Raw genomic sequence first — 72,089 nt, forward strand, 5'->3', positions numbered from 1 at the left:
AAGTAGAAATCTAAGTTTCCTCCTCCTGCAATTAAGTAGAAATATTTTATATTTTTCAGTCTTCAGTTTCCTAACTGCCTAAAATTAGAAAGATCCATTTCTGTTTTCAGATAATGTACAATAGTAACCCAATCTCACTAATAGCATCTCATGTATAATATGTATGTATGTTTGTATATAAAAACTTGTAATGATCTGCATGGCTCTGACACAGCCTGGTTTATAGATGAGAGTTCCAAAGCTTCTCCATATCTTGTTTGTACAATGTCATGACGTGGAGTCGCTAGAAATAAAAAAAAAAATGAGGCAGCAATGATAAGCATCTAAGTACAGAAATACAGTTCTTTTTATTATAGAAAAACTTTACCTTATTCCTAAAAAACATATACTTTGAGATAACTATTTCCATTTAAGGAAAAATTTGTTAGAACTATATGTTTTCTATGACATAGTGAAGGGCCTAATAGGATTTTCAATACATCTGCTCATTAATCACACTATCAAAATAGTGGATATATAAACAAAGATTATCTATTTGTCTATCTACCTACCTATCTATTTATATAAGCAAAGACATTGTATTTAAATTGTATCCTCTCACCATCTATTGATTTCGACAAATTTTCACCTATTCATTGGAAGCATCCTTTCAATCTACCTAGAACCAAATTATGTTCTAGGTAGTTCTTCGTTTAAAGAGATGAGGATGATAGAAGTATAGAATTCCATTGTATGTATATACCACATTGTTGTGATCCATTCATTTGTAAGAAAATAGAAGAACTTGGAAAAAATCACATTAAGTGAAGTAAGGCAGACCCAAAGAAACATAGTCCTATGGTTTCCCTTACTTGTAATAATTAGTACACATCTAGGGCAATCTTAGCAGATGTGCAGAATAGCTCAATAGCTATGTACCTATAACCATATAAGATGATGCTAAGCGAAATGAACTCCAAGACATGGCCACAAGCGGTTTTTCTTTGTTGTTTCTGTTCTCAATGTACTACATGATTTCATTTTTCTTTTGTAATTTTCCTCCTATAATTTATCCCCTGTTGTCATTGTAGTCGATTTTGGTACCCTGGGTATTGTATATACATTTATCTGAACTAGGGAAGGTAAGGACAACAACAAAATGGTGAGACAAGGGACAAAGGGGAATCTAGGCAACAACGATACTCACAAGACAATATGTTGGAAATGATCTGTACAACTTGGGGGGGTTACAGGGAGGGAAAGAGGGAGAAAAATGAGAGAGGGGGTAACAATTTGGACAAGAAATGTAATCACTACCTTACTTATGCAACTGTAACCCCTCTATACATCACTTTGACAATAAAATTTTTTAATTCCAGAAAAAAGAGATGAGTATAAGCTCCCATCTCAGATACTTTGTGAATCTCTTTGTTCCTAGAGTGAACAACATTCATTCATACTGAGGTCCCTCCATAACTGGTCATCTCATTTCTTTGCTTTATTTACCCCAAATAAATAGGACTTCTTATAAATTATTCTTGAGGAAAAAGTCTTGACAAGTCCACAGAACAATCCTATCCATGGCTGCAATGGTTTGGAGAGGAATAGACACTTGTAAACCTACACACATTGTCACCCATTGAAGGTTTATTTCCATTGTTAAAAATGCTGTGTTCTATCACATGTTGAGTAAGTGAAGACACATGAAAAATACAGAGGGTATGCCAGCAATAGACAGAACACATAAGGAAATTGATAGACTCTCAGATTATCATTCAGTTTTTCCTGAGGGTCTTCCTCTTAAAAAGAAGCACAAAAAGAACTACTTCAGAGCCTCGAATTTTATGGACTATTAGCAATTATAAACACCAAAGATGTTACCTCTATTTAAGAAAAGAATGTAGCTTCATCCTGATTGTTGTTTCTGCCAGGATTTACAATGGTTTTGGAATGCCAAGTTAGTCCTTCATGCTGGCTCCACCTCCTTCTCTGCAGTTGTAATCTGAAGCAGGAGAGAGATGCGGAAGCACCCAATTTCTGCCATGAACCTTCAAACGATAGATGCTTTTATGGATGAGTGCTGACAATATTTTGAGATAAAGGACATAAGGAGACACAAGGGAGAAATTCCCAGAGGCAAACATCTGCAACAAAAGCATGTGTTTTATAATTATGACTGTAAGCTCAATACCAACAAAGGGACCATCTAAGATGAATTTAAGACCCTCTTTCTTTCATCTCTTTGGGATATGGTACAAACAATGCATGACCTTCGTCATATTACAGCATTGATAGATTGACAGAATTTTTCTTTCTCTTTCCTTTTAGAAAATTCCTTAAACATTGAATATTCTGATGATTATTTAACATGTTAAAAATGTTGAGTTGTTCACCATTGGTTGTACCAATTGGGTAAAAGCACAATTATAAATACTGTATTCATTGATACTTATCCTCAGAATTATTGAAAATACTTCCTTGTTATTTAAGGGTGACTAATGGAAATTGGCAGCAATAAGTACTATTAATATGTATTTAATATCATAAGTAGTTATTTGATAGTAGTAATGACTAGAAATTAGATAAATATTAACTAGTCATTTATTTATTTACAATAAATAAAGTGTATAATATATTAATAAATGTAAAATAATTAAGTTTATTCAATGAATTAAAATTAATAAATATAATAAAAATAAAATAAATTTTATAAAAATAATAGAATAAATAGTCTATTTTTTCACTCATTACCATGTTTCTGTTTTGCTTTGTTTTGTCAGACCCAGTCTGGTTTGTTTATTTTTAAGTTTTTTTATTGTGAAAATAACTTATAGAGGGGTTACAATTACATAAGCATGGTAATGAGTACATTTCTTATCAAGCATTGTTGCCTCCTCCTTTGTTTCCCCTTACCATCCCTTCCCATCGCGCCCCCCTCTTACCCACCCTGCCCATGCCAAAGTTGTAAAGTTCGTTTTTAAACATAATGTCTTGTACATCTCATTGTTGCAATGGGTCCACCTGTATCCCCATTTAAACTATTTGTTTTTGCCCTTCCCCTCCACAATTTATACCAACATCAAATACAGTGAAAACAGGGGTTATACCGTGGGGGAGGGAAAATAAACCAACAAAAAATCATCTTATAAATATGCTAGAAACAATAGCAAGAAAGAAAAACCATTTGAGTCCTTATCTTGGGGTTCATTACGCCTAACATCTTATCTGACTTTTCTGTTTGTCTCAGACATACTAGTTATTGCAAATAAGGGAAAATGTGGGACCTATGTTTCTTTGTGCCTGGTTTACTTCATTTACTATAATTTTTTCCAAGTCTTTCCATTTCCTAACAAATGGGCAATGTCATTCTTTCTGATGGAGGCATAGAATTCCATTGTGTATATATACCTCATTTTCTTGATCCATTCATCTACTGAGGAGCTATGGGAAATAATGCTGCAATAATGCTCTTTTGAAGAACCTCCATACTACTTTCCAAAGTGGTTGAACAAGTTTACACTCCCACCAACAATGCAATAAGGTTCCCTTCTGTCCACATCCCCTCCAGCATCTGTTGTTATTAGAGTTCTTGATTATAGCTATTCTAACTGGGGTGAGGTGGTATCTCAATGTTTTTTTGATTTGCATTTCTTTTATGGCTAGGGAGGTTGAACATTTCTTCATGTGTCTATTGGCCATCCTTCTTTCCTCTTCAGAGAAGTTTCTCTGTAAGTCTTTAGCCCACTTATTTATTGGGCAGTTGTTTCTTTGAGGATTTGTTGTTGGGAGATTTAATTTTTTGAGTTCCAAGTATATTTTAGATATGAGACCCTTGTCCATTGTATGGCTAGTGAAGATCTTCTCCTAATCCGTGGGCTTTCTATTGATCTTGCTAGCTATGTCCTTTGCCTTGCAGAAGCTCTGCAATTTCATGCAATCCCATTTGTCCAACCTTTCTTTGATTTGTTGTGTTTCTGGGTCTCTATTAAGAACATTTTGTCCTGTGCCAAGGAGACCTAGAGTTTCTCCTATTCCGTTCTGTAATGTTTTCAGGTTATCTTCTTTGACTCCGAGGTCTTTGATCCATTTGGAGTTGATTCTGGTGCAGTGTGCAGGGTGATATATAAGGATCTAGCTTTAGTTTTCTACAGGTGGTTAACTAGTTTTGCCAGCACCATTTACTGAAGAGGCTGTCTTTCTTCCATTCTATTTTTTTAGCTCCCTTATCGAAGATTAGATGGCTATACGTCTTTAGGTTCAGTTCTGGGTTTTCAATTCTATTCCATTGGTCCTGAGGTCTGTTCTTGTGCCAGTACCAAGTTGTTTGATTACTATGGTTTTGGTATTGATATTCCTCCAGCACTGTTCTTTCTGTTAGGGATATTTTTTGCTCTTTGGGGTCTTTTATTGTTCCATATGAATTTTTGGATTGCCTCTTGTATTTCCTTGAAGAATGAGGTTGGAATATTGATAGGTATCGCATTGAATTTGTAGATAGCTTTGGGAAGTATTTCATTTTCACAATGTTGATCCTTCCAATGCAGGAACATCATACCCAGTCTTCTAAGAAAGACAGGGCAAAAAGTGTCTGTAGGATGCCAAGGGAATAGTCACATAAATTACCATTCTTAGGTGTTTTTTTTCTTTTTGCAGTTGTGGAGTTTAAACTTAGGGCCTGAGCCCTGTCCATGCCTTTTTTTGCTAAAGGATAAAACTCTACCACTTTGAACCATAGTGCAACTTCTGGTTGTCTGGTGATTAATTGGAGATAGGGGGTCTCATGCACTTTCTTGCTTGGGCTGGCTTTGAACAGTGCTCCTCAAATCTCATATTCCTGAGTAGCTAGGATTACAAGCATGAGTTACCTGGCTGGCTAGAAATTTTTAATCCATATATGTTTTGCATATTCATAACAAAGCCTCAATAATATCCCATGAATCATCTTATTCTTTAATCTATCACTAACATAAACTCAATTAGTATAATAAGTATATCATACAGTATTTGACCTTGCTATTACAATTATAATCATTCTGTGTTACATATAAATTATTAACAGTAGTAAATTCATAGGATTATTGTCCTACCCTAAAATTACAAGGGATCAATTTAGAATCCTAAAGTATATTTTATGAAGAGTACTAAAACTTACAAACAAGACTACAGTGTCTTGCTAAGATCAAAGTCTCCTTCTGGACGATGAATTTTCTGTGAAATGTCACTGTTTTTGCTGGCACTAACACAAACCTTTCATAAAAACCCAGAGTTTATCCAAAGTACTGAATAGGAGATGACCTAGTTTCTTTATGCTGTACTGGATAGCAGGGAGCTTCTGCAGTGATTGAAATATGAAACGTTTGGCAGAGTCAGGAAGGACAAATATGATCAAATATGAGAGACTCAATTATCTACCAATGAAAACAATTCGTCCAGGAGAAAAATATCTGCCATTCTGTGTCTATAGAATATATCAAGAGATATTTAGAAAACGAAAACACTAGTCATCTACACAGAAGCAGACAGAGATTTGAGATATTTTTTCACACTTTTATTTGCATCAAATAGGTTTTCCAGGGAGTTTCAATCAGATATGTCCATTACACATAGAGTGTCTCTTGATCTGACTCAAGCCCTGTCACTCTCTTTCATTCATCCTCCCCATTTTCTGAAAGCTGTTGGAAGCCTTCAAGCTATAAAACTTTCCCCTTGACACTATCTTTTTTGTCTTTTTTTGTACATTTTTATTGTAAAAAATGCTGTCCGGAGGGGTTACCGTTACATGAGCAAGGTACATTTCCTATTGAACATTGTTGCCTCCTCCTTTGTTTCCCTTACCATCCCTTCCCTCCCACCTCCACAACTACTCCCCCACCCTCCAAAGTTGTAAAGTTCATTTTCAACATAGTGTTTTGCACATCTCATTGTCACAATGGCCAACATGTATCCTTATTTAAGCATTTTGTTTTTTCCCTTCCCCTCCCTGAATTAGATTAGTGTATATACAAGATGCAGGGTTCTGACATCAAATACAGTGGAAACAAGGGTTGTACCATGGGGGAGGAACATACAAGAGAACAAAAATAGTCACATGGTACATTATAAATACATTAGAAACAATAGCAAAAAAAAAGATATTTGTGTGCCTATCTTGGGGTTCATTTAGCTTAACATCATTTTATATGGTCATATATACATAGCTTTTGGTCTTGTCTGCTTGTCCTGCACATGTACTAGTTATTGCAAATAAGGGAAACCATGGGACCTATGTTTCTTTGGGCCTGACTTACTTCACTTACAGTAGAGCACAGGCTGTGGTAGGTGATTATTTTATTTTCCTTGTTATTATTATCAATTATCTTTAAGTAGTTGTACAAAGGGGTTTCAATGCAACATGTCAGTTTATCAGTACAACACATCTGGATCAATGTGACTCTTTCATCATTCTTACCATCTTTCCCAAGCCACCATCCCTAAATTTTCTTGGTTTACTTTTCACATGTATATGGAATATTATAACTCCATTCTGTACTTCTTCCTCTCTTTATTCCTGTATCCCTCCACCATGACACCTCAATTACCAAATTCTTGGTGGTTGGTTGCTTATATTATAAGTAAATTGTTAAAGGAGTTACAGCATTAAAATGCTTCCATGCGTACACCATTCTTTAGTTAATTTGTTTGTGTACATACACATAGGTTTACATGTGTATTTATAAAGTATGTCTAACTTCCACCTGAGAGAAGATACATCTTTTGTATCTTTGGACCTGACTTGCTAGAATTACCATATTTTTCAGGTCTATCCATTTCTTTGCAAATGATGTAATGTCATTCTTCCTGATGAGCAAAATTCCTTTGTGTATATACATATACATATATATATATATATATATACATTTATACATATATATTACCCTTTGAACATATATAAGCCATTTATTTGATTTAATTTTCATTACCTTCTCAGAACTTTTAAAAAAAATTATTGTTATTGTAAAGGTGATGTATAGAGGGGTTATGGTTGCATAAGTCAGATAAAGAGTACATTTTTTGGACAACATCACCCCTTCCCTCACTCTCTCATATTTTTTCCCTCCCATCCCCATTTATGAGTTGTATGGGTCATTTTTAACATAGTTTCGAGTGTTTATCATTGCTGCATTTGTTCACCCTTTATACCACCATTTCTGTCTCCCCTTACCCTCCCAAAGCCAGCAAAATGAACAAGACAAAAGGAAGGAAATGAAAACAAAAACAGCCACAAAAAAAGAAAAAAACCAAGATGGAAGTCTACATATCCATCAGAAAGGATATTGTATCATCCACAAGGAAATGGAAAGACTTGAAAAAATTATATTAAGTGAAGTAAGCCAGGCCCAGATAAACAGAAGTTGCATGGTTTTCCTCATTTGTGGTAACTATAATGTGCCTGTAAATCTACAAGTGGACACTGGATGGTAAAAGACAAAAATTACATTTGTACACGATAAATTATACAGGACTCTACCAGTCACACAGTGAGACCAAGGGTGACTATTCTTAGGAGAAAATCACATAGAGGTACAATAGCCATGTGCATCTGGTTGCATAAAATAATATTTATCAAAATGATCTCATGGAATATTTTAATTTTCCCTCTTATTTCTTCATTTCTACTATAATTTCTTTCTTTCTATAACTTTTGTTGCTGAACTGTATTTCAATTCAATTATAGTCTGATAAGAATACAGTGTGGTTTGGGTTTTTTTTCTTTTTTTCTTGTATTTACTAACTCTGCTTTATGTTCTAGAATATATAGAAAAATAACAATGGAAACAAAATTGTGTAAGAAAGAGGTGATAATAATTTTTTTAAACTTTCAAGGAAAATTCCAGGCAAAATCTAGAAATGACAAAGTGAAAAATAAATAGTCAAGATGAAAAAAAAAAACCAAAATGAAAAATAAGTAGCCAAAGCCACAGCAGTGAACAACACGTATGATAATAACCCTCTTAGATCAATTTGTACTACATTCTGATTCTTCTACATAGTACTGAAGCAAACTAACATCCTATATTAACTGAAAGAAAATAATTATCAAACTTTAAATTAGTCTTACATTAAAAGACACTATAAAAAGATATATTAAATTGACTTTTGCTAGGTTCCTACATTTATTAAAAATGATTTCAAAATTGCTTATCTTACACCATCTGAAATGAAGTTCTTGCTCCACAACTTTTTCATAGCATTTTTCACTTCTGTATTCCTAAGTGTATAAATCAGAGGATTGAACAAAGGTGTCCCAATTGTATAAAACACAGATATCATCTTATCCATGGGAAAAGTGGTTGCAGGACGTGTGTATATAAATATACAAGGTACAAAGAATAAGATGACCACGGTGATGTGGGAGATGCAGGTGGAGAGGGCTTTTCTCCTGCCTTCGGCACTATGGTTCCTCAGGGAATGCAAGATGACAACATAGGAGAATATCAATATGACAAAACTCACTGTGCAAATGGCCCCACTATTGGACACCAGAAGGAGGTTGATCACATAAATATCTGAGCAAGCAAGGTTCAACAAGGGCTCCAAGTCACAGAAAAAGTGATCAATCACATTGGGACCACAGAAAGGCAAACTTAAGGCCAGGAAAATCTGAACTAGAGAATGCACACAGGATCCCACCCAGGCCAGAGCCACCAAAATACTACAGACCCGGCGGCTCATGATGGTTGTATAGTGCAGGGGTTTACAGATGGCCACATAGCGGTCAGCAGCCATGAGGATAAGGATGAAGATTTCTAGGCAGCCAAAGAAATGCAGTGAAAAGACTTGGATTATGCATTCACTGAAAGTAATAGTGGCTGTCTTTAAAAGGGCATCGATGATTGTTCTAGGAGCTATGGAAGTGGAGAAGCAGGTATCAGAAAAGGATAGATAGAAAAGAAAGAAGTACATTGGACTCCGAAGGGTCTGGCTGGTCTTGATGGTAGCAATAATTGACAAGTTACCCAATAAAGTTGCCAAATAGCAAATCAGGAAAATTGCAAACACTACTTTTTTTCTAAATAGATCCTGGGTCAATCCAAGAAGAATAAATTCAGTCACATTGTTATTCAGTTGCATGGTTTCAGGAATGAGAGGAGGTGAAGCTGACAAGATCTACCTGAAAAAGATAATAGATCTTACTTTCCTATGAAAATATAAAATATTTTAAATAAATTAATTCATGATGTTCTGGGAAATTACTGAATATTTAGGGCAAAAATGAATATTGTTCATTGGGTAATTCTCTGCTCTTTTAATAAGTCACATTTACTTTGTCCATAATTCTTCATAGCCAATTTGTAAGTCTCAAGTGAAGTTATGATTGTGAATTTTTCTTATAAATCTCTTCAAAGACAACTGTTTACCCCTTTAATTCGTATAAAATTTATTAGTAGGAGTCCATCTGAAAATTTTCTTTAAGTTCCTTCATTTTCAAAAAATTTGATAACACAAAGTTGCTTGCTTATCACTTACTTACCATCTATAATCTGTTTGGTTGTTTTTTTCATAATACCAATGAAAGCCAATTCTATATCACATGCATATTTACTATTACAACTCTATATTATTTATAACTTCATTGCATATTCTACTTCTCTTCACTCTTTCCCATTTCAAAGAGAAACCATAAAAACTTGACTTTTAGTAATACTTTGCAACCTTTAAATTATCTTTGAGTGCTTTTCAATAGTTCACAATATTTCAAAAATCCCAATCATCTTTCCCTTTCTCCTTTCTATAAAAAGCAATCAACCAAGAAAATCAGAGTACCCAGAATATATTTCTACATTAAAGAGGTGTTTACAATACTTAGCATGTATCATTTTTCAACTTTTTATTTAAGCACCTTAGATTTCAAATGGATGTGTGCTGTATTAATTGCAGAGAAAACAAGCATTACTAAAGTGTCACAGGGAATCAAAAACAAAAAGATTTTTTAGGTAATGAATACTAGTCAGTAACTGAACTCATTCAACTGGCTTTCATTCCTACAAAATACTTTAATTTGAAAATTTAATTCTTTAACAAATTTCTTTCTCCAGTTACAGAAAGGAGTACGATCATCACTTTATTTCCAAACACAAAATCTTGTTCTTTTGATCATGATGATGTTTGAAGAACACACTAGGCAAGTGAAAATACAAAACAAAGAGCTATACATGTACATATAACACAGAAGTCTCAATCTATTACATTGCTACATATCCTTTTCAGAAATTCAGTCAGCTATTTAGAAGGATGTGTTTTGTTAACCCACTTTTGAGACTAAATGGATAAAATAAACATAATTATCTATAGATAGTTATATAAAGGAGTTGCCATTTATGAAAGCAAGTTTTTGAATGCAATATATCTTGCTCAATGTTACCCCTTTCCACATTCTTACCCATCCCTCTCATCCCCACCCCTTCCTTAACTCTTCTTCATTGTGTAGGATATATACTGAAGTCTTGACTGTATTTTCTCCTTCTTCACCTCTCAGTCCATACAATGTTGCCTCTTTTGTAGTACATTTTAATCTCATTGCACTTCTAACCAATTACTGGAGAAGGCAGTTATATAACTCCTGGTGAAGTTACATATTTTTGAGGAGCTAAAGATAAACAAAAATTTATTTTGCAAAATAATAATGATAATAATAATTTTTTCCAAGTCTTTCCATTTCCTAACAAATGGGGCAATGTCATTCTTTCTGATGGAGGCATAGAATTCCATTGTGTATATATACCACATTTTCTTGATCCATTCATCTACTGAGGGGCATCTGGGTTGGTTCCATATCTTAGCTATGGTAAATAATGCTGCAATAAACATAGTTGTGCAGGTAGCTTTAGTATGGTCTTGTTTGTGATCATTTGGGTAAATGCCCAAAAGTGGGATTGCTGGGTCATAGGGGAGTTCTATGTGGAGTCTTTTGAGGAACCTCCTTACTGCTTTCCAAAGTGGTTGAACAAGTTTATACTCTCACCAACAGTGCAGTAGGGTTCCCTTCTGTCCAATTCCCCTCCACCATCTGTTGTTATTAGAGTTCTTGATTATGGTCATTCTAATTGGAGTGAGGTGGAATCTCAATGAAAAAATAATAATAATGTAATAATAATAACTTTAGTATACTTCATAGACTTGAATAAAGATTAAAGGTACAAGGGATCTGATACTAAATTTGAAAATATTTTTTTCCTTTAAATGCAATCTATTTTGTCATCTACAATACCCTATGATCTAGGAAAGAAGGGGTATATTTTTGAAATCAAATACTTAACGGAACCTATTAGAATCAGGAGAGATTCACTATGGAAGGATCATATTAATTCACATTTCTACATGTATCCGCATATAGGGTCCCGTGTGCACTGTTCCCCACCAGAGGAAAAAACCTTCCCTAGTCTCTCACAGGCCTTTGACAGTAAAATGAGTTGAGTTGTCTGAAGATAGACTATCTCTAGAAATATATCACTTCATCTAAGAACAGATATGAATCACTCAATTCTTTAGGCAATGTTCACGACTTTGGAATAATTACAGTTTTAAACATCAATGCTATATTGATGTGGTAGAGAGCAGAGAAATGCTCAAAAATCATTCAGGCAGCCTCGACTAAAGTAGATGAGGCTGGAATACAGAGAGGTAGGAGACTTGTTTGGTGTTTTGTGCAGCTCTATAGAATCAGTGAGAATCAGTCATGTTCCTTAAGGACCCTCTTGTATACATATTACCATCCCCTAACTTAGACTCCTGTCTTTGGAAATCTCTACAGCCACTTAATTCTATGCAGAGTTTACTATTTTCTGTGGAATGGCCAACATGTGTCCCATACAGTTTTATCACTTAATGTCAAAGTTAAATCAATATTGTCTACCCACCATAAGCTCCTCAATCCATGCAGCTCAATACCATGATTCTGCCCAGAAGAATCTTCATTGCATCCAATATCATCACAGAGACTCTGATTACCTGACTTTTCCAAACATCACAAATGTCTCTTCAGTTATTCTTTTCTGTAAATGTGCAACACAGAGAAGGAGCATTGTGTAAGAGGAAGGGAACGTAGGGTGAGATATGACAGAAGTATGGACCAGAGGAAGTGCTGAGGAGGGGAGATTGCTTAAAACATACTTTCAGGAACTCCTTCCCTACATCTGTTCCATTTCGCTTCTCATATTTCTCAAAACAGTGTGTAGACTAAAAGTCAGCTTTCTTGATGTTCTAGAAATGTTGGAAAAATAATCCTTCAACTTTCCAAAACAGGTGTTACAAAGGTTTTCAGCTACATCTTCTCCTGTTACGGTGCCAATTAGGAAAGGGTTAAGAAGTAGTCCTTGTAGGCTTTGAGCTATCAAATTTGATTCAAAGCTGTCACTTAGAGAAGGACAATCTTGTGTTCCTTAAAGCCTTTGTGAAAATCCTTACCTACATCAACCTTTTCTCTCATTTCTAACACAACAAGAATCTTCTATTTTCTGAAGTCCCAATAACCTAGTGAGGAATTAACTACCAAATTCACAGTTTTCTATTCTTGCCATCTAATAGTCCCTAAGTAACAAATGAACCCTTCCTTCCCCACACAACAACCAATGTATTCCATACCCTTATTGCTCACAGAGCATGAAGTGAGGTCCAAAAAGATCCTATTTTCCTCTCATTTATTTCTGATCTCGAGCCTTTTATCTATATCTTTCAGTCAGTACATGAAACAGTATAGTCATGAGACATGGTATATGGAAATAAACTGGAAAACTATGCTGGATTATTCAATAGCGAGACCTTTCTATCTACAAAGATAGCAGTCATCTCTCCCTTACCTGTTAGAAGCCTGTGTAAGTGTCATGTATGTCTGTGACTTTATGTTTGCATCCTCCTCTCTCTCTCTATTCCAGGGGGAATGTTTCAAGACACAATGATGGAAGGTACTAGCCTCTAGCCCCCTAGCTAGTATTATTCCCTACTGGTTTCTCTTCACTAACACGAAATCACTAACACGGCAACAGTGAAATCTAGCTTTTGGATTTAAATATAGACTCTAAAAGGAGCAATTCAATCTTCCTTGAAACAGCCAAAACTAAGAATATATGATGAGTACATTGATAATGAAGATTGGAAGAGAACAAAGATAAGGGGAAAGATTAATCAATAAAGAAAAACACTTATGGGGACCTATCTTATGCCAGGAGACAGAATGTTCTATGGCTGTCAATTTATTCCCAAGTAGAATCTAGGGAAGCCTGTTGTATTCTGAAAGAAGAGGCCCTACTCTCTGGTATTAAGCAACCAGCCCTACAGAACTAAATATAAGTACAAAGTCAGGACTACAAATAAGTATCCTCAGAACTGCTTGCAAAGAAATTGATATCCCACAGTTGTATTCAGTGTCTTCCACTTGTTTTTCTGTAATATTCATTTTTTGAAAAGTCTTTTTCTGAAGGTTAAATTTTATTCAAATATAATATAACAGAGGGTTTACAGTCATGTAGATCATGTAATGAGTACATTTCTTTTTCTTTTCTTTTTTTTTTTTTTGGAGGGGTGGTCCAGTAGTGGGGCCTGAACTCTGGGCCTGGGCGCTGTCCCTCAGCTCTCTTCAGCTCAAGGTAGCACTCTACCACATGAGCCACTGCACCACTTCCAGCTTTTTTTTTTTTGCTTATGTGGTGCTAAGGAATCAAACCCAGGGCCTCATGCATGCAAGGCAAGTGCTCTACCACTGAGCCACCTTCCCAGCCCTGAATACGTTTCTTTTTGAACAGTGTTACCCACTCCTTCATTTTAGGAATACATTTTTGTTAAAATAATTTTATTTCATTAGATTATGTGTTTATAACTTTACATAATTAATACTTTAATGCATACCATTATTTTACTAGTTACATGATGACAATGACCACATATTTGGGAGAAAACAAACTCACAGAAATTAAGCAGCTCTTTCAGGTTAATTGTGAGATCTGAATTAATGACAATTTTGTTCTAGGATTCTTAGCTCTCTTCCCCACATTTTCCTTGCACTAACCAAAATTGACACAGGAAGAACTAGGAAGTGTGATGATGAAAGTTATTTCAACAGGCTGGGAAATGATGTCAGATTCAGAAGTTTAGAACTAATAATGATGTAGTGAGGTCCTGTTGAAATTCGATGACCCATGCAATAAACTAAACTAGTAGTGCAGAATACAATTTTCTAATATGTGAATTGTATATAGAACTGTTCTTTTTGATTTTTATTGTAGAGTTGATATACAGAGGGGTTACAATTAAGTGAATCAGGTAATGAATGAGTAATGAGTACAACAAGGAAACTTACTAACAAGTAGTAATTAAAATAATAAGAATGAGTAATGTCAACTGAGAAACAGTTGGAGATATTGTAGAAAATTAGCTGGCTGACAAATACTAGATGATCGATATATTTTAAGTTTCTAATCAACTTAATTTCGCAAGAATTGGGGTTTGAAAAATGATATTCACAGTTAAATACCTTTATGAGAACTTCTGATTCCATTTGAGAAATTGTAGCACCCATTATGTAATTTAAATTGCCAATAACTCCATTGAAATATCTCACTTTGCCCTTGATTCCTTGTCCTTCCTCTTTGCGCAGCTCAGAACCAAAAGAGATCTTCTCAAGCACTGATTTCTCTAAAGAGGGAAGAAGAGAATGAATGATGCATCTCAGAATTGGGAGCATTTACTAAGAATATGGTTCCTATTTCACCTCAGAGAAAGTATCAAGAACAGAGGGCAGTCAGAAGTTCCATGAGTTGATAAAATTGAGAAGGTAGAGTCACTGGCTCTTAGCCAACCAGGAAATATCTACCGCACCTTATTAAACTCACCTTGTCAAAATTTAAGGACAAGGAGAAAACATTGACAGGAGTAAAACAAGAGTGAGACATCATGTACAAAGGATCCTCCATGAGGGTATCATAGAATTACTCAAGAGTTGTTATCCATTCAAAAATGAGGGGAGGGGTAGGTGAGTCCCAACCCAATCAGGAGTTCTCCATCTGGCAAAACCATCTTTTACAGAGCAAACCATCTTTTCCAGGTGCACAGAAATACAGAAGCTGAGGGACTTCATCATCACCTCGTTGGTCTGATAGGAAATGCTAAAAATAGAGATACCAAAGGTGAAAGAAAAAGAGACTAAACAGTTACTAAACACATTCAACTGATAGCAAGTTTAAAAGGAAAATTGTTTTGTGTGGGGGTACAGTTACTGAGACTCTTTAAACACCATTTTCCTGTGTTTCTCTTCTTCAATGAGGCATCTGTTCAAAGCCTAGAGCTGTTTTTTAACAGGTTATTTCTTTAATGTTGAGCTTCAAGACTTCTTCATGTGTTTATGATTACAGTGTGTTTTACTAGCCATCTGCAAATATTACCCCCAATCAATACATCACTTTCTTCTTGCATTCTCCCAATTGTTCTCAGAAAAAAAACTATTTTAATTGTGGTGAAATCCAGCTTACAGACTAATGCTTTCATAGATATTTTACCTTACGTGTTTTGTCTAAGATCTCAAAATCCCAAAGGAGGAAATATAGGATTTTTCCTATATTTTGGTGTCACATTTTAAATTTTGCATTAAAATCTATGGCAAAATTCAGTTAACTTTTGCAAAGAGTGTAGTTTCTCCCTAGAATACATTTCTTTTGCATGTGGAAGTCCACTTGTTCCAGCGCTATTTGATGAAAATTATTTTCATCCCATTCTACTTCTATTTCTTATTTGTAAAGCACCCATCTGTTCTGAATTTAACATTTGATGGGAATTCATTCACTTTGTCTTTATATAATCATAACGTTTTGCCATTTTTTACAAGTAACTAATTATATCGGAGTTTTAAAAATGTTGAGCCAATTTTGTATATATATGATAATTAAAATTTATTATATATAGATTTTTCAATGCTGATGGCTTGAATTTATTGGTATTTTTGAAGCATATTTTTAAAAATTTGTATTCATGAGACCTTTATCTTATTATCTTTTATAGAATAGATATAAGACTACCTGTACGTTAGGGTAGTTCTAATCTCTCAGAATTAATTAATTAATTGAATTCCATCTTAAAATAATTGAATCTTCTGAAATAGCTCATCATAAATTGATGTGATTTATTTCCTAGCCTTTGGGAAAATTCACTGTGATGGCCTCAGATCAGCAGAAATCATGTAGGATAGCTCGGTATAAGCTCAGATTTGACATAATTATAAGTGGTATCTTCCCTTACTCAGTCATAGTTTTAATATACCAGAGCCTTCTCATAGCATTCTTCACTTCTGCATTCCTCAGAGTATACACAAGAGGATTGAGAAAGGGTGTTCCAATGGTGTAAAACACTGCCACCATCTTGTCTATGGGCAAAGTAGTTGGGGGACGCGTGTATATGAATATACAAGGGCCAAATAATAGGACCGCTACAATGATGTGAGATGTGCAAGTGGAGAGAGCTTTTTTCCTCCCTTCTGCGCTGTGATTTCGCAGTGAGTGCAAGATGACAATGTAAGAGATCATCAAAACAATGAAACTGAAAGAACAAAGGGCCCCACTGTTGCAAACAAACAGCAGGTTGACCACGTATGTGTCCATGCAGGCAAGTTTCATTAGGGGCTGCAAATCACAGCAATAATGGTCAATCAAATTGGGTCCACAGAAGGGCAATCTTAAGAGCAGGATAATCTGAGTAGTGCCGTGTACAAAAGACCCGATCCAGGCAAACACAATCAAGATGAGGCAGACCTGTCTTCTCATGATGGTTGGGTAGCGCAAGGGCTTACAGATGGCCACATAGCGATCAGCAGCCATGAAAATCAGAACAAAGATCTCCAAGCTGCCGAAAAAATGCAGTGCAAAGACTTGAATCATGCACTCATTGTAGGAAATGACTTTCTTTGCAGAGAAAGAATCTACAATGAGTCTTGGGGCCATGGTTGTTGAAAAGCAGGAGTCGGAGAGAGAGAGGTAGAACAAGAAGAAGTACATGGGGCTCCCAAGCGTTGGACTGAAGGTGATGGTCACAATGATAAGTGTATTTCCCACGATAGTCCCTCCATAGAAAACTAAGAAAATGAATACCACTAATTTCTGCCTTAGAGGATCCTGGGTCAGCCCCAGCAATACAAATTCAGTTACACTGTTGTTTTCAGGCATTCTTTCATTTAATATTGGAAAAATCACAGGTTAGGAATAATCTGTAAAAGAGAAAAGAAAAAACATGAAAAGAATACTGAAATTAGTACTTGATTATATATCCTCAGTCATGAAACTTATCTTTTAATGAGCTAACTTTCAGTTCTTGAATTTTTTTCCTGAAATTCAATTCAGTAATAAGATTAAATAGTTAGCAATAATAATTACCAAAAATGCAATAATTATCAAACATGGTTATCTAATGGCATATCAAAATAATGAAAGAAAAATGATTTTTCAAACAAAATACACATTAATTTAGGGATCTGATACAGAATACAGGGATCAGCATGCTTTGTTTGCTTAAACCAAATACTCATTAATATTAGGGTAGTGTAAGCAAAATGAACCCCAAGATAGGGACATAAGAGGTTTTATCTTTCTTGCTGTTGTTTTAAAATGTACTGTGTGATTTTTTTTTGTTTCTTTTGTATATTCTTCCACATGGTATAACCTCTATTTTCATTGTATTTGATTCTGGTGCCCGGCATCTTATACACATTTTTTCTAATTTGGGGAAGGGAAGGGAAAGAACAAAATGCTGAAATAAGTATACAGGTTGACCTATTCTAACAATGAGATGTACAAGATACGATGTTGAAAACAAACTTTACAGTTCTGAGGGGTGGGAGGAAGGGAGGAGTTGGGGAGGTGGGAGGGAATGGATGGTAGAGGAAAAACAAAGGAGGCGGTAACAATGCTTGACAGGAAATACACTCATTACCTTACTCATGTAACTGTAACCCCCCTGTACAGTATCCTTACAATAAAAATATACACTAAAAAAACTAACAAAAAATATTAGGGTAGCATTACAGAAACTCTGAGAAAACTTTTTTTTTATTTTGAAAATACCTTACAGAGGGCTTACAATTACATGAGCAAGGTAATGAGTACATTTCTTATCAAGCATTGTTGCCTCCTCCTTTGTTTCCCCTTCCCATCCCTTCCAATCTCTCCTCCCCCCACCCCCCTCCCTGCGCCAAAGTTGTAAAGTTCGTTTTTTGACATAACATCTTGTTCATCTCATTGTTGCAATAGGTCCACCTGTATCCCTATTTGAACAATTTGTTTTTTCCCTTCCCCTCCACAAATTATACCAACATCAAATACAGTGAAAACAGGGGTTATACCGTTGGGGAGGGACACACAAAGCAACAAAGAAATATCTTATAAATATGTTAGAAAAAATAGCAAGAAAGAAAAAACATCTGAGTTTTACAATAACCTGGTAGTTGCATTGTAAATACTTACATAGTCACCATTTCCACCATCCTTCATGTGATTAAGGATTTGATTTTGCTTCTCTCAATATTGGTTGGATAAATACACAGAGATAAGTAGGTGGATAGATGGATGGAAAAATAGACAGATAGATAATAGACAGAAAGATAGATCAATGTATTAAAATTCTCTAATTATACAGCACAATTCATTCTTCCTGTGCAGTTAAGAATAAATTTAAATTTCCTTTCTATTTTTATTTACTATAAATCTACCTTTTAAACCATGAGTTCTTCAAGAAGCTTTTATACCTCAGAAGTAGCAATAACACTAGTGGGAACAACAATACACAAAACCAAATACTGCTTCAAATTCAGATTACCACCACCAGAGATTTAGGAAATGGTCTCTGGGAGCAATGAGTCACAATGCAATGCAATTGCAACCACATACATCCTGGGGGTGTCCCATAGCCTAAGTTCAAGTAAGAAGAGATAAATATAAAAAGAAAACTATTTGTAGTAATTAAATACCACAAGATTTATTTCCCAGAAAAATTTAATAATTGAAAATCAGACAAAAATATTTGTTTTTATATATATTTTATTGTAAAAATATTGTACAGAGGGTTTACAGTTACATGAGTAGGTTAATGAGTACATTTCCTATCGAGCATTGTTGCCTCCTCCTTTGTTTTTCCCTTACCATCCTTCCACTCTTTTAAATATTTTGAAAGCAAAAAAGATATTTTAGACCACATATTCTGGACCAAAGCATAATTTATTGAAATATAGATAGATTTGACAGGTCAATCAAAATAACAACTGAAATAAGAAAAGCAAAATAAATGATTTTTGAAAAAGATTCTTATTAAATGAGAAAGCATACAGAAATATGCTTTATTCTTGCATAATTACATACATACATTTAAATTCCATTTGGATATCTTTTGTACCTATTGGATTAAGGAGCAATTCTTGGGCTAATTCTCTCCTAACAAATTCTACTGACCAATTTATGAGGAACATACTTCCCATATTTTTTGTGGAATTTTTTAGTGCTTCCAATGTTTAAGAGTGATTTCAGAATCTATCATACAACACCTACTAGTAAACATTGACTGAATTGATGCAGTCTCTCCTGGGCCAATTATAATCAGGTAGCCTTTTCAATAGTAAGAACAGTTAGAAAGCAATTGCAAATTCTACCATGGTAAATAAATACATTAATTAATTTAATGAAAGTACTAATTAACATGAAGTATACACAATTTTCTCTAAGATGTAAGTTGGATTTGAATTCTGTATGCTTACATAAAATATTCATTACCAAAAATCTCTATGTCACAGACGTAACCATATAAATGAATTGTATCTAGAAGACTAAATAGTCAAAATGTAGTATTTATAGTCTCTGAAAAGGCAAACTCCTTTCTTAGTAATATAGATGAAAGAGCTGATCTGTTTTTAGAATACACATTGACAAAAATTTGAAATGTGCTATGTTGACATGGTACATTAAAAATAAAGCTTTAAAACCTTTACCTTAAGAGACTGTAATTCACCTTGACATTTCACTGAGACATCTTAACTCTCTTTTGCAGAGAACAGGAGGCATAATAATATTTTAAAGGCGGTATAGGACAGAGGTTTAAGTGAGAGGATGAGGCAGCTCTGGAAATAACAGTGGAACTCGGTGCTCTTTAAATAACTAATACACTATCACACTGCCAACAACTCAGAGGTTCACTTGGAATTGGATGTTTTCCAAGTGTCGGCTTTGAGAAGGTGCTAGCAAACAAAATAACAATGTAGTTAAGAATCTAATGTATATCCTATAAAATTAAGAGGAGTGAGGAAAGGGCAGAGGAGGGAAAGGGTGGGTGAGAATGTTGAAAGGTGTGGCATTGATCAAGATATATTGTATTCAGAAACTGCTTTGTTAAATGGCATCTCCTTCATACCACTACTTACAGATAATTTTCTAAAACTGAATATATAAATATATTGCCTGAAAAAGTCTCCATGAAGCACTTCTTAGAAGACCCCCTAAGTAGAATATTATTTCTATTTCATTCTCTTGAATATCCCTATCTATCAGTCTTTATCCAGCTGGGTCCATGAGCTCCAGGAGCTACTTTGCATAGTTTTATTTCTATTTTCTCATGTTCAATTGGAATGCACTCCCCAACCAGACACATATTGTGACATGAACCCAGTCAATAACATGCAATTATAAAATGAGAACCATTAATGCAATATCCCCAGAGTTGCTAAGAGCTTATGAAAGAATGACATGTTCATCTGCCCAGTTTCCTTCCAAAAACTAAAGGCACTTACTCAATTGAAATGGTGAGAGTGCTTCTAAATTGGTATGTGGGAATTCTGGGATCAGAGTCATTTTTATCTTACCGAGAAGTTTGACTTCAGTTGGTTCAAGATCTATTCAACATAGTCTGAAATCCACCCTCATGGGTTTTTTTTCTTCTCACCATCCCTGGAGGTGTATTTAATAAGAATGATGCAAAATACTGGAGTTTGAACAAGTCATTCCCTAAAGTGTCTCATGTTTCCAAATTGAGAAGCATGTATGGGTTGTGAGAACATTATCTTCAATTTGCCGTTAATAATGGGTAAAGATGTGGGCAATTATTTCAACTAAAAGGGTTAATTTGGACATTAAATGACTAGAATAAAAAAGCACCTAGGGCTGGGAAGGTGGCTCAGTGGTAGAGCGCTTGCCTTGCATGCTTGAGGCCCGGGGTTCGATTCCTTAGCACCACAAAAGAAAAAAGCCGGAAGTGGTGCTGTGGCTCAAGAGGTAGAGCACTAGCCTTGAGCTGAATTGCTGAGGACAGCGCCCAGGCCCAGAGTTCAGGCCCCATGACCAGACCCAAAAAAGAAATAACAAAAAGCACCTAGCAATGAGGTCTTTTCACAATATTTTCTAATAAAATAATGAGCATTGAATGAAAATGTGCAAGATTAACTGGATCATCTTGTAATGATACAAAGAAAAGCAGTACTAAAACACACACACACACACACACACACACATGCATGCACACACACAGAGTGATGAGCAATATGCAATGAGCCACATATCTACTGAAAGAGCATGGGAAAGCAAAGCTATGGAGAATGTGGTTCACACCTGTAATCCTAGCTACTCAGGAGGCTGAGAACTAAGTATCACAGTTTGAAGCCAGCCCAGGCAGAAAAATTCATGAAACCTCAATAAACCACTCAGAAAAAAAGCCAGAAGTGACAATGTGCCTCAAGTAGTAAAGCATTAGCCTTGAGCACAGAGAAGCTCAGGGACAGTGCCCCAGCCTGTAAGCCCCAGGATGCACAAGAAAGATTGCTAATAAAAAAACTCTTGAATTTGTGGTATGATAAAGCAACTAGCCTATACAATTTACCTAGCACAGTCTTCATCCTAAAAGCAATAAAACTGATTATAGTTATCTGTTCTTTTGCTTATGATTATTTAGGGGAAAAAAGTATAAAAGGAGTTCCAAGTACTCTCATAATCAATATAACCAAAATCATGTGAAAATCAGCCATAGTATGGATAAGAGCTTATCACTCTCTCTGTTTGTATAATTTCCCCTTGATATGTTTTTCCCAGGTATGATGATATGGAATATGCACAGTGCTTACATACTTTGACCATAAATGAGATGCTATTCTATATCAACATGTTAATAAATATTTCATGGAAAGAAAAGCATATGAGTCAAGATGCATGGATAAACTGGCAAAAGCTGTGAATTTTCAGAATTTACAATATGCAACTGTCAAAATCTGTACCCTTCTGCCTCCTTGAATACAGAATCTATGTATCCAGAATTTACTCTGTACAGATTTACAGTTGTCGTTTAATTTCCTTCGTTAGAGAACTACTCTTTGCTCAGATCATCCCAACTATTTTTTTAATTTAATTTTATTTTATTTGAGAACATACTGTACAGAGGGGCTACAATTACATGGGCAGGATAATGCATAGATTTCTTACCAAGCATTGCAGCCTCCTCCTTTGTTTACCCTTCACCTCCCAATCCTTTACTCGGTTGGGTGAATGTTTGACATTTGGCACACTTATTGTTGAACTGGGAGAACCTTCCTATGAAACATTTTCTTAATGGCATTTTTCATCTGGTCATTTCTCAAGGTGTAGATCAAGGGATTTAGCATGGGAGTTATCATGGTGTAGAAGACAGCAACAGCCTTATCGATGGCTAACGTAGTTGCAGGTCTTAGGTACACAAACACACATGGCACAAAGTACAAGACTACCACGGTGATGTGGGAGACACAGGTGGAGAGGGCTTTGCGCCTCCCCTCCACGCTGTGGTTCCTCACTGAGCGCAGGATGACCACGTAGGAGGCCAGCAGAAGGAGGAAATTTAACAGACAGATGAAGCCACTGTTGGCAGCCACAAAGAGTCCCAGCGTGTGAGTATCCATGCAGACCAGAGCAAGCAAAGGGTTCAGATCACACATGAAGTGATCTATGACATTTGGACCACAGAAGGGCAACCAGACGATGAACAGGAGCTGTATGGTTCCATGAAGAAAGCCCCCCACCCAGGACACACCCATCAGAAGATTACACATGCGCTGGTTCATGATGGTGGTGTAGTGCAGGGGCTTACAGATGGCCACGTAGCGGTCATAGGCCATCACTGTGAGCAGGATGACCTCTGCTCCTCCAAAAAAATGTTCCCCAAAGACTTGAATCATGCAGCCACTGAAGAAGATGGTCTTTGTTTCATGGAGGGAATCTACGATCAGTTTAGGGGTACTGACAGAAGAATAGCACGCATCGATAAAGGAGAGATAAGCCAGGAAAAAGTACATCGGGGACCCCAGCAGTGGACTTCCGGTGATGGTGACCACGATGAGCACGTTCCCAGTCACAGAGATCACGTAGATGAGCAAAAAGAGAACAAAGATGGTTTTCTGCATCTTTGGGTTTTCTGTGAGGCCCAGGAGAACAAACTGAGTCACATTGTTCCTGTTCTCCATGTATTTAATGTGAAAGTCACTTAAATTACCTGAAAAAAAATGTAATACAATCTTGAATTTACTTGGCAGCTTCACTCTAATAAATATGAAATGCCTGCATTCCATTAGACTGTGAAATTTAAGTAAGGGACTTTGCTCAACTTCAATTTATTATTTTCAGAGGTAAAACGGGTGCCTTTTTGAATTCTTTTTTTTTTTTTTTTTTTTTTTTTGGTCGATCGTGGGGCTTGAACTCTGGGCCTGGGCACTGTTCCTCAGCTCTGCAGCTCAAGGCAAGTGCTCTACCACTTGAGCCACAGCTCCACTTCTGGTTTTCTAGTGGTTTATTGGAGATAAGAGTCTCACGGACTTTCTTACCCAGGCTGGCTTTTTACCGCAATCCTGAGATCTCAGCCTCCTGAGTAGCTAGAATTACAGGCATGAGCCACCAGCGCCCAGCTTTGAATTCTTAAAGATTACTCAAACTGCTCTTGGATGAAGAGGAAAAGATTATGATGGAGGAACTTCTGAGATATACAAAGCACAAGCCAGTCTGAACACACTTAGTTGTCTGAGTATTGTAGGCCAGAGGCAAAATAGAAGCAGGAGACTGCTGCTCCCCACACATGCTGCAGCTAAGACCTCAGAAACAAGTAAGGACAAGCATCATTTTATACTTAAAGAAAGTTGCCTTTTATTATTAGGAAATCGGGAGTCATGAAAGGTAATTGTCAGTATCTGCAGACCTATGACAAGGAATATGAGAGGAAAGGACTCTTGGAATGCCCTTGAGTGAACAAACAGCTGTCTGAGTCTTGATAAGCAGAGCAAGATTTGTGAGAGGTAGAAGGTCAAGTCATCTGATGGGGGGTGTTTATAGAAAGTGATCTAAAGAATGCCAGGACAATAGCAAGGGGAATGTAATGAAACCATCAAAAACGCACTTTAGCATAATTCATAATACAAGATGATTTGTATATAGTGGCTTTGTAATAGCCAGCCATAAAAAAATGACATTTTTCTGAGTATGGAGTGGTACCAAATCCTTTGCACATGGCTTTCCTTTTAAAAATGAGTAATAATTCATACAGTTGAGAGAATGAACTCAGCAAGTATCATATTAATATTAGTCATTCATTTATGCCGATGGTGCTCTGAGTTACTGCAGACCCTTGCTGATTTCATGCCCACTGAAATGTGTTTGTCATCAATAGTGCCACTTTTAGGCATCTCTTAAATTTGTTTTTACTAGTGATAACAACACAGAGAAGCAAAGGCTCCTGCTCAGAACAGCAAGGGACATAATGGAAGAGACAAGTAAATTTATTTTTAATCCTCACGGTATCGCCCTTTAGATTCACGAACTTCATTGTCATCTAGGTTCTTAGCCTTCATCATACCCGAACTGCTGTATTTTTACATGACCATAGTCATTTAAATTTCCTTAATTCTTCTTTAGGGGCAATATTTTAGGAGGCAAATTATCAGTAGACACAGAGAAAGTAAAAGTGTTATTGTATGCTTGGAAGAATTCCTTTATTATTGTCTGCCCTATTAGATTCAGGTTTTCCTCCCCTAATACTTTATAAAGTATGCACTTCTGGATTCTGCTGAGAACAAGTTTGAGAATCAAAAAGAATAGATTAGACTTCTGTTCTTCCAATTATGACATCATTTAGCTTGGGCATATTTCCTGGCAGTTCATATACCTTTCTTAACATCTATTAATAAAATCAGATTGGAACCTCATGGATTGCTAGGAAATTTGTTATCTGAGCTAGAGATACATATACAGGAGCTTTTGTGTATTGTTATAACTGGGTACGTTTTCAGAAGTTAAGCAGAACTGGCAGCATTGGAAGCAACAGAATGTGCCTATAAATCTACAAGTAAACACACTGGATGGTTAAAAAAATATGCTGTGACATGATAGATAACTTTTACAGATCTCTAGCCATTCACACAGTGGGGTCAAAGATGGTATTCATAGCAGATCTTACAGGCTAAATAGCTATGTGCGTATGCTCACATAAAATTATACTTATCAAAATGAACTTTAAGAAATAGAAATGACATTTTTGTTGTTGTTGCTTTGCTGTTATTGGTGTCTTTTCTTTTTGTCTTGTTTGTTAGTCTGTCTTTGGGAGGGTAAGGGGAACATAGAAAAGTTGGAACAAAGGGAGAACAAATACAACAGTGGCACTCACTAGATACTAGAAAATGAACTATACATCTTGTGAGTGGGGTTGGGAGGGAAAAACATAGAGGGGAGAGAGAAAGAGAGGAAGAGAGATGGGGAGAGGGGGAGAGAGAGAGAAGGGAAGAGAGGGGAAGAGGGAGAGAGAAGGGGTGATACTGTTCAAGAAGAAATGTACTCATTACCTGACTTACGTAACTGTGACCCTCTCTGTACCTCCTCTGTATTGTGATTCTACAATAACAATAAAATATATTTTAAAGAACTATTTGGCCCTGAAAGAAACCTATATGAGAATCATCTCCAATATTCCTCTTAGGGAAACCATAGAGAGTTCAGTATCCATAGTATATGATCCCAGAATGAGTTTTCCATGTTTGTGCGTTGACTCAACATTTGTTGCTTATATTTTAGAAGTTTAGCTTTGAAATTCTTTTTTAGTGTGTTTTATTGTAAAGATACTATACAGAGGGGTTACACTTACATGAGTAAGTTAACGAGATGCTTGATAGGAATATTTTTATTTATATTTTTGTAGGTGAGAATATTAGCTCATACTTGTGTTCATCTTTATGATTACTCTTAGATATAAAAAGCTGTTTATCAAGGCAAAAATAGCCATTCCTGGAGTTTACAGGGTGGAACCATATCAATCAATTCAACTAATGAGAATTTTACCTTCCAATTTAAAGTCATATATTTGCTAACAGTCATTTGAAGAAAATGTGGCACAGATGAAATATACAGTGCATGTACTTAATGTATATTGATTTCAACATATGAAAGTAATATTTAGTTGAGTAACTTAACCTACTAGTACTCACTGATCTTAATGAGGGGAGGAGCAATTATTTCAATCCTGCCATCCAAAGGACCTCCTCTGGTAATATAAAACTTTCACTATTCAAGATGTGATAGACTTACCAAAAAGACTCTTCAGATAATTCCATATCAAATCAGTAACTGGTTCAGCAATCTTCCCTTCTTCCTGAAAGCCAAACACATCTTCATAGATACCTGAAGTTGGAATTTAAAAAGGATTTCCTTGATAGTCTTAGAGAAATTATTTTGTTTCCTGATCCCAGTCCTACAAAGCAAGAGACACAAAAGTTTGGAAAAAAGGCTTTCTGATAGTTCTCCACACTCATGATCAACCTTGTTCTGAATATGTGGGCTATCATTCAAGGATATGTAGAGAGATTTCTATAAATATTCGCAGACTTTGTCTTTGTAGCTGTGTTTTCTCTCCCAGGAATTCATTATCTCCTGTGATGAAAAGCTTTTGCCTTAGAAGCAGGTGTTCTTGAAAGACACATTGAAGAATCATCCAGTCTTGAATGAAGAATTGTCTTCTCTAAAGTCAAAACACTAGTATGTGGGAGTCCCCTCTCTGTGTCCAAATATGGTTGTTAAAGAATCAAATGTCATATGAATGGCAAAATAACTGCTGATTGAATTTTCCTAAAGAGGCAGAGTATTGAGGCAACTTCCTTCTAACCAATATTAAGTGATTTGTGTAAACTTGTTCTTAATCATTTGAGAGCTAAACCCAAGAAAAAATAGAATTAATTGTAGACATTTTAAAGTGCTTAACTCTGAATGCTGCTCTTTGTATTTCTCAAATTGCTTTAGATTTTATCCAGAAACTTTTAAATGATACATATTACACTTTTCTCTCAGACTCAAATCCAGGTCAATATGAAACATGCGGATATAGTTAAAACCAAGAAGGGTTTTCTAAATCAGGCATAGTAATACACACTAGTAACACTAAAACTTGGGTTGTAAGTGCAAAGTCAGCCTGGGAAAAACAGTGAGTCTACACCATATTGAGATATATATATATATATATATATATATATATATATATATATATATATATATACATATATATATATATAATCTTGCTGAAAAACAACAAAAAAAGAGTTCCAGTCACCCTCCAATTTGTTATTTGTCTATTCATTTATTTGTCATACCTCAAATTTTATGTAAAATCAAAACTTGTATATGGTAGCAGGGTACTGTATTATATTGAATGCATTATAGATATGGCAAATTGAGCAAGTCAGATGGAACATACTTCTCCACATTTATGATTTTTATGAGATAATAAGCAAAATTCTAGCTTTATGAAGTCTATAGTACATTAGTCTATAGTACATAGAGCATAACTGTGTTTGTCCACTGTACCTTGTACATTCATCTTCCCTCTCTAGTTAAAAACCCCCTTATTCAGGGGCTGAGAAGGTGGCTCAGTGGTAGAGTGCTTTCCTTGCATGCATGAGGCCCTGGGTTCTATTCCTCAGCACTACATAAGCAGAAAAGCCAGAAGTGGCACTGTGGCTCAAGTGGTAGAGCACTAGCCTTAAGATGAATTGCTGAGGGACAGTGTCCAGGCCCAGAGTTCAGGCCCCAGGACCAAAAAAGAAACAAAACAAAAACCTTATTCAAAATATGTTTATATAATTATTATATAAATACTTTATAATCATTATATGGTTTATAATGAAGTATAAAATATTGAAATAATTTTAATAGTAATCAATATCAAAAATGCCATCTTAATTTACCTAGCAATACTGCATTTGTGACATTATTATGAATTTGTTTGTAAGATTGTTATTTATTATTTTGAAAATTGGAAACAACAGTAATATCTCAGTGAAGAAACGGTCAACCAGATAATTCTTATGAAGTTTTATATGCTGTCACAGCATTAATTTGGTAATTAATTTATTAAAAGTATAACGAAATAGGAATGATTACTATAACAATATAAAATGATATAATATTAAGAGTCAATCTCATGAACTATATGTACACACAAACACACATATATATATACATATATATATATATATATATATATATATATATATATATATATGCCTTGGATAAGAACTTGAAAGAGTAAAATCACAAAGTCAAGTGATGGACTTTTTCATTTTTTTACAAGGACCAATAATACTTTCATAAAGAATGTTCTGGAAAACTGGGAATATATTTGTGCAAAAGGAGGCTGCAATGCTTGGTGCATTATCCTGCCCATGTAATTGTAACCCCTCTGTACAATATGTTCACAAATAAAATAAAAAAAAGGATGTCACCAGAACTATAAGCTTTCAGGTTATTCTAGAGAATCAAACATTTCCTTCAATTTTCAAGTTTCTAGAAGTTACATTCCTTGGCGTATGGCTTTTAAATTTAATTATTTTTTATTTATTCATGTAATGATTTTTAAGTTACTAAGAATTAAACCCAGGGCATCTGACGTGTTAGGCAGGTATTCTACCACTTGAGACCTCCTCTCATCCTTTTTCCTTTCATTTGCTTTTCAGATATGGCTGCATTTACCATGGTTTGCCATAGACCCCCATCCTCCTATCTCCAAATCTCCAGCAGCTTGGATTATAGGGTTACTGTACCATCCATGCCTTCTCTGTTTTATTTTACATTTTTAACAGGGAAAATAAAAACACAAGCGAAAGCATGTCTACTAAGCAAACTGACATAAGGACACAATAGATGGAAAATTTTTAAAGTGAATAACAAATTCTCTTTCCTAAAGAAATGTCAACAGCTTTCCTTGATCTGTTTTCATATATGCAAGTGAAACATTAATATTCATCACCACCATCCTCAGCAGAGCCTGTTTTACTTTCCGGTTATTTCTTTTGGAAACAAAATAACTTTACCAAGAGTTTTCACCAGGGCATTTCAGATGTACATATATTACATTTTCTAGGGTTCACTGTCATCTTTTAGATGATCTTGCTAATGGGACCCTCTCTCTTCAAAGGAAATAATACTTGTACACTGAAGCGTTGATGTCCTCTTCTGTTCACTAGCCTGAAAAAAGGGTTTTTTAAAATAATTTATGTGATGAATGACTCACCATATTACTGTAAATTTACTCATTAATAATCTGAATTGCATTTCAGGCATCACCTAAATCATTTAAGCAAACATAAATATCAAAAGAAGATTATTACTGAAAGATTAGAGCAAGGAATGGTGGAGGAAATGTTGGATTTATGTTCACCACAGTGATAAAGGAGTCTAGGAAAAAACTAAAACATTTAACGCAAGAATCAGAGAATGAATAAATATATTTTCAAAATGAAGGTAACTTTGTATACTTTTTATGAAATGTGATGTATTTGTATATCCTCCACCAAAAAGTTCTACTTATCAAGAGAAAAGAAATGACATGAAATAAATGTTTGAAAGTTTAAGCCTGACTCAGTAGCATTGTGCTGGCCTGTAAGGCCTTGAGTTCAAATCCCAGTCCAGGAAACAGAACTAAATAAAAATCACACCTACATATTCCTAACCATGTAAGAGGAGAATCTTGATGGAAAAAGAAATCATGCATTTTTATCAATTTAAGTAAGCGTTTATCCCAACTGAACAAGTTCACCAAATGTTTTTATACAATGATTTAGTTATAGAAATGGCCTAAAGTTAACATTTAACTTCCATGGATTGGGGCCTGAAATTTCAATCTCATAGTTTTGCATTGCCAGGGATTATAATAGATTAATCTTGTGAATTTCCGGAGTCAAGTCTCTTACCCAAGGTAATACCATTGGTTCTTGATGTACCCAAGTGTTCCACACCTGAGCACTATATCATAACCTATCACAAGTAACGTCATCTCCTACACAATTGTCTTGGCTTCTTTGGAGAATTAAGCATGCAGCACAGTTTCTGTGTTATATCCTGCAGCCATCTTCATATAGCTATTCATGTACATCACACACATTAAAAAACACCTTTGAAAATAATCTTTCCTGATCAACACATTTTTATATATCAAACAACAAAAGCAAAACTGTGCAACTAGTTAACAATAATTGCTATCTCACATCAAAAATAAAAATAAAAATTAACTCTTTAAGCGCATTTTGTCATCATCAAATTATTGAAACTATAAACTTTTCCTCAGAAATTTATTTTGTTATTCTTATTGAATTTCATCTACAGATGGGCTATAAAGTTTGAAGAAACTATGTTCCTTAAATATTCATTGATAAGGAATTTAAGATTCTTGGGTGTTTTTTTTGTTTTTTTTGTTTTCTGTTTTTTGTTTTTGGTCAGTCCTGGGACTTGAAATCAGAACCTAAACTGTCGCTGAGCCTCTTTGTGCTGAAGGCTGGTGCTCTACCACTTGAGCCACAGTGCCACTTCTGGCCTTTTCTGAGTAGTTTATTGGAAATAAGAGTCTCATGAAATTTGCCTGCTAGGGCTGGCTTTGAGCCACAATCCTCAGATCTCAGCCTCCTGAGTAGCTAGGATAACAGGGGTGAGCCACCACCTTCCCAGCTGAGAATCTCTTTTAGTCGACCTCTATAATTAAAAATTTAAACATGAACTTGAAATGTTCATGCTCACTATTCCCTTATCAAATTTTGAAATGGGGAAATACACAAAAATACTTCTTTATTGTGCCCACTGTGTAGAAAGGGTGGTTGTGGTGTTAGTGAAAATCTTTGGCAGAGGCCAGGCTCCTACGTGTTTGTTCCTAAATTACTAGCCTTAACAAATACCTCTGTGTATGGCTGTGGGAAAAGTAGTAATAAGATATCATGCATTAAATTAAAACTCATGCAACAAATTAGAAATCACTTAAAAATACTTAGCACAGTTGTGCCACGATGTAATTAATCTTTGTCAAGATGAGAATAATACAGGGGTTTCATCTGCCTAAAAAACTCTATATGCAAGTGTTAAAGACCACAGGGAAACTCTTGAATAATTAACATATACTTAATAAAATAAATGACACATATTTACAACAGGTCCTCTCTAGAGTATGGTTATTAGTTGGAGGGTAAAGGCGGTCAGAGTGGTTGTAAGGTGAATATGGTCAAAATATTTTATATACCCTGAAAATAGAACAATGAAGCTAGCTAAAATAGGTTTTGAAAAGGGGAAGGGGAGATGAGGGAAGGGGAGGGAGAGTATGCGTCACATGGAAGAAGTACATCATATGCATATAAGGACATGTTAAAATAAACCCTTCGTGCAATGCATTGATACCCATAAAAATGTGAAGTACAAAAGATGATGATAAAAAATCACTGTTAGCGGGGCACTGGTGGCTCAGGCTTGCAATCCTAGCTACTCAGGGGTCTGAGATGTGAGGATTGAGGTTGAAAGCCAGCCTGGGCAGGTAAGTCCATGAGACTCTTATCTCCAATAAACCATCAAAAAACCAGAAGTGGTGCTGTGGCTCAAGTGGTAGAGCACTAGCCTTGCTGAAGAGCTGAGGGACAGCACCAAGGCCCAGAGTTCAAGCCCCGTGACTGAAAAAAAAATAATGAGATGTACAAGTCGTTATGTTGAAAAACAAATTTTACAATTTTGATGGGGGAGAGAGGATTGGGTAGGGGGGATGGGGGGAGGATGGGAAGGGGAAACAAAGGAGGAAGCTACAATGCTTGATAAGAAATGTACTCATAAGGGGAAACAAAGGAAGAGGCTACAATGCTTGATAAGAAATGTACTCATTATCTTGCCCATGTAATTGTAACCCCTCTGTACAGTATTTTCACACACAAAAAAAAAGAAAAAGAAAAAAGAAAAAAAAATACTGTTATCCGTGTAATGATAAAATTAAAATTATTAGAGGAAAGATGACAAAGCATAGATGCCAATTTCATTATTTACTGGTCAATTGAAAATATCAGAGCACAGACTTATTAAACTTAACAAAAGAAAAAAATCATGAAAGCAGAACCAGTGATCTTGAAAAAGTTAGTCACTGGAAGTCACAAAGAGTGGATCTGGGTGTAGCATAAGTTGTGGGAAAGACACTAAGAAATGGAGACATTTAAATGTTCCCTTAATGATGTTAAGTAAATGCCAAATTTTTACAATGCTAATCAAGGGCCAACCTTCATAGTGGCAGATGAAAAGGATTCTTTTTCATGCCAATAATAAACATAGAAGAAACTGCTTCCTGCATAAAATATAATAAGAACCTTTTTAATTAGTCACCATGAAATATCTTTAATATTCACCTTTATATATGTAAGCCATCTGCCATGATTTTTGAAAAAAAAACACACATTTGAAAGGCCAAATATTAGCTAGTTAACCTTGTGAGTGTTTCTTATTTTATTGGTCCACGAATCCCCACAGGGATGGGCCCTGGGGCTGGACTGTGATCCCTCCAGTGCCCTTAAAGACTCCCGTGCAGCCCACAAGCAGCTCCTCCTGGAGCCTCCACACCTAGTGCAGTTAGGGAAGCAGTCATGAAATCTTACCATGGCACCAAGGAGGACAAAAGCCAAACACCCTGATACATACAGAATTCTCTTTGTAACTTTGTGGTGTGCCTCTCTTGCTTGCCTTGAGTAATATGAAATTAAGATACATTTATTTTAAACACTATTACAAAGCATAAGCGTTTTATTTTGCTTCTTTTTTCCCCTAAAGGTATCTACTCATTATTTGGTGTTGGAATATATATTTTTTCCTTTGTGATGGATTCAGAAAAAAAAGATTTTATGATGAGCACTGGTTGGAATTGAGTGAAACAAAAACATGTGAGTTATTATTTCTTAGTTTCTCCATTTCTCTCTTTTGTTTAATTGCATGCTTCACTGATCTAATGCAAATTTACCTTCTAGTTTTTTCTTTTAAAACTGTTACCATAGCTAGTGTTGGTTTAGCTAAAATAAAATTTGCCAAAGGAGCATGATAAATCAAGTGATAAGTTGAGTATACAATGTCAGCTGTGAGGTTGAAGAGATTATGAAATTTATTCAACCTCTACTGGAAAATTATCATTATGATTAGTGCTTTATTTTTTATTTACAAAAATAATCTATATTGTGTGGGTAAAAGATGTGTGGAAATTGGTGTGAATTTGATATAAATGTAGAGGCAGAAATAATCATTTTTTTCTCATTTCAAGATACAAAGTATCTCCTGTTACAGTGAAGGAACAGAAATGTCTATATTTTATTTTCATTTTATATTGCAATTTGTAGAATAAATGCATACAGAATCACATCTACATCCACACTGATTTAAGTAATTGAGGAATAATAATGTAACTAGGAACAAGTTATAAAAGGGCTTGCTGAATTTCAATGAAATATTGTGATTACTGTCTTATTGGTCTAAATTGCTTTTTATGGAAGATATAAACTCACATTAAATAATCAGTTTGAATCTTAAAGTAGTAAACAAATTTAAATTTGTTATTTTATTTTCTTCTTGAAAAAAAATCAAAGCTTTTGGATTACCATATCAACTGGAGTTGAAGTTTTATTCCACAGATTTATTTCCTACCCCAAAATTTTCTGTTCATTTCTAATTGCACAGGTATGATAGAAACTGTGTGCAACTCCAAAGGTGGTATTTTAAAATAGTCATTATCATATTTTGATCATCTTGGTGTTCTTTACTGGTTTGTGCTTATCTTAATGTTTTATCCACATGCAAGTGTACCATGTGGATCCATTTAAAATATATAATAATTTAGTAATAAGAACCAATCACCACTACTTCCAGTTTTATTAATGTCATGTATTATATAGATCATTTCTTGCTTTTAAATATGAAGAAAAGATTTTCTTGCAAATGTTTTGAGGTTGATTTTAATAGATCATGCTTAATCTCTAGTCTACAATAACACCACTTTTATGTATTTATTTATTTAATTATTTTTGTATGTTTTTATTATAAAAAATAATGTACAGAAGGGTTACAGTTACATGAGCAAGGTAATGAGTACATTTCCTTTTGAGCACTGTTACTTCCTCCTTTGTTTTTCCCCTACCATCCCTTCCATCCCACCTCAACAACTACCCCCCACTCCCCGCCAAAGTTGTAAAGTTCATTTTCAACATACTGTCTTGTACATCTCATTGTTACAATGGGTCAACCTGTATCCCTATTTAAGCATTTTAACACCACTTTTTATGCAGAAGCTTTTTATGTTTATTTTTATAAATGTGACATATGAGAGAGACTGATATATCATTGTCATTTAATCTTTGCTTTCATTATTCTGATAGATTTGAGAAATTTTATATGTGGGATTTGCCAGTTGCAAGTTTTTCCTGTTTACTGCAGGTTGTAGTGTTTTCTCTTTTACAAAATATCAAGTTAGTTATATTCAAAATATATTTTTTAGGAGTTAAATTTATTACTATTTTACCACTTTTAAAATATTTTGTTCATATGAAAGTTGTCATATAGAATACTTAATATGTATTACATATTTTCTTTAGGAATATGCTCATTGTACTTTATTTGAAATTTTACCTGTCCTAAAATATAAATGAATTCTAGTAATTGGGTCTTCAGTATTTCTTAGCCTCTAAATGTATTTGTCAACATTGGGGAATGTAAGCTTTTGTGGCAAGTAGGATCAGAGCTTTCAATGATTTTCTTTATAAAAGTTAAAAAAAACTGTAATGGGTGCTAACTATTTGTGAATTTTAAGATATGCTTTTTAAATGTTGCTAAACCTTTTTTTTGCTAAGCCTTTTATACAAATTTTTCTTTTTAACTGCTAAATGTATTGATTAACTTGTAAAATATTAACTACTTTGCTATAGTTGTCTTTCCTAACCATAATCCATAAAGTATAGAAATAGCTTTACCATTTTTAATAACATTCTACAACAAAAGGGTTCATTTTAAGGGATGGTATATGAGACTCAAAATTTCAGTATTTTTTTAAGTTTGTCTTTAAGATTTCACACCCAGCTCAAGTCGATTCAAGTGAACTTTTTCTTCTGTGACATCACAGAGATTTTGAAATTTATTAGACCAAAATGTGGATAATTAAGGTCCATGTATGGAATTCATATCAAGCTCTAAAATCCTGTTCCAAATCTCTTTGTCAACTGTATTTTTCCTTAACTTTTTCAGAGGAGCACGCACTGTACAAGAAGCAAAGTTACCCTGCTGTTCTAATTCTGTGCAAATATGATGGCAAATTTCTATCATCAGTTTATTTACTCACTATACAACTGAGTTTTGTTTTCAGCAGTTATATGGCAAGATTTTTAGATTCAGTTATTTCAAATGGAGAAAGGAATTGAAAAATGAAGAAAAGTAATGTTTGGCATCAAGAGTATTTCCTCTATCAGTGACATATTCCAGTATTTCATACCAGGAATACTGAGGAGCACAAAAAGGAAAAAAACATTTTGCATCATTTCAGGACAACATAGTAGGAAAACAGACAGACTGAAGATAATTCTCTCTGTTTTACTGGTCTCTACATGTAGACTGCTATAAAAGGAAAGGCTAGAAGAGAATGTCTGATGGGTTTAAATGATGAGAACTCAAGATTGGGATAGAAAATGAACTAGGAAATAAGATACAGTATCAGTATAGGAAGCCACAGCCATGGAAAAGGCTATATAATAAATGGCCATATTTTCCAAAGATTTTTCTTTTTTTACCCTATCTCCTGACAGATTCAAAAGCTACTTTCTGAGATTGGTAGGCTCAATGATTATAATAATGATTATAATAATGCTAATGCTAATGCATTGAATGTGAGAATTACAGTAGCCTTCTACCTTTGAATAATAATCACATAGCTGTTACATAATCACTGGGATGTAAAAATCCACCCTTAAGCTACAATAAAGAAATTGCATCTCAAGAGCAAGCTGAAGTTATGATTTCCATTTTTAAAGTTGTCACTCTCCTGTTCATGACAAGTGTGAAATTTTGGAATTTGTCACAACTGAAGTTGATTGATACCCTACACTGCTATTATAATCATCTATTCTTAAAAAAAAGCCATACTCGTCAGTAGATATATCTACTTGTAACTCATCCATTGCTGTCCTCATAGGTCCAATTCTCCTAAGTGAAATGTTATAAGTACTTGATAGCAATTTATTGAGTAAAGTACTAGATGTATTTCATTGATTCCTGTCCTTCTAGGTCCAACTCTGCTAAATGAATCATTATTAATACTTGACATCTATTTGTTGAGGAAATAAATGATACTGAAAATAAATTACAATTCTCAAAGATTAATGTTTCAAGTATATTATCTTCTCTCTCAAAACAAGCAAACACACTGACACCATGGAGCATGGTAACATCACAGAATTTATCCTTCTGGGACTTTTTAGTGGTGAGAAAGTGAATGCTCTGTGTTCCGTGCTATTCTCCTTGTGCTACCTTGCAATTGTCTCAGGAAACTTGATGATTCTTCTCACCATCAAGGGCAGCCAACTTAGTGAGCAGCCCATGTATTTTTTTCTCAGCTACTTGTCCTTCATGGATGTCTGCTTCACTTCCACAGTGGCCCCCAAATTGATCCTGGATTTATTGACACAATGGAAGACCATCTCCTTCCATGGATGCATAGCCCAGATGTTTTATGCCCACTTCTTTGGTGCCACAGAAATCTTCATCTTGGTGGCCATGGCCTATGATCGCTATGTAGCCATCTGCAGACCCCTTCATTATATGGTTATTATGAGAAGACAGGTGTGCTGTCTTCTCCTGATGGCCTCTGTTTTGGGAGCTTTTATCCATTCACTCATGCAAGTATTGATTATTATTCACCTTCCATTCTGTGGCCCCAATCAGATCGACCACTATTTCTGTGATATCTTTCCCTTGTTGAAGCTGGCCTGCACAGACACCAGGCTTTTGATGACTGCTATCATTACCACCACAGGGGTATTATCTATTCTGACCTTTGTTGCCCTGGTGGTTTCGTACATCATCATCCTGTCCACCTTGAGGACTCGCTCATCCGAGGGTCACCGCAAAGCCTTGTCTACCTGTGGCTCACACCTCACCGTAGTGCTCTTATTCTTCCTGCCCCTTATCTTCACCTATGTCCCCATGGCTGATTCTGTCAGTGAGGACAAGGTGTTTGCTCTGTTCTACACCATGATCGCCCCCTTGTTCAATCCTCTCATCTACACACTGAGGAACGCAGACATGAAGAATGCCATGAGGAAAGTGTGGTGTCAAGACAAGCGCTTCCAAGGGAATTGAGTCTTCTGGTGTTGGAGTTCTTTGTTCTCTCCATAGAATCAACGTGAACCTGCCCAGCCAGTCCAGAACGGAGGTGAGCTTCCGCCACGTTTCAGATTTTGAAGAAATAATAAGACTTCTCTACACTCATTGGTATTACTTTGTTTCTCTTAGTGTGATCACAAGGTTACATAGGTCAATCAGTCTCCAGGATTTGCCCAGTTCTGATATTCTATTCTAGAACTTACGCTATTCTCCTTGATCTTGTACATGATGAATGTTTCATGATAAATTCTGGGGAATATTAAAAGGGCTACATGGCTTATGCCCTGCCTTAGGAAATAGATTTCATTGCCTGAGACACCTGGAATAGACAGAAACACTAAACATTTCCTTCGTGAGATTTTTTCATTGAATTAAAAAATAAATGAATGTGAAAAAGGTACCTGCTGGTGTATATTTTAACTATTTACTTTCACAAACTAGGCTAATTACATTAACAAGCATGATGCAATTTTTCTGTTTACATTGTAATTGGTAGAAATTATTGTGATTCATCTTTAGTATCCTGTTGGTGGTGTATTCTTATAACCAAAATTTACAAGTTAGACTAAGGGAATCTATAAAATATTGAAACAGGAATTTCTGGCACCCATCCATCCAAACTTTTTAATTTGAACAAGTAGACACACATAAACACACCTTCACAAACTAGGAAACTCAGATTTTAGCACTTGGTTACATCATAGTCATAAGTAAATAGTCATAAGTAGAAAAACAATTTTATTTTAGCTGTGCTACTCTTTTCCCAAAATCTCTCAGAAACAGTGATGCTCTACCAGTGAGAGAAAGAAAAAGAAAGTAAGCACATTGCTTTGCTTTGGACTCGATTCAATCATAGACTTCAATACTGTTGGTATTGTGGGGTTTCCTGTTTGTAATAAAAATCTAGTGCTGTGCAGACTCTCATGGCCCCTGAGCCAAACAATCGTAAGCCAAAACCTCTGAACTCATGAGCCAAAACAAGTTCTATATAACCTGCTTTATCATTATGGTAGAAAGCTAACACAGTTTCCAAACAAATTCTTGCAGATACAGAATCCAGATGGGTACCCACAGACTAAACTGCCAAGCCTTCCCTGGAACCAGGCAGGATATTGCAGCCCTTTCCAGGGTACCAGGATGCAGGTTGACATCAGCACCAGACTCACTCACATAGCCTAACAAGCAATCCAACACCAGTGACTGCGTTTTCAACCTCTTCAGATAGAGACCTTGAGGATGTTACTTATGCAGTGAGTGAGCCCTTCAAGGTGTGAGGCAGGATCTTCCTGTCCTAAATGGCTGTCCAGTGTGTCCTGTTATTCTCCTGACATGGAGATTTGTGAATAGGAAAGGGAAGTTCTCTTGTTGTCAATGGCTTACTGGCTACATATAATACCAGTGATGCTGTTGATTAACCAAGATTGTGTCTAGGACAGTTCAATTTAAATAGATAGCCAATCTTCTCTTTCATCTCCTTCCAATATTCAACAAAAATAAATATTTGAGGAGGACATGTGGGCGGGAGTGGTAAGTTTCATGGAATTTGCACCTATGCTGGGCAGCTTCTCTTGTCAAACCACAGTTAAAAGTGAGATGTCAATTTAGAGAAATCCCATCTTCTCGATATATACTTACCCTTCATACGAGATGAGTGCTCCTCTATTCTATTTTCCTCCTCTTGTCTCTTTCTGTAGAGCAATTTAAAGGAAAAAAATCATAACTGTAAAGAGCCTAGAATGTGCTCCTTAAAGATTTCCTTTAAAAAAAAATAAGATCATGAAAATACTATACAGAGGGGTTACAGTTACATGAGCAAGGTAATGAGTACATTTCTTATCCAGCATTGTTGCCTCCTCCTTTGTTTTTCCCCTACCATCCTGTCCCTCCCACCTCTCAACTACACCTCCCCACCTAAGTTGTAAAGTTCGTTTTTCTTTTTTTTTCTTTTTTTCTTTTTTTTTTTTATTGTGAAAATACTGTACAGAGGGGTTACAATTACATGGGCAAGATAACGAGTACATTTCTTATTAAGCATTGTAGCCTCCTCCTTTGTTTCCCCTTCCCATCCCTTCCCATCCTCCCCTGCCCCCCTCATCCCAATCCTTTCCCCCTTCCCCTCTCCCCCTCACCCCCCCCTCACCAAAGTTGTAAAGTTTGTTTTTCAACATAGAGTCTTGTACATCTCATAGTTGCAATGGGTCAATCTGTATCCCTATTTAAACATTTTGTTTTTCTCTTCCCCTCCCCAAATTATACCAACATAAATACAGTGAAAACAGGGATTATACCATGGGGGAGTGACATAATTTCTTAACATATTTATAAGATTTCCTTTTTATCATTGTTAATGGATATCAATGTGTATTATATTCTCCTAGCTCTAGCATTTGGTAGCTGTAGGTAGATGAAGGGAGATTAGATGAGGGGTAGGTTCTGGGGTATGTACATCTGTGAGCTAATAAGGAACAACACGAGAGAGAGAGAGAGAGAGAGAGAGAGAGAGAGAGAGAGAGAGACAGAGACAGAGACAGAGACAGAGACAGAGACAGAGACAGAGACAGAGACAGAGACAGAGACAGAGACAGAAACACACAGAGAGAGAGAGAGGGCATCTAGTAACAGTTACTAAGCGGGCAAACACTTCAATACATTGAAATAGATGAATATTTAAAGTTTATGATAGGGGCTGGGGGTTTAGCCCAGTGGAAGGGCGCCCACCTGGCGCGTGCAAGGCCCTGAGTTTGGTCCTCAGCCCTGGGAAAAATAAAATAAAATAGAGTTTATGATATAACTCATAACCTAACTCTTAGGTAGCTATGAAGTTTATGAACTTCAAACATAATGTATCATTTTTTTAAATTTTACTGTAAAAGTGATGTACAGAAGGGTTACAGTTACATGGGTCAGGTAATGAGTACATTACCTTTTGAACAGTGTCACCTTCTCTGTCATTCTCTCCCAGCTTTTCCCCTCCTGACTTCCCTCCCCACAAAGTTGTATAGTTCATTTCCAACATAGTGCCTAGTGGGATTCTGCTGAATTGGTTCACCCTTTGTCCCACCGTTTCTTTACATCCCTTTCCCCAATAAACATCATTCTAAAGCCACTTTTATTAAAGAATTTAGAAGGAATGTCTATTATCAGAGTAAAAACTGTTGAACCTAACTGTTAAAAATGGTGTGGTGCACCTACATTAGCAAGAATAGGCCAGGTGACAGTCAGGATGGAAACATCTAACTGTCCAACCACTAAGTCGAGAAGTCACCTAAGGTGGAGGCCCTGGATGATTATCACCAAGGCTGCGGTGAAGAAGGGGAAATGGCCTTTCTGTCACTGAGAATAGAGTTCCCCCAAATGTCTTTAAATAACATAACCCACAGTCATACATTGTAACCGTATTCCTCTGTTCTATCACCCTTCCTATGAGCCACACCCCCCCCAAGACAAGTCTTATCTCCAGGCCCAAATAGAAGGATATCCATCTTCAGAGATACAACCCAAGGGTAGGGTCTGCTGTGTGCCTGGCCGGAGTGAGGAAATATGATTATTAGAAAATTATGATTATTAATCATAACCTGTGTGTTTATGTAGCCCCTTTATTAACATAACACATGGACAGTGAAAAAATGGTTTATGGTCACAGTAATTGTCTGAACCCACTAACCAGAAACAACTATGAATGTATTCTACATGCCATAGTTAATTCCATGAACTTATTCAATTTCAACAAATTGAGTATAATAAATAATAATACTTTTGCTTCCATTTTTTCTTATTTCTGCTATTCTTTCTAAGAAAATGTACTATATATTCAATACATTTAAACTTTTAGATTTAGGATGGGAATATCTATTACTTAGTTGTCTGAATTCTTTTTTTGTATGTTTTTTAATTGTAAAAATGCTGTACAGAGGGGTTTCAGTTACATGAGCAAGGTAATGAGTACATAATTCTTAAGAGTATCACAGTTCTTATAGTTTTAATACATTGGGCAAACACATAGTTAATATTTTAATGTTTTATAATAATATATATTAAAATAACATTATATACCAGTTATATTAATAGGGAAGAAAAGAAACTGTGTGTATAAGAAAAAAACTGTAATTCAAACACAAAGAGCTATTTACATACAAACTGGTAGTTAAATGAAATGTGCCTCTTGTTGTCTTGTTTGAGACTTATTTACCTATAAATAATCAGGATGAAACCATGCAGTATGTATAATACAAAATATGTAATATAAGAAAACAAATATTGAGAACTACACTCTATGTTTACTCATAGATTGCCTAGCTGTCTTTCTGCTTGTCAAACCAATAGGTGGAGCCTGGCACAGATGGCTCACCTCTGCAATCCTAGCTACACAAGAGGCTGCGACCCATTGGCAGCTGCAGTACTGTCACATAGCCTAGGCTTGCCCATTCAGGGTGCTACCAGAAAGGAATTCAAATCCTACTTAAGACAAACAAGATACAAGGTAAATTCATCTTGCAATGGCAATAAGCACAGTGGATGTAGATGCCTTTCCATGTCCAGTAGCAGCAGAATCTAGCAGTGCCTGACCCCAGCAGAGAGAGTAGCAGCAATTCCAGAAGTGACGCCCTGTCTAGGCAGTTTGTGTGGTATAACCCTGCCCAGGGTCTGGTGTGATTCACCTCTTAATTCCCATGCATTTTCTCCCATGATGCTACTGTTATTCTCTCTGCTCTGTAATAGCAATCAACAATTTTCCAATAAAGTCCTTTCCTGCTTTAAAAAAAAAAAAAAGAGGTTGTGATATGAGGATCTCAGTTCAAACCCAGCCTGAGCAGAAGAGTCCGTGAGGCTTTATATTAAAGAAGCAACAAAAAAGCTGGATTGTAGACATGTATCACATAGTAGACTATCAGGCATGAGTAAAGGAGCAAAACAAAACTCAGAGGGTCTGAGTTCAAGCCCCAGGACTGGCACGAATGCAAACACACACACACACACACACACACACACACACACACACACACACACAGACTGAGCAATATATACACCAAGTTTTTACATACAACTTATAGAAAATAACACCACATTTGAGCTCTCAAGTAAACACATGGCCAGCAAAATTCCATAGAAGCTATCAGTCTTGTGGCCAAAGCACAAAGAGAAAGGAAATCAGTTTCCTTAAGTATGAATAAAAAACGTGCTCTTGTTTGCACCTTGAAATGTACATGGATGGGGAAAAATTGAAGAGGAAAGGTTGACTCACAATTTTCTAAGTTAATATCTACATTCTCACAATCTATGACACAAAGATCATGCTTTTTAATCAATACCTTACCCATCACAAGCATTCAGTGCTCAAAACCTGTCTATGGTGATGTCATGCCCACAAAATTCGAGATAATCATTTTTGATATCTGCACTTATTCACGCATCCATAGAGCATGCCACAGCTTTCTCATGGCATTCTTCACTTCTGCATTCCTCAGAGTATACACAAGTGGGTTTAGAAAGGGTGTTCCAGCGGTATAAAATACTGTCACCATCTTGTCTACGGGCAAAGTAGTTGGGGGACGTGTGTATATGAATATACAGGGACCAAAAAATAGTACAACTACAATGATGTGAGAAGAGCAAGTGGAGAGAGCTTTCTTCCTTCCTTCTGCGCTGTGATTTCTCAGCGAACGCAAGATGACTATGTATGAAAATATCAGAATCAAGAAGCTGCATGAGCAAAGGGCCCCACTGTTAGAAACAAACAGCAGGTTGACCACGTATGTGTCCGTACACGCAAGTTTCAACAATGGCTGCAAATCACAGCAGTAATGGTCAATCAAATTGGGTCCGCAGAAGGGCAATCTTAAGAGCAGGATAATCTGAGTAGTGCCGTGTACAAATGACCCAATCCAGGCAAACACAATCAAGATGAGGCAGACCTGCCTTCTCATGATGGTTGGATAGCGCAAGGGCTTACAGATGGCCACATAGCGATCAATAGCCATGAGGACCAGGACAAAGATCTCCAAGCTGCCAAATAAATGCAGTGCGAAGATTTGAGTCATGCACTCATTGTAGGAAATTATTTTCTTTGTAGAGAAGGAATCCACAAGGAGTCTGGGGACTATGGATGTGGAAAAGAAAGTATCTGCACAGGACAAATAAAACAGAAAGAAGTACATGGGGCTCCCAAGTGCTGAGCTGAACATGATGGTCACAATGATGAGTGTATTTCCCAAGATAGTGGCCACATAGAAAAGCAAGAAGATGAAAAACACCATACTTTGTCTCTCAGGATCCTGGGTCAACCCTAACAGTATAAACTCAGTGACACTGCTGTTTTGTTGCATCATTTCAGTCATTGTGCAGAAATCACAGGTTAGAACAAAAAAATCTACAAAGAAGAAAAGAAAATCATATAAAGAAAATACAAAATTTAAATGTATAATGCATAGCCTCAGTCATGAAATCCTATCTTACCAGTGATTTAACACTTAGCATTCCTATAGGGTTTTTTTTTTCTGTGAAAATCTTAACTACATCTAACCCATTTCCCAGACTGCACACAAAAATAATGAAATAGAAAATATTTGTTTATTGCTACAATGGATCAATCTGTATCTTTGTTTTAGCATTTTGTTATTTTCCTTCTCCTCCCCAAATTATAAAAATGTATATACAAGATGCACGGCATTGGAATCAAATACAGTGACAATAGAGGTTATACCATGGGGGTGAGAACATACCTTCTTAGAGTTATGCATGGGAAATTCCCTTTCAAATGTAAGATTGGTAATATATGAAATGTGTTGTCATACTACATTACAAATAAAGCTTTATGAACCCTTACCCTAAGACATTATGAACCACATTTGCATATCACTGAGCCATTACAACTTCTTTTGCTGTAAGAAATAGATGGTACCAAAAATGCTGAGTCAGAGTTAAATATAACCTACAGGACCACACTGACAATAACCACATTTATTTTGTAATTATTTCCCAAAGGTATTATTGGCAAATGTTCTTTAGAAACGAAATTTTTAAGAAGTATTTGAGCTCTGAGAATTAAGTAACATAAACCCAATCTATCAATACATCTAATCCATCTATACATCCATAGTTTTCTGAATGTACAGATGTAGCGATAAACATACTGTCATATTTGTATACTATAGGTAATTTTTAGTTCTTAAGAATTGTAGACATAAGCAGCACCGTAGAAGTAAATGGTTTCCTATGAATTCGAATTAATCACGTTCCACACTAATCTATTATTCTATGCTCTGTTGCCATTGGAACAAGAGACATATTATCTCCGACTACATTTAGTTGAACATTGTCACTTACATGGACTCTTTCCATGGTATATCCCAAACAGATATTATTTCTACTTGATTATCCCTCACACCCTTCTATCATCAGGCCTTACTATCCCATTTCTACTGGAAATGCCTGTCTCTTCTCTTTCCATCCTCTCACTTTTGAACGTGAAACATCCCCCAAAAACTCCCTCAAATGCTGTCCTTGCACAAGTACCTGATAATGTGTGCTTCATGTGTCTGTAACAGTCTATAACATTAATCAGGATTTCATTCTGCAAGAAAGGAGCATGAGTACACATGAACACAAATCCTACCAGCTTTGGGTAAGATGGCCAGCTGACTTCCTTCCCTCTGAAAAGAATCGGAGGCTGCTCACTCAACTGGGAATCTTCAAAGGGCTTCCAAGTTAATGTCTTTGACTCCAGAATCTCCTTTGATCTCACAAAGAAGTTTATATTTTTTAGTTTGATTTCAAACCCATTCAAAGTTTTCTGAAATAAATCCTCACATCAGCTTTAGACTGATCTTTTCCTCCCCTTTCATTCTTCCCTGGAGGTGTGTGTGATATAAATGACGTAAAATACAGGAGTTGGGGATAGGCATTCCCTGAAGTGTGTCTTTCCTCTCAATTGAGAAACATGATCCAGATGTGGTTAAAAAGCTTAATCCTCAATTTATCTCTGATGTAAAGGAAAGAGGTAGGTTATTATTTCAATTAAAAGTGTTAATTAATAATAAATGACATTTCCTTTGGGAGGATAAAAAATCTAATCATTGAGCCTTTGTTGCTAATAACATTATTCAATAAAATCATCAGTGGTTCTTGTAGAAATGTCTAATTCTAGGTTTTGGCTGAGAATGTATGACATATCATTTTATAGTGACAGAGATTAAATACTAAAATACACTTGCTTGCACACACAGACACACACGGACACACACCACAGAGTGGTGCAGTATTGCAATATGCAGTGGGTCACAGATTAATCGGGAAAATATGAATAGTCAAAACTGTAAAGGATGTAAGCAAGCCAGGTACTAATGGCTCATACCTGTAATCCTAGCTACTCAAGAGGCTGAGATCTGAGTATCACTATTAGAAGCCATGAGTCTCATTAAACACCAAAAAGCTGGAAGTGGAGCTGTGGCTCAAGTGGTAGAGCACTAACCTTGAGCAAAAAAATGCTTAAGGACAATACCCAGCTCCTGAGTTCAGTCCTCAGAACCAGAGCATACACAGAGAGAGAGAGAGAGAGAGAGAGAGAGAGAGAGAGAGAGAGAGAGAGAGAGAGAGAGAGAGAGAGAGAGAGAGAGAGAGAGAGAGAAGGTGGGACAGTGGAAGTATGTGGAAAATGAACTATACAACTCTGGATTGGAACAGGGTGGGGTAAAACTGGGAAGGAGCAAAGGAAGTGGTGACACTCTCCCAAAAGAAATGTATTTATTACCTGACTTATGTAACAGTAATCATTCTGTACATCATCTCTCCAATAACATGAAAATGTATTTATTTAAAAGTGAACCCCAAGGAAGTGGCGCTGTAGCTCAAGTGGTAGAGCGCTCGCCTTGAGCTGAAGAGCTGAGGGATAGCGTCCAGGCCCAGAGTTCAAGCCCCATAACTGACCAAAAAGAAAAAAGTGAACCCCAAGATATGGACGCAAAAGATTTTTCTTTATTGTTGTTGTTTTTAATGTACTATGTGATTTTTTTTGTTTCTTTTGTATGCTCTTTCCCCTATGGTATATTCCTTGTTATCCCTGTATTTCATTTTGGTACCCTGCATCTTGTATATATATTTATCTAATTTGGGGAGGGGAATAGTAATAACAAAATGCTGAAACAAGGACACAGGATGATCCATTGCAACAATGATACTCCCAAGACACTATGTTGGAAAGGATCTTTACATCTTCAGGTGGTGGGGGAGGAAAGGGATAGTAGGAGAAAAACAAAGGAGGAGTAACAATGTTTGATAAGAAATGTACTCATGACCTTACTCATGTAACTGTAACCCCCCTGTATAGCATCTTTACAATAAAATAATTTTTTAAATGCCTGTTCATTTCACTAATTATATATTTATTCATGTAATAGATATTGGGCTGCCTTATGGAAACTACTGTCACCAAGGCTACAAGGGTCAAAGTTTCTTACTGATAATTGACAGGTTTTCTATTTGGTTCATGATTATTTCTGATGGCTTATAAATAAGGATTATTTCTGATGTTGAAAATTGGAACTTTGTTACCTATGGCTCCAAGGATAAATTACCCCATCTTTATAGTCTTAAAGCATTTACATGCCATAATATTACTGAAAAGGGATAACCATGAATTATGACTTATAAGATGGTAGAATAAAGCAAGGAAAATTTTTTAGATTTAAGCCTACTCACACAGTATATACACTGTTTCAGCAAAAATCCTTGACTCAAAAATAAAAATAGCATAATGAGCTAACATCTATAGGAGATTTTTCATTTGCCTGTTTTGTTTGGTTTTTATGGAGAATAGGTTTCCTGGGTAACATGACCATATAGACAATAGCTCTAACACATAGATCACACTAAAGCCCTTTGTATTTTAGTCTGTTTTTAAGGTAGAATCTTGAATTTTAGTCCTGGTCTAAAGGTCTTTTAGCCTCTGACATTGATCCTTCTGATTCCGGCTCCTACATACCAGGGTTACAGGCTTGAGTCGTCATATCAACATTTGTCTTTAAGATCATAACAGTTAAGGATATTTTCAGGAAAAAGTCATATTTATGCTAATGGCTCATCAATGTATCTGTTTGGAGAACATCTCATTTCAGTGTCCTCACAAGTCAAATGAGGATATTAGCAGGGCTCACCTCTTTTAATGTTAAAGTAATTACTGCTTGATATCAGTATTTTTATAATGATTTTTATTAAGGAGAACAAGTATGTAACTAAATACATGGATCGAGTTAGCAAACCAAAACCACTACTTTCATAATTTTGAAAGATGACTGAGATTACATAGTCTCATTTGTTTGTACCTATTTGCGAACTTCTTCACTCAGAATCTGTAAATGAATTCACTGTTGCTTCTTCTTGTAACTATTCATCTCTAAACTTATACAAGATGCATGTCTGCCCTGTTCTCAAATGAATCTAAGTGGGTTTGATACACATTTAGTTTTCCACTGAGAGAACTTTCCTAGCAAACAGTTTTGTAATGGCAGTCTTCATCTGGTCATTTCTCATAGTGTAGATTAAAGGATTTAACATGGGAGTAATTGTCATATAGAAGACAGCAACTGCCTTATCAATGGACAAAGTCACGGCTGGCCTCATGTATACAAATATGGAGGGCAAAAAAAATAGCACAACCACCGTGATGTGGGAGCCACAGGTGGAAAGGGCTTTGCGCTTGGCCTCTGAGCTGTGGTTCCTCAGGGAGCGTAGGATGACCACATAGGAGACCAGCAGAAGGAGGAAGATCAACACACAGATGAAGCCACTGTTGGCAGCAACAAAGAACCCCAGAATGTGAGTATCCATGCATACAAGATTGAGCAAAGGGCTCAGATCACACATGAAGTGGTCGATGACGTTAGGGCCACAGAAGGGCAACTGGATAATGAAGATGAGCTGTATGGTGGCATGGAGAAAGCCCCCCATCCAGGAAACCCCCACTAGCAAAAGACAAATCTGCCAGTTCATGATGGTTGCGTAGTGCAAAGGTTTACAGATGGCCACATAGCGGTCATAGGCCATCACCGTCAGCAAGATGACCTCAGCGCCTGAAAAGAAATGTTCCCCAAAGACTTGAGTCATGCATCCACTGAAGTGGATAGTCTTCTTTTCCTTGAGTGAGTCCACTATCAGCTTAGGAGTATTGACAGAGGAATAGCAGGCATCGATGAAGGAGAGATAGTCTAAGAAAAAGTACATGGGGGACCCCAAGAGTTTGCTGCCCGTGATGGTGACCACAATGAGCCCATTTCCTACCATAGTGATGATGTAGATGACCAAAAACAGGACAAATATGATTTTCTGCATCTTTGGATTCTGTGTTAACCCCAGGAGGACAAACTCTGTCACATTGTTCCTGTTCTCCATTGCCTCCTGTGTTAATTGCATTACCTGAAACAATACTAACACAAAGCTGGATTTATTTTTAGTTTCCATTTGTAACAAATCACCAATGCAAATTACAGATTTTACTCAGTTAGGAAAACTTCTCAAGATAGTGTGGTACAATAAGCCCTAAGCTTATTTTTTTTTAAGTGGCAATACAAGGAGAACTTCAATAGTGTAATTCCTTAGAAAGGCAAAGTCAAAGTTCAGCAAAATAAAATACCAGGAAGTTAGTACTCCACAGGAGTGGGGTGGAGTCAAGGGGGAAAAGGGTGGGAAAAGGGGACGAGGGGCAGAATACCGTCAAGAATTCAATGGATAGCCCATTCAGAAGATGGAGGGCAAGGGAAGGTAGGAGGGAAGATAGGGAGAGATGTGAGAATGTTCAAAAGGGTGGCATTTATCAAGATGTATTGTATGTATAAACTGATTTTTAATGGAAACTCCTGGGTACAACCACTTAAGATTTTTTTGAAAAACAAAACACAAAAAAAGAAAGATTCATGTCTATAATAGAACTCTAATGAGATCCCCCCCACCCCCAGAAGAATACTATAGAAGTATATCCAAGATCTAAGGGAATAAGGGCAGAGAACTCTTATTGTAGCTTGATCTATTTTAAAATATTTTTTGCAACTATGAATGATGCTGATATTATTTTACATAATTTCTACCTGTTGGAAGACTAAAACATTGAAAAAATGGACTTTGTATCACACTTTGTGCATGAAGAATTAAACATGAAACTAAATGATAAAAAAAGAAATGGCTTCACATACTGCTGCCAAATAAGGATTCTACAAAGATCTCATATAGAGTCAGCAAAGACCACAAAAATGAAGAAGCTTCATAAACCCACAGGTCAGGACATGATCTGCAGCTCTTATTGGCTGATTTGACACAGAGTGTGAACAGAACAGGTACATTGCACATGGAAAGGTGGCTAAGCCCACAAAAGATGTAGAAAGAGGATATCATGGCCATTAGTGTAAAACTAATGTATTTTGACCTTTATTCTTTTGAAATGGAGATCTAATAAAAAGTAGTTCAGAATGTAAGTTGAAGAAAAGTAAATAATTGTGAATTTAGATACTAATATAATAAATGGAGAATTGGTCTTTGAAGAATCAAATTAGTATTCAATAAGCAATGGAAGCCAAAGACAGGAACCTCAGTTGTTAAAGGTTTATAATATGCCAAATTAAGTTTACAAGGTGATAATTATGTAAATGAATTGAAAGAATACAAGAGTTATTTATTATACAAGATTATTATACAAGATTTCAGAAAAGGGAGTAATGATATTTGCCTTAGCTAATAGTAACACATGATGTTTTGCTATAAGTTGTATCTTATCATGTGCTTTGCACAATGTTTCATTTTACTATGTTAAATAAATTGTGTCACAGATATCATGTCATGTTTGACAAATAAGGAAATGACCTCTAGAGCTATAATGTTTATGATTTTTAATAACAATGGCAATATTAAATACTGTTCACAGAATTTACTCAGTTCTCTATGCTTTGGGAAATTCTTATTGATTTAACCCTCCTCTTGAACCTATTAGATAGTTAATATTACCCTTTTTATACCTGTTTTCCTACATATTTTAGGGGCAATTTAAGCACAGTGAAGTTAAGAGTCCTGGTCTAGACAAACGGAAAACAAATGGCACCACCAACAATAATTCTCTGGTTATTCTTCTTTATTAAGTTACTTTTATCTGAGTAAATGTGAATATATATTGTCTTTCAAATCATTACCTTAAGCTACATACCCCATGTTATCCTCTGTATAACAACACTGAACTGATAATCTAATTCTAAGTGACCATAATAATTTCATTTACCTTATTGGACTTTGTAGCCAAATTTTCCAGCAATACAGACATGTTGATATTTGAAATTCCAATCATCAAGAAAATAAATGCCACTGCTGCCTTCTTGGAAGCACTTATTTACTTTTCTCTGTCCAGCAGACTCAGCAATCTCTTCTCTAATACAATTAGAAACTATTGAGCTCCTGGAGTCTACTGAAAACTGTTGTAATTAGATGTAGAGGTTTGAGAATCCGAAACATCAGATTTGATTCTTGTGTGTTCAGCTTGAAACTGCTCTTAGTTGGAGTATATTTCCTACATGTACTTTGTCATTCATTCATAAAGTAAGAACACTTTATATATTGACCTGGGAGTCGATTGTTACATAAACACATCAGTACTGTGGACTTCAGTGCTGTGAGCAATTGAAGGCTTTCATTTGCTTTTGTACTGGTACAAACACTCGGCACATAAAGTGTGAGCAATCATACAGAGAAAACTTTAACTATGCACTAAACTCAGAGTCCTCCCCAATATTTCTTCTTAAAAATCTTCTTTAACATGTTGGCTTATGTTACCTGTTATACTTGATCCTAGAAAGCTGATGGTTTGAGTCATTTACTGTTAACTTTTAGGTCATTTGTGTATTTGAAATGTATTTTCATGGGTTTCATCCCCATGATAAGTCTTAAATATTAAAATTATCATCTCTAAGTAGATAATCATTAGAGCTAGATCTTAAATATTGCATCAATTTTATGAGTCCCACAATGTCCAATGATACATTTGGTTAAGATATTTACCGACTATTTCTTGAAAAATTGGGATGAGGAAGAAATGCTCTAAGATTATATCGACAAATATAGTTACTGTGCATGAAAACAATTCTTAATAAGCATTGGCACTAAAATAGTACTTACCTTGTTATCTTAAATTATCTTAATGATGGCTATGCATATTTGTTTCGATACAATCCTCAGAATAGGAAAAATAGATTTCCATATGTAAGTGATAATGCACATGTAAAGATACTCCTAAGATCATTCAATACAAAATCAGTAGCTGATAAGGTTGTATCTTCATCAGTATACCTCTTTTCCTTCTTTTCTCAAGTCTAAAAATTTTTTCCACACAAACTGAGGTTTGAATTCAAAATAGTTTATCTTGATTCACTCAAGGGAACTAACCTTTGACTTATGATTTTTTTCCTACAAGGCAGGAAGTAACTAGTTTGCAGGGAAAACATCCAAGTGGTCAGTACATTCACAATGGATCTTTTCTTTATATGATAAATAGCACAAAGTAACATTTGTGCCTTAGACAATAAAAATATTTAAAAGCCTTCCAGAAAGATTCAGGGAACTTGTCCATAGTATTCTTTTCCCCTAAAGAATTTATTTCAAAGTGAATCAAAGACCTCAATGTCAGACCTGAAACTTTGAAACTACTGCAGGAGAGAGTGGGAGAAACACTAAAACTTATAAGCAGAAACTTCTTGAATAGAGTCCCAGGGGCAAACATGTAGGAGAGAGACTTCACAAGTGAGACTACATCAAAATAAAAAGTTTCTGCACAGCTAAGGACATAGTTACTAAACTAGAAAGACAGCCAACTGGGAAAGATCATTACCAGCAGTACAATAGACAAAAGCCTAATAACCAATATATAGAAGGAGCTAAGAAATTAACCCTTCCCAAACCTAATAAACCAATTACTAAATGGGCAAGGGAGCTAAGGAGAGACTTCTCAGAAGAAGAGGTAAGAATGGCAAAACACACACACACACACACACACACACACACACACACACACACACACACACACACATGAGGAAATACTCATCATCTCTGGCCATAAAAGAAATGCAAATCAAAACAACTCTGAGATTCCATATCACCCCAGAAAGATTGGCCAACATTTTGAATTAAAACAACAACAAATGTTGGCAGGGACATGGTGAAAAACTAACCCTACTGTACTGCTGGTGGGAATGTAAACTAATACAACCACTCTGGACAGCAGTCTGGAGGTTCCTCAAAAAACTAAACATAGAGACCTTCCTTATGACCCAACCACTCCTAGGCACCTACCCTGAGCATCATGATGCATGATATGATAAGGCCATCTGCACATCCATGTTCATTGACTGCGCTATTCACAATAGCCAAGATACAGCCCAGGAAGCAGACCAGATACCTCACAATAGATGAGTGGTACCTACACAATGGAATTTTACACAGCCATTAGAAAGAATAAAATAATATCATTTGCAGAGAAATGTATAGAACTAGAACAAATCATGTTAAGTGAGGTAAGGCAAGCTCAGAGAGACAAAAGTCACATGTTTTCTCTAACATATAGAAGTTACATTTAAAATGCACTGGGGTATGAAAAATTATACAGGATTTGACATGCATACAATGAGACAAAAGAGGATACTCTTAGGAGAGAATCACAAAGGCCCAATGCCTATGTGCCTCTTTATAGTCATATAAAAGTATATATATATATATATATATATATATATATATATATATATATATGAATTCCAAGATATGGAAACATGAGATCTTGCTGTCTTCTGAAGGAACAAAGGGAGGAAGGAAGGAAGGAAGGAAGGAAGGAAGGAAGGAAGGAAGGAAGGAAGGAAGGAAGGAAGGAAGGAAGGAAGGAAGCAAGGAAGCAAGGAAGGAAGCAAGGAAGCAAGGAAGGAAGCAAGGAAAGAAAGGCAACAAAGAAAGAAAAAAATTGTTACCCAGTAATTCACTGACTTTGCTGTTTCTGCTGAATCTATGTTGGGTTCAATGCCTAGTTTATTTAACCCCTGCAAACACTTTCCTACTGAACCTTTTTCTAATGGCATTCTTCATCTGATCATTTCTTAAGGTATAGATTAAGGGATTTAACATGGGAGTTAACATTGTATAGAATACAGCAACTGCTTTATCAATGGGTAAAGTAATGGCAGGTCTCAGATACACCACTATACAGGGCACAAAGAATAAGACAACCACCGTGATGTGGGAGATACAGGTGGAGAGGGCTTTGCGCCTGGCCTCCAGGCTGTGATTCTTCAGGGAGCGCAGGATGACCACATAGGAGGCCAGCAAAAGGAGGAAGTTTAGTATACAAATGAAACCACTGTTAGCAATAACAAAGAGCCCTAAAGTGTGGGTATCAGTGCAGGCCAGAGCAAGCAATGGATTCAGATCACACATAAAGTGATCTATCACATTAGGACCACAGAAAGGTAATGGGATGATGAAGAATATCTGTATGCTTCCATGAAGAAAACCTCCCACCCAGGACACACCCACTAGTAGGCTACACACTTTTCGATTCATGATGGTTGCATAGTGCAAAGGCTTGCAAATGGCTACATAGCGGTCATAAGCCATCACAGTCAGCAAGATGACCTCGGCACCTCCAAAGAAATGTTCACCAAAGACTTGGGTCATACACCCATTGAATAAAATGGTCTTTTTTTCATGAAGTGAATCTACAATCAGTTTAGGAGTATTGACAGATGAATAGCAGGCATCGATAAAGGAGAGATAGTCTAGGAAAAAGTACATAGGGGACCCCAAGAGTGGGCTTCCAGTGATGGTGATCATGATGAGCACATTTCCTGTCATGGAGATGATGTAAATTATCACAAAGAGAACAAAGATGACTTTCTGCAGCATCGGGTCCTCGGTGAGCCCCAGGAGAATAAATTCAGTCACGTTGTTCCTGTGCTCCATCTACTGCAAGTGAAAGCTAATAATATCACCTGAAAAATAACACATTGAAATGATTAATTATTATTCATAATCATTGTTAATTATTATGACTATTTGCTCCAATAATCCATCTCTAGATTCTATTCACTTCTTATGTTCTGGGGAAGCATTAAATGAATAAAAAGTACTATGGGGTCTTGAAGTTTAGTCACCTTTCTTCCTGGATAAACGTTTTGAAAAGTATGTTTACATGAGAAAAATTTGAATACACAAAAGCCAGAGGCCTTTTGAATATAATCAATAGTCTAGCATACCTTAGAGACTAAACGGAATTTGTAGATTGTAGATACAATGACAGCTAAGCACAAAAAAGTGAGATATATGAAAAATGAATGGAAAATGAAATAATTTTGCCTTTTAGTCTTAGGAAATGAGAAACAAAAATCAGCATAAAAGTGAACTACGTTGCCTTTTTTAATTATGAAATGTTGATAATATGAGTACAAGGCAACAACAAATTTGAATAAGGTAGAAACCAGGATACTAATCAACAGTGGATTTATCTTGGATGAAACAAATTTGTGTTAAGCTATGGAAACAAGTCACTAGATAATTTATAATCGTCGGGGTGAAGAATCAACATGAATGATAGGTCAGTCACAATGGACGTGTAATGAAAATGTACAGGAAATATTTTAAGGTAATTCATAACATTGATTATAAATACTGTTACTTTGTAATGAACAAGAAATGTTTTAAAGTGTTCTGTGAATGTCATGGTCCCAAGACCTTTGCACATATAGCTCCTCTTAGCACTTGAAATAACCTGATGATTTGTACTATTTCATCATTTTGATAGAAGTAAAGAACAGATTTCTGGAACTAATGTTTATGGTTTAAAGAATGACAAAATATAAATTACTAAATGCCCATTGTTTGCTCAGTGTTTTTCATGGATACATTCATGAGCTCTATTAGCTTATTTTTCAAGTAATATATCACAGAGATTAAGGTTCTGGTTCAGAAAAGCAAATTTGATATATACTAATTTCTCTCTATGTCTCTCTGTCTCTCTCTGTATATCTCTCTCTGTCTCTCTCTGTCTCTGTCTCTCTCTGTCTGTCTCTCTGTCTGTCTCTCTGTCTCTCTCTGTCTCTCTGCCTCTCTCTGTCTCTCTGTCTCTCTGTCTCTCTGTCTGTCTTCTGTCTTTCTGTCTCTGTCTCTCTCTCTCTCTCTTTCTCCCCCTACCCCCATGTTTTTTTGCCAGTCCTGGTGCTTGAACTCAGAGCCTGGGAGTTGTTCCTGAGCTTCTTTTGGTTCAAGGCTAGACCCTCTACCACTTGAGCCACAGGGCCACTTCCAGCTTTTACTGAGTAGTTTAGTGAAGATGAGAGTCTCATGGACTTTTCTGACCAGGTTGTCTTTGAGCCACTATCCTCAGATCTAAACCTGCTTAATAGCTAGATGGCAGATGTGAGCCTACAGCTCTCAGCTTATTCTTTCTATTGTTTAAACCAGTAGAACAGATTCATTTTTAGTAAGTTTTGTCTCTTAACACACATTAGCAAAGTCAGAATGTGCTTAGTATAGATTTGAATATAGCATGATTCACAGAATGATTTAATACTTCACAGACTATATATGTCAAAGTCTTTGAACTTACAGAAAACTATCAACAAACAATCATTAGCCATCTATTCAGGGAGGAATAAAAGAATTGAGAAAGGCCAAAAAACACAAGTTGTTCAGTCTCCTGAAGATATCACTTGAATCAGGAAGATAATAAATGGATAATAGATGAGCTGAGAATGTGAAATGGGTTATAATAATTTTGTTAAATTATTAAATAATTTTGTTTCCAAGTTCTTAGCAATAGATCTTATTCTGTGACTGTTTACCATCTCATGGGCTTGTGTTATTAGTATTATTTAATATTTTTCACAAACCATCTTTGTTTAATAAAGCTATGAGAAATTTTTATTTACATAAAGTAATTTAAGACTATTGACCAAAACAGATACGTATTAGAAAATAAATAGGTCTCTATCATAAATGATTTCAAATTTCCAAATTTCACACCTAATAGACAAATCTTATGCACTTGTAAAATTGAAATACAACATATCTGATTATAAAATATTTGTAAGGTATAAGATTTCAAATATATGTAAGAACTAAAATGCTTATTAACCATAAGTTAGTCTATGTATAATCCATTTTAACAATAGGATTGTTTTTCTCTATTCACATTTAAATGAATAATTAATAATAATAATTAATAATAATCTCTATTGTTTTTCTCCATTTGTATTTAAATGAATAATTCTTAATATGTACTTACAAAATGTTTTTAAATATTTTAATTTTAAATATTTAATTTCAGAGTAGTTCAAACAGTTGTCAGCATCAACAGAAGATATTTGAACACAGTGACTCAACGAGGCCCTGTTCAATTGCCTGAATCTAAAATTAATGTAAGCACTGGAACATGGTTCCAGTGACAGAGAACTTTCATAGCATGTATGAAGTCCTGGGAATTGTGTTATAAATTGCTTTACCTCTGAATCTCAAATGCACAAAATATAAATTGAGATATATACTAAGTATATTTTTTGAAAAACTGAAATGAAAATAAAAACTTCCATGACTGGCAAATACTGGAAATCATAATTATATGAAATATTCTATTATTTAACAAGTATTGATGCTGTAAAAAAAATAAAGCTTATGTTAATATTCTTAGAGAGTCTTTAATAATGATTCAGTTGTGAGTATTCAGATCAATCACATCTTCAAAATGTCTACCTGGGAAAAAGAAACTTGTGAAACTAGACATATGTTATATTTTAACAAGATTCTTCAGACAATTGAATACAAATCAACACTTACCTGTTTAAAAAAAATCTTCTAAGTAGAAGTGTTTCCTTCTCCTGATCTTAAAATATATTTTTAAATAAAACTGGAATTTGAATTTAGCATAGATTTTTCTCTATACACTACGGAAATGTTCTCTATTTGTGATTCTGGCACTGTAGGACAAGAGATAGACTGAAGGAAATCCACTGTAATGAGCCATTCTGCTCAAGATAAGTCTACCACAAAATATCTTCATTTCCATTGCAAGGATTTTTTAAAGGTTTCAACAGAGACTCAGGGACCTTGACTTAACAGCTCTATTTTTTCTTCCTGGAAATCATTATCTCATTTGATAGAAATATTTCATTTTAGGCATTATGCAAAGCTGAATGGGGAATTGCATTCCCTGTAGTTGGAACATAAACATGTAATGGTCGTTTTCTCTTCTTGAACTTAGCTGGGATAATAGAAGGAAAAAAAAGGAGCGGGTAACAATGCTCGACAAGTAATATACTCATTACCTTACTCATGTAACTGTAATCCCTCTGTACAGAATCTTTACAATAAAATTTAAAAAATTAAAAGAAAACTAAAAGCTGTCAGGCCCTAGACCTCACGCCTATAATCCTAGCTACTCAGAAGGCTGAGATCTGAGGATCACATTTCAAATCTCCAAATTAACCTCCAGAAAACTGGAAGTGGCTTTGTGGCTCAAAGTGGTAGAGTGCGATCCTTGAACAAAAGAGTTCAATGACAGGGCCCGAGCCCTGAGTTCAACCCCCACCAAAATGAAAAAGAAAAAGGAAAAAAGTAGAGAAAGAAGAAAAGAAAAAGAAAACTAAAAGCCATGTCAATAGCAAAGTATCATAACTTGTGTGATGTTCAGTGTTGTTCACTGTGGAAACATCTTTTTTCCACCCATTTTAAACCATGTCTAAAAGACTGAGAGTAAAATAAATGAAGGAATAACATCAATAACAGTCATTTTAAAGTATTTAATTTTGAAAGCTGTTTTGCACACATTTCAGAGTACTTATGACGCAGCCAGAAACCACACAGATCTCTGTGTTACCATTTTCTATAGACCTATGGCCTAGTCAATATGGAATTAAAAAAGTAGCATACAGCTCTTAAAAAATATTTACATACCAGGAATTCCAAGAAAAGCACAATGTTGAATTATTCATACAACTTGAGTTGGAGGCCAGCCTACGAACACTATATGGTATTGGAATCCAGCCTAAGCTAAATAGTGAGAGTTCATTTCAAAGCACCAAGAAAAACTAAAGGACAGAATATGAGAGAGTTTCAATCATTCCTCAACTGTCACTTGATACCACTACTTGATTTCTATGTAGACATTACAGTAACTACAGCATAAATTATTGTGCTTTTTTAAGTAAGTTTTTTTTTTTTTGGTCCGGTTGTGGGGCCTGAACTCTGGGCCTGGGTGCTTTCCCTCAGCTCTTCAGCTCAAGGCTAGAGCTCTACCACTTGAGCCACAGCGCCACTTCCAGCTTTTTTCTTTTTGCTTATGTGGTGCTGAGGAATCGAACCCAGGGCCTCATGCATGCAAGGCAAGCGCTCTACCACTGAGCCACCTTCTCAGTCCTTTAAGTAAGTTTTTTATTGTAAAAATACTGTACAAAGGGGTTACAGTTACATGAGCAAGGTAATGAGTACAATTCCTATGAAGCATTATTGCCTCCTCCTTTGTTTTTCCCCTACCATCCCTTCCCTCCCACATCCACAACTATGCCCCACCCCCCAATAATGTACAAAGTTCGTTTTTCAATTCAGTGTCTTGTGCATCTCATTGTTACAATGGGCCAACCTGTATCCCTATTTAAACTTTTCATTTTGTCCCTTCCCCTCCCCAAATTAGACTGACATAAAATACAGTGAAAACAGGGGTTATACCGTGGGGGAGGGACATACAAAGAAACAAAAAATTCACATGGCACATTATAAATAAGTTAGAAACAACAGCAAGGAAGAAAATGAACCCCAATCTTGGGGTTCATTTCGCTTAACATCATGTTATCTGTTCATATGTACACAGATATTGACCTTTTCTGCCTGTCCTAGACTTATACTAGTTGCAAATAAGGGAAAGCATGGGACCTATGTATCTTTGGTCCTGGATTACTTCACTTACTGTAATTTTTCCAAGTCTTTCCATTTCCTAACAAATAGGGCAATGTCATTCTTTCTGATGGAAGCATAAAATTCTATTGTATATATATATATATATATATATATATATATATATATATATATATATATTGCTCTTATTTGTGATCATTTGGGTAAATGCTCAAAAATTGAATTGCTGGGTCATAGGGAAACTATATGTGGACTTTTTTGAGGAACCTCCATACTACTTTCCAAAGTGGTTGAACAAGTTTATACTCCCACAAACCATGCAGTAGAGTCCCCATCTGGCCACATCCTCTCCAGCATCTGTTGTTATTAGAGTTCTTGATTATAGTCATTCTAACTGGGGTAAGGTGGAATCTCAATGTTGTTTTGATTTGCATTTCTTTTATGGCTAGAGAGATTGAGAATGTCTTCATGTGTCGATTGGCCATTCTTACTTTGTCTTCAGAGAAGTTTCTCTCTTAGTCTTTAGCCCACTTATTTATTGGGCAGTTGTTTCTTTGAGGATTTGTTGTTGGGGGATTTAATTTTTTGAGTTCCAGGTATATTTTAGGTATGAGACACTTATCCATTCTTCGGCTAGTGAAGATCTCCAAATCAGTGGGCTTTCTATTGATCTTGCTAGCTATGTCCATTGCCATGCAGAAACTCTACAGCTTCATGAAATCCCATTTGTGCAACCTTTTTTTTTTTTTTTTTGATTTGTTGTGTTTCTGGGTCTCTACTAAGAAAATTTGGCCCTGTGCCAAGAACACCTAGGGATTCTCTTATTCCATCCTGTAATGTTTTCAGGGTGTCTGCTTTGACTCCCAGGTGTTTGATCAGTTTGGAGTTGATTCTGGTTCAGGGTGATATAGAAGGATCTAGCCTTAGTTTTCTACAGGTGATTAACTAATTTTGCCAGCACCATTTACTGAGGAGTTGTCTTATTCCATTCTATTTTTTTTAGCTTCCTTATCAAAGATTAGATGAGTAAAGTCCTGTAGGTTGATTTCTGGGTTTTCAATTCTATTCCATTGGCTGAGTCCTGTTCTTGTGCCAGTACCAAGATGTTTTTATTACTATGGCTTTATAGTAGAGTTTGAAATTTGGTATTGATATTCCTCCAGCACTATTCTTTCTGTTAAGGACTGTTTTTGCTATTTGGTGTCTTTTAATGTTCCATATAAATTTTTGGATTGCATCTTCTATTTCCTTGAAGAATGAGGTTGGAATATTGATAGGTATCGCATTGAATTTGTAGATAGCCTTGGGAAGCATTGCCATTTTCAGGCTATAGATCCTCCCAATCCAGGAGCATGGGAGGTTTTTTCCACTTCTTAAGTTCTGCTTTGATAACCTTTTTCATGTTTTTAAAGTTTTCATCATAGAGTTCCTTCACTTTTTTAGTTAAGTAGTTCCTATGGCTATTACAAAAGGAATTGGTTTCCTGATTTCAGGTGCACTCTTCTCATTGTTGGCATACAGAAAGGCCATTGGTTTTTGAAGGTTAATTTTATACCCTGCTACTTTGCAAAGTTGCAAATCAGCTTGAGTAATTTGGGAATGGAGTCTGTGGGTTTCTTTAAATACAAAATCATGTCATCTGCAAAAAGAGAGTTTTATTTCATCTTTCCCTATTTGGATACCCTTTATGTTTGCATCTTGTCTTACTGCCATAGCTAGGCATTCTAATGCTAAATTGAAGAGAATTAGAGAGAGTTGACATCCTTGTCTTGTTCCTGATTTTGGAGGAAATGGCTTTAGTTTTTCACCATTAAGTATAATGCTGGCTGTAGGTTTGTCATATACAGCCTTTATTGTATTGAGGAATGTTTCATGGATTCCTACTTTTTCCAGAGCCTTTCATCATAAAGAGGTGTTGGATCTTGTCAAATGCTTTTTCTGCATCTATTGAGATAACCATGTGGTTCTTATCTTGCTCTTGTTGATGTGATGAATTACATTGATTTGTGCATATTGAACCAGCTTTGCATCCCTGAAATGAATCCTGTTTGATTGTAGCGTATGATTTTTTGGATGAACTGTTGAAATCGATTGGCCAAAATTTTGTTGAGAAGTTTTACATCAATGTTCATCAAAGAAATGGGTCTATAGTACTCTTTCTTTGATGAGTCCCTGCCTGGTTTTGGGATGAGGGTTATGATGGCTTCATAGAATGAGTTCGGTAGTGAACTTTCTCTTTCAATTTCATTGAGGTGTTGGAGACGTATTGGTGTGAGTTCTGCTTTCAAGGCCTTGTAAGAATTCCACTGTAAATCCATCTGGTCCTGGGATTTTCTTAGATGGGAGGTCTCTTATTGCTGTTTCTATTTTGATGCTTGATATGGTTCTGTTAAGTTGGTTTAACGGTTCCTTGTTTAGTTTCAGCATGTCAATATGATAGGAAATCATCCATTTATTCCAGATTCTCAAACTTATTAGCATAAAGGTTTAAGAAGTATTCTCTTATAATGTTCTGAATCTTGGTTGTTTCTGTGGTGATGTTTCCATTCTCATCTCTGAGTTTGTTTATTTGGGTGTGTTCTCTTCTTGTTCTGATAAGATTTGCTAAGGGTCTATCAATTTTGTTATTTTTTTTGTTGATTTTTTTGTTGATTCTTTCTATTGTTTTTATGGATTCTAATTCATTTAATTCTGATTTAATTTTAATTATTTCTTTCCATCTACTGGATTGGGGTTTATCTTGATGCTCTTTTTCAAGGAGGTTCAGATGTCTCATTAAATTGTTGGTTTCAGATCTCTCCAACTTGTTGGTGTAGGAACTCAGAGCTCTAAACTTTCCTTTGAGTACTACCTTTGTGGTGTCTCAGAGAAGCTGGTAATTTGTGTGTTCATTTTTCTTGAATATTATGAACATTTGAATTTCCTTTCTAATCTCTTCCATGACCCACTGGTGGTTCAACAGTGTGTTGTTCAGCCTCCATGTGTTACAGGACTTTCTTTGGTGGCTTTTGGTATTGAGTTCTAATTTTATTCCCTTGTGGTCTGAGGAAATGCAAGGTATAACTTCAATGTTTCTGAATTTGGGCAAGTTTGCTTTGTGACCTAAAATATGGTCTATTTTGGAAAAGGTTCCATGTGCTGCTGAGAAGAATGTGTATTCTGATGCTGCTGGGTGAAATATTTGGTAGATGTCTGTTAAATCTAGTCGATCTATGCAGTTGTTTAGATCTGTGGTTTCTCTGTTGTGTTTTTGCCAAGTTGATCCATCTAGTGGAGATAGTGATGTGTTAAAGCCCCCCAAATTAATGTCTTTGGAAATTTGTGAGATTTGAGGGAACATAGTGTTTCTTGGATAAATTTGGGTTCTCTGTTGTTTGGTGAGTAGATATCCTCCTGAAGGAGAAATCCCTTAATTAATATGTAGTGACTTTCTTTATCTCTTCTCACTAATTTTTTTTGAAGTATATTTTATGTGATATTAGGATTGCGACTGCTGCCTGCTTATGGGGGCCATTCACTTGTTAGATTTTATTCCAGCCTTTCACTTTCAGAATATGTTTGTTTTTATGGACAATGTGTGACTCTGAAGGCAGCAGATAAAAGGATCTTGCTTTTTAATCCAACTAGATAGTCTATGTCACTTAATTGGAGAGTTAAGTCCTTTAATGTTGAGAGTTAGGACTGAGAGGTATTTGGGAGTTCCTGCCATGTTATCTATCTTCTTGGGGGCTGGGGCAACTGGGTTCTTCCTATGGTTCTTGGATTCTCAATTTGGATGAGGTTTCTTGGCCTTTATTGTGGTTTTGTTGGTTTACTATGTGTAGGACATCTTTAGTATCTTTTGTAGGGCTGATTTGATGGAGATATATTGTTTCAGGTTTTCTTTGCTTTGGAAGGTTTTTATTTGGCCTTCGGTTATGAAGGAGAGTTTTTAGCTGTGTACAGTATTCTTGGTAGATAGTTGTTTGTCTTTAGGGCATGGCATACATCATTCCAGGCTCTTCTTGCTTTAATTGTCTCTGCTGAGAAATCTGAGATGATTGTAATTGGTTTCCCTTTATAGGTGATTGATCTTTTCTCCTTGACAGCTTTAAGGATCTTTTCCTTGGTCTGAATTGATTGTGTGCGGATTATAATGTGACGGTGGAATGTCTTGTTCTGGTCTGGTCTATTTGGGGTTCTAAAATCTTCTTGTATCTGAATAGGCCTATCTTTTTGCATGTTTGGGAAGTTCTCTGCTAGGATTGTGTTAAATAATTTCCTAGACCATTAACTTTTGTCTTTAGGTGCTGGTCTACCCCCATTATCCTCAGATTAGGCCTTCTGATGGTGTTTTCCAAATGTTGAATAGATCTGTCATATTTCTTGGATTTGTCTTGGATAGTTACATGTTCTTTCTCTATAATATCTAGGCTATCTTCAATCCCAGAGATTCGATCTTCTCCCTGGTCTAACCTACTGTCAAGAATTTCTACTTTGTTTTGTTTTTTGTTTTTTGTTTTTTTACTTCATTTCCTTCTAATTGTTTAGCTCTGATGGCTTCAAATTCTTTGTTGTAGCTTTGTTTTAGTTCTTGTATGAACTTCTTTATTTTCTTAATTTGGTGTTCAATGTTATTTTTTGTTTTTTGGGGGGCAGGGGAGGGGGAATATTGTATCTCCCCTGTGTCTGTAACCAGTCTCTTGGTGGCCTCTCTGGTTTGCTTGTGGTGTTTGGTATTTCTGTGGCTTGATTAGTTTCTTAAGTCAGTTTGTTTAAGCAGGGAGAAGGAAGCTCTCCCTTCCTAGGACTTTGTGATTCCTCTCAGGCTAGTTCATTGGGAGGGAGATCTGCTTTGAGGATCACAAAAGAGGGAGATGGTTGGAGTTGCTGTGATGAGGCTAGGTTCTGGATAGGGTTGAGGCCTATCATCCCTGAGGGGCTAGCTCCAGAGGCACTCACAGAGCCCAGCCTGGAGCCATTCTCGGGATTTATATTTACTGATTTTCAATTGTTTGTCTTTTACCTCTCCTGCTGCCTAGGCTGCAGTGGGGAGGGGCAGCCTCTGGGTCTGTTTACCTAGTGAAGAAAGTCACTCCTCTGGGGGCAGATACTTCTCTGCCTGGGAAGGGAAACTTTCCCTGGGTGGAGCTGGACCTGGCAGGTCAGGTCAGGTTACCGTGACCTGTGAAATGGCTCCTATTGTTTACTTCCAAGGCCTGAGTTGGAGCTAGCTGCTCAGGCAGGACCTTTGTCAGTATCAAAGATGGAGATCTTTTCCAGTGGTGGGACCAATGATGAGAATTTTTCATGTTCTTACTGACTAGTAATGTTTCATCTTTTGTAATATATATTAGCATAATTTAAAAGGAGTTATTCTGGGTTTGTTCCTATGCAGATTTAAAAGCTCCTCACAAGACAGGCTCCAGTGGCTCATGCCTATAATTCTAGCTACTCAGAAGGCTGAGATCTGAGGATTGCGGTTCACAGCCAGTCAGGAGGAAAGTCTCTGAGACTCTTATCTCCAGTAAACCACTAGAAAGTGCCACTAGAAGTGGCACTGTGGCTCAAGCAGTAGGACATTTCCTTGAGCTGAAGAGCACAGGGAGCTCGCCTAAGACCAGAGTTCAAGCCCTAAGACCGACAAAAAGATAAAAGAAACTACTCATGTATTTACACAGATATTTGATTATTTAATATATATTGTATTCACACAAAAAACTACAATCTATGTATGGAAATTTCATATTTTAATGCTTTTATTTTATTATTAACAAATATAAGAAAACCCAAATGATTTATTGTATATTTCCAAATCATGTGGAACATCTCTAGCAAAAGTAATAGCAGAAATGACAACAAACAGATGGATTCACTGAAAAATTCTACCAGACCATTAGAGAAGAACTAGCATGGCATTCCTATGCTATTTCATATAATAAAGGAGAAAATACTTCCAAAAACTCATTCCAGGATACCAGTATTGATTGATAACAAAACCAGTTTACATAAGTCTGGCAAATAGTACATTTCCTTTTAAACAATATAACCCATTCCCTTGCAGTCTTCCAGTTTTTCCTTCACATTCCACCCACAAGTTGTAGAGTTCATTTTCAATATACTGTCTAATGAGTACCACCACTGTATTTGGTCATTTTGTCCCTCAATTTCTGTGCCTCCCCTTACACTCCCAAGGACTTATAGACAAACTAACAAGACAAAAAGAAAACAAAACAGCCTTCCTTTCTAGGCTCCTTTGATCATGTTCTATATTCTATCTAGTTGGCTACTTATGGGTAATAGGTTATGTAATACATTATTAAATTTCTGAATTCTCATTTCTAGCCCATGTAATTATTTCTACATTAATTTGAGATTGATATACTACAAACAGAATTATAGTTTCCTATAAAGAAACTATTGCAGTCACTATAATTCAAGGTAAAATTTTAAAATATAAGAATGGATCAAATTAGGAGAATAAACTTGTTTTACCACCAAAAAAATCATACCATGGCTACAGAACTACATTTGTAATTATGGTGTTGGTAAGATCTAAAGACTCTTGCATGGGTTGAATTTTCTCTCTGTGTCTCATCATTGTTCTCAATAAATCTGGGTAAAAAGCTGGTAAGACTGTAGAGTGTAAATCAAAATTGGAAATGGAGTGACCTAAAGTCTACACACTGTGCTTTATAATGAAGCTTCTGCAACTATTTGAATCTGGTAATTCCTGCTGAATAAGGAAAAATGGGTAAGTTGATAATTAGCTGTAATAAGAACAGAGTACATAATAAAAGAAACTGTCTAGAAGAAGGGATGCATACCAGATTCAGCCTCTCGATAAATACTGTGGCTGTTTAGATGGGCACCTAGTATCAGAGAACTCCAGAAACCAACCTTGAGAAAGGCACAAAAATCACACACCAAAATCATAAGCCATATTTGGTAGCTGAAGAGGCAGAGTCAGCAAAGAGCTACAGCATTGCCAATAAGCCGTCCAAACGTATTTGGACTTAGGAGAGTCTTGCTTGTTGTATTTGCATAAAACTGGGTCAAACTCAATTAGTTTATACGCTCACATTGCTTGTTTATCTAAAAGAACTAAGATACCTAAGATACCATCTCAAGTCTACAAAGGATTTTAAAAAGAAGAACATTCTGTAAGGTTAATCCACACACACACACACACATACACACACACACACACACACACACACACAAACACACACAATAGATTTGAGGCCTACATTCATCTCACATCATCTGAGATTAATTTCTTCCTCCACAACTTCTTCATGGCATTTTTCACTTCTGCATTCCTCAAGGTGTAAATCAGAGGATTGAGCAATGGTGTTCCAAGAGAATAAAACACAGCTATCAATTTATCCATAGGGAATGTGGTTGCAGGACGTGTATATATAAATATGCATGGTCCAAAAAATAAGATAACCACAATGATGTGGGAGATACAGGTAGAGAGGGCTTTTTTCCTGCTTTCAGCACTGTGGTTCCTCAGGGAATGCAGGATGATCGCATAGGAAATCATCAGCATGACAAAACTCACTATGCAAATAGCCCCACTATTGGACACCAGAAGGAGGTTGATCATGTAAGTATCTGAGCAGGCAAGGCTTAACAAGGGCTCCAAGTCACAGAAATAGTGATCAATCACATTGGGACCACAGAAAGGCAAACTCAGGGCCAGGAAAATCTGAGTTAGAGAATGCACACAAGATCCCACCCAGGCCACAGCCACCAAAATACTACAGACTCTGTGGCTCATGATGGTTGTGTAGTGCAGGGGCTTACAGATGGCCACATAGCGGTCAGCAGCCATGAGGATAAGGATGAAGATCTCCAGGCAGCCAAAGAAATGGAAGGAAAAGACTTGGATTATGCATTCACTGAAAGAAATAGCGGCCTTTTTCAAAAGGCTATCCACAATCATTCTAGGAGCTATGGAAGTGGAGAAGCAGGTATCAGACAATGATAAATAGAAAAGGAAGAAGTACATTGGACTCCCAAGTGCCTGGCTGCTCTTGATGGTCGTAATGATCAGCAAATTTCCCAGCAATGTCCCCAAATAGGACATCAAGACAGCAACAAACACTATTTTCTTCCTAAGTGGATCCTGTGTCAACCCCAGCAGAATGAACTCAGTCACATTATTATTTAGTTGCATCTTTAGATGAAAGAAGAAATTGGACAAGTGTGAAATACAGTATCTGCCAAATAATAAAAATAATAGTAATAATAATAATAGTAGTAGTAGTAGTAATGTAATTAACTATGAAATATTATGAAATATGATGGCTATGAAATATTATGGGATAGTTTGAGCAAAATTAAATAATCCTCATCATGTCCATTCTGTCAAGTTTCTTAATAAATCTCTTCACCTCTTGTTGCTCAAATTTAGTGACTAATTCACTATGTTATTATGAGTCCCAAATATACTTCAGAATATGATGTTTTCCAATACCATCCTTCAAATTCAAACTTTTCTTAGCTTTCTCATGTTTGGCTTAATTTTGTCAATTAAATAAATGGAAAATAAAAGGCGTGTATCTTTTTTTTCCTAGGACTGGGGCTTGAATTCAGGGTGTTAGGTGGGTACTCTCTCTGAGCTTTTGTGCTCATGGCTAGCACTCTACCACGTGAGCCACAGCTCTACTTCAAGTGGTTATTTCCAGTGATGGTTAATTAGAGATTATGATACTCTCACAGATTTTCCTGCCAGGGTTGATTTTGAACCACAATCCTCAGATACCAGCCCCCTGAGTAGCTAGGATTACAGGTGTAATCCTAGGGACCATGTTTTACTTCTCTGACACTTATTAAAACTTATGCTTAAAAAAAAGCCATATCAGTCAAATCTGGTCACCAGTGGCTCACGCCTGTCACCCTAGATACTCAGGAGGTTGAGATATGAGGATCATGGTTCAAAACAGTGTCAGCAGAAAAATCTGTTAAACTCTTATTTTCAATAAACTACCCAGAAAAAGCCTGAAATAGTACTGGACCAAAATGCTAGCCTTGAGCACAAAAAAGCTCTGGGACAGTGCCCAGGCCATGAGTTCAAGCTCCAGAATGAGCAAAAATAATAAATAAAAATAAAATCACAGAAAGAATGAAAGAGTGATATTGTCCAAAAAGAAATGCACTTATTACAAGACTTATGAAATGGTTACTCCTCTATACATGACCCTTATAATACCAATAAAAATTTAATTAACAAGTCACTCAATATTTAGAATATATCTGACTACTTTGTAATTTCATGCTATAAATCTAAAGTTGCATACAAGTTTATAGAAACATAGAGCTGTATAAAATTTCTCTAAGATATTCAATTTTGAAAAAAAAGATTAAAAACTATATAATCTCCAAAAAATTGTTTCTACCTTAAAGCATCATAAAGATATTTTGTACTTAAAATCAACAAAGGAATGGAAACAATTGGTAATGATATTTTAATATCACCGTTTCTAATTTTTTTTTAATTTTACAAGAAGCACTCTTTACACTAGTTAACATCCCTTGATTTCATTTAAGCTAAATGACAGTGAGGCTATTGCAACTAAATTAATTGTTCATGTTTCCATATACAGGTGTGTTTTTTTCATGACTTAGAACTGGAGTAGTTTGGCAGGAAAGCATCAAGCAGGTGACACTAGACCAAACCACAGTAGTAATCTCAGGAAGAGTTTTTTTAATCTGAGATTCAGAAACACTCATGATTTACGGCAGGGTAGAAATTCAGAAATGGTATGAGATGTGGTTTTAGACAAGAGGAACAGCAAACAATTATTATTTTTCTACAGTTCTACTACAATTTTTTCATCATTTGTTACTGTCTCAAAAAGTCAATGATAACTCAATTCTTAGTTACTTTTTTAATATAACTTTTTCTATCAAATTCTACCAATTTTTTTATCATCAGGTGTTTTATTTTCAAGAGCAAAACTTTTCTCCAGCTCCTTCTTATGAAGATGACACTAGAAACCACATAGATGCAAGTAAATATGCAAATTAAAGTATAATTTATTTTAGTGCAGTCTGGAAACCTTATTTAGCTCATTTTGTTTTTCCTAATACCATTCATATCTTCAGGACATTGTGCTGAAATTTGCAAACTGGTCGATATATAGGATAAATAGATAAAATAGACACAAAATTCTTATATGCATTTCCTCCTTCTTGGTAAATTTTGTGCTCAGTCGAATTGAAAAATCCTTTATTTTCCTCACAATCAAAAGAACTCCTAGGAAAATACGTTTTCTAAACATTTGCTTTTGACACAGTAATATTTGACAAGGGTCTTAAATTCTAAGGAAACTGACCTGATAATTCAATTAAAACAATCTCATTCTTACCTTTTTTTTTTTGAAGAAATGACCCACCATAAAATATTTATATAAGAAAGATATTATAGGCCTGAAGTGACATAATAATGTAGAGGAACTTTTCATCTCCAATAGTCTGTAATTTAGTCATTCTTTTGATTGTAACCATATCTGACTATCAATAAAAATAAAAGGCCAGTTTACCTTTGCATATGGACAGATTTTTATAAATATATATTATTTAATTAACCTAGCTAAATTGGTATTTCTTGAAACAAATTTTTAATCAACAGTTTCATCCTCCTTGAAATTCCATTTCTAGCCACTTCCAATCACTTTCAATCATCCTGGAAGTTCAAGACATCAATTACAGAGGGTCTCTTTCTCCAAAAACCCTTACATGAACGTCTTATAATAAGGAAAATAACTCTTCAGTTCCTTAAGAACTTCCCTCATATCTTTTGTTAAATTCTTGTGTACAATTGCTTATATGCAATTAGGAGTACGCTTTTTTTAGCTCATTTTGTGGAAAAGACTATTTTAAATCTCTAAATTCTCACTATATAATTCTCCACTTACTACATCCAATATATTTTATATTTAGGATTTTTAAGTTGAATATTCTCTCTTCCTTAAAAAATTTATATAGCTAATTAACTAGTTTTCTAATTAAAACATATTCACATTAATAATTTACTGTAACTTTCTCTGTGTTAGTATGACAGACAAACAAGTATGATTCTCATTACAAACAAAAGATTTGAAAGTTAAATAACTTAGGGACTCAGCATCACAACCTGGAGTAGATTTGCTCTGCATAGTGTGACCCTGTCATGAAAATCTGGAGCCAAATAATCACCTTACAAAATTGTTGCTTTACAGGGACTCATGACTATTAAGAACTGCAAGACATCCTTGACATTTTTCATATCCTCCAGCTACTGACGCATGGCTTCCTGGATGTCTATGAGTGTAATATTTCCGCATTTTTCCAGGGTTGCAGCAGCTTTCATCAGGCTGTCAAAAATAAACAAATACAAAAAATAAAATAAGTACAAAAAAGGTTACAGAGATCTAAATGTAAAACAATACTGAATATAAAATATCATTCAATAACTATTGAACTTCAAATAAGATGAAGCAATTTTAGGATGGACACCATGGTCCAAACAATGGACACTGTGGTACAAAGATAGCACTTTGGTATTGGAGGTCAGAGAGAAGAGATAGAATGAAAGTAGCATGGGAGGTCATGATTAGGGGAGAATGGAACAGCCTGTCAGATCCCAGTGAGAAGAACCACAGCCCACATGTCACTAATTCAGTGACATAAGACATATCTTTGAGAAAAATCTCTGCACTCACTTTACTTCTATGCCGAAAATTGTCATTTCTCTGTGGAAAGGAAAACAGACTGTGATATCATCCACTTTCCTTAAGCTCCTCTATCTGTAACCCCAGGACTCTTAATATCTAGTCAAGAAATATCTTGGGAAACAGACTAGCCTGAGAAATGGAGGTCTCCATCTAATTGGATATTATTTCCTAAGCCCTGAGTACCTGGTTACCTTGACTGTCCTGAAGTTAATATATAATAATTCGTCTACTTACACACAAAAAAAAACAAAAACATTATGGAAGGGTAAAGGTAGATACAGTGAATTATTTATTTTTTCCATACATTTATTGTCAGATGAGAGAATAATATTGTTGCAAGAAATAGAAATCTATTAAAAAATTACATTGGATTTACCTGAAATCATGAAACTCTGGGCTCAAGAAGGTAGAACTTATCTGTGACTTACCATGTGTATCCCTTTTGAATGCAACCTTTTCATGCAATACTGGGAGAAATGTTTTGTTTTGTTTTTTTTGTATTCCAGAGGGAATTAGTCACACCTCATGATGTAAAATATTAACATGCTAAAAAATAATATTCCCTAAAGTTCCCCTTATTTAGGGAATGAGAAATACCCTAGAGGTTTTATGGAAGTTAACTTTTGGTGTTGTCCATCTAGCCTGTAAGAATAACAACAAGATAACGATTCATATACCGAGGATCGCATAGAAACATGAGTGAGGAAGTATTTGGTACCTCAGAAAAAGGTACCAGAAAAAATATATATATAACTGCATGATGGAGAGGGTGATGGAAAACAAGAATAAATAATTTCATTGGTGATAGAAAAAAATGGAT

General features: G+C 35.8%; 8 protein-coding genes across 8 annotated transcripts; 1 reads left to right on the forward strand and 7 right to left on the reverse strand.

The window, feature by feature from the left end:
• Window positions 1-8,157: 8,157 nt before the first annotated feature.
• On the reverse strand, window positions 8,158-9,090 carry LOC138833701 (olfactory receptor 4C16-like). Its single transcript, XM_070031992.1, has one exon. The coding sequence runs from the start codon at window positions 9,088-9,090 to the stop codon at window positions 8,158-8,160; it is 933 nt and encodes a 310-aa protein (XP_069888093.1).
• Window positions 9,091-16,238: 7,148 nt separating this feature from the next.
• Window positions 16,239-17,162, reverse strand: LOC138833702 (olfactory receptor 4C11-like). The gene has a single exon (XM_070031993.1). The coding sequence runs from the start codon at window positions 17,160-17,162 to the stop codon at window positions 16,239-16,241; it is 924 nt and encodes a 307-aa protein (XP_069888094.1).
• A 5,363-nt stretch (window positions 17,163-22,525) lies between these two features.
• LOC138833703 (olfactory receptor 4C46-like) lies at window positions 22,526-23,494 on the reverse strand. The gene has a single exon (XM_070031994.1). It carries the CDS (start codon window positions 23,453-23,455, stop codon window positions 22,526-22,528), a length of 930 nt encoding a protein of 309 aa, XP_069888095.1. The 5' UTR covers window positions 23,456-23,494.
• Window positions 23,495-36,707: 13,213 nt separating this feature from the next.
• Window positions 36,708-37,634, forward strand: LOC138834204 (olfactory receptor 4P4-like). The gene has a single exon (XM_070032953.1). The coding sequence runs from the start codon at window positions 36,708-36,710 to the stop codon at window positions 37,632-37,634; it is 927 nt and encodes a 308-aa protein (XP_069889054.1).
• Window positions 37,635-43,057: 5,423 nt separating this feature from the next.
• On the reverse strand, window positions 43,058-43,981 carry LOC138833704 (olfactory receptor 4C11-like). Its single transcript, XM_070031995.1, has one exon. It carries the CDS (start codon window positions 43,979-43,981, stop codon window positions 43,058-43,060), a length of 924 nt encoding a protein of 307 aa, XP_069888096.1.
• Window positions 43,982-48,110: 4,129 nt separating this feature from the next.
• On the reverse strand, window positions 48,111-49,040 carry LOC138833706 (olfactory receptor 4C46-like). Its single transcript, XM_070031996.1, has one exon. It carries the CDS (start codon window positions 49,038-49,040, stop codon window positions 48,111-48,113), a length of 930 nt encoding a protein of 309 aa, XP_069888097.1.
• A 4,653-nt stretch (window positions 49,041-53,693) lies between these two features.
• Window positions 53,694-54,626, reverse strand: LOC138833707 (olfactory receptor 4C46-like). Its single transcript, XM_070031997.1, has one exon. It carries the CDS (start codon window positions 54,621-54,623, stop codon window positions 53,694-53,696), a length of 930 nt encoding a protein of 309 aa, XP_069888098.1. The 5' UTR covers window positions 54,624-54,626.
• A 12,169-nt stretch (window positions 54,627-66,795) lies between these two features.
• LOC138833708 (olfactory receptor 4C16-like) lies at window positions 66,796-67,728 on the reverse strand. The gene has a single exon (XM_070031998.1). It carries the CDS (start codon window positions 67,726-67,728, stop codon window positions 66,796-66,798), a length of 933 nt encoding a protein of 310 aa, XP_069888099.1.
• Window positions 67,729-72,089: the final 4,361 nt, after the last annotated feature.

This window comes from Dipodomys merriami, unplaced genomic scaffold, assembly GCF_024711535.1.
Source record: "Dipodomys merriami isolate MVZ:Mamm:240054 unplaced genomic scaffold, mDipMer1.0.p SCAF_21, whole genome shotgun sequence".
NCBI classification, from domain to species: Eukaryota; Metazoa; Chordata; class Mammalia; order Rodentia; family Heteromyidae; genus Dipodomys; species Dipodomys merriami.

Bases quoted from the DNA above. Each gene is read 5' to 3' on its own strand.
- LOC138833701 (XM_070031992.1), bottom strand. From the start codon at position 9,090: ATGCAACTGAATAACAATGTGACTGAATTTATTCTTCTTGGATTGACC.
- LOC138833702 (XM_070031993.1), bottom strand. From the start codon at position 17,162: ATGCCTGAAAACAACAGTGTAACTGAATTTGTATTGCTGGGGCTGACC.
- LOC138833703 (XM_070031994.1), bottom strand. From the start codon at position 23,455: ATGGAGAACAGGAACAATGTGACTCAGTTTGTTCTCCTGGGCCTCACA.
- LOC138834204 (XM_070032953.1), top strand. From the start codon at position 36,708: ATGGAGCATGGTAACATCACAGAATTTATCCTTCTGGGACTTTTTAGT.
- LOC138833704 (XM_070031995.1), bottom strand. From the start codon at position 43,981: ATGCAACAAAACAGCAGTGTCACTGAGTTTATACTGTTAGGGTTGACC.
- LOC138833706 (XM_070031996.1), bottom strand. From the start codon at position 49,040: ATGGAGAACAGGAACAATGTGACAGAGTTTGTCCTCCTGGGGTTAACA.
- LOC138833707 (XM_070031997.1), bottom strand. From the start codon at position 54,623: ATGGAGCACAGGAACAACGTGACTGAATTTATTCTCCTGGGGCTCACC.
- LOC138833708 (XM_070031998.1), bottom strand. From the start codon at position 67,728: ATGCAACTAAATAATAATGTGACTGAGTTCATTCTGCTGGGGTTGACA.